This window comes from Juglans regia, chromosome 14 (assembly GCF_001411555.2).
Source record: "Juglans regia cultivar Chandler chromosome 14, Walnut 2.0, whole genome shotgun sequence".
In the NCBI taxonomy this organism is placed as follows: domain Eukaryota; kingdom Viridiplantae; phylum Streptophyta; class Magnoliopsida; order Fagales; family Juglandaceae; genus Juglans; species Juglans regia.
This window is the reverse complement of record NC_049914.1, coordinates 14525304-14597392: the sequence shown is the minus strand read 5'-3', so window position 1 is coordinate 14597392 and position 72089 is coordinate 14525304. Positions and strand designations below refer to the sequence as shown.

Sequence of the window (72089 nt, the reverse complement as noted above, 5' to 3'; positions counted from 1 at the left end):
GTTTTAAATTTGTTGTTACAGCAAGTATTTATTTTTCTTGGATATTAATGTAATAAATATTTTAAACTATAACCAACTTTTTTTTAATATGAAAAAGTCTTGCAAAACGTCAGAATTAAAATTGAAAATAAATAAAGCTGCCTATACAATCAAAATTGTCAAAATTTATTTAAAATATAATTTGTTATTTTTTTAAGAATAATAACAATTAATAAAACATGTTGAAATAAAAAAACAAAAAACAGAAAATGTTGAAATAAAAAAACAAAATGTATCTTGGAGAATCATTGTGGATATGTATTATAATTTTTAATAAAAATTTATTTTTGTTTTTATAAAGAATACAAGCAATATTTAAAATTATATGATTTTTTTTTTCTCTTAATAAAATAGAAGCTGTCAAAAGATCAGAAAAAAAAATTGTATACTTTGAAATTTTTGTTGTATTTTATCTACACAACAATAAAGCATATTGGAACAAAAAATAAAATAAAATATATCCAAGTTTCTCTGGTTTTAAAAAAAGAATAAGATGAAGAAAAATATTTTATTTTATTAAAAAATTTTCTAATATATCTTTTTCTTTTAAAAAAAAAAAAAGAAAATCATTCAGGATATCTATTGTTTTTTTTGTGGCAGTATCATTTGTTTTTTTCTTTAGAGAATACAAATATACAACCATAAAACAAATTGAAACAAAAAAATAAAATATATCTATGTTTTTCTTGTTTTAAAAAAAGAATGAGATGAATGAAAAACATTTTAATGAATTCAAGTAAAGATTTTATTTTATTAAAAAAAATTTTGGTGTGCCCTTTTCTTTAAATAAAGCAAGAAAATCTTTGAAGATGTCTATTATTATTAATATTATTTTGTGGCGGTACGTTTGTTTTTTTCTTTAGAGAATATAATCAATATATGCAACAATAAAACAAATTGAAACAAAAAATATACATATATTTTTTCTGATATATATATTTTTCTGATATATATATTTTTCTTTAAAAAAAATAAGAGAATATTTCAAGATATCTATTAAGACCTAGCAAGACCCGACTGCCCATTACACCAAGAAAAAATACTGCCTTTAGAATTCATCTCAACCAATCCACCTTGGTGAATCCAGTCATTGAAGTCCGCCATCGCCGCATTAGATCTAGGAGATCCACCCCTTCTCTCCGAATTATTCTGAATAATATTAAAGTCCCCAGCAAACAGGCAAGGAGCCGACCCCATAACTTGGGAGCTAAGGTCCTCCCACATAAGTTTTCTCTCGTACATACTACACTTAGCATAGATGATAGTTAATAAAAACTGAAAAGACCCAGTGTTGACCCGAAGTGATACAAACTGCAAGTTGGATCTCACGACTTGAATATCAAGAGAATTAGCCCAAAAAATCCAGATTTTACCACCAACATCCACATTAGAAGAAAAGGAATCAAATTGAAGATAATGCTGCAACCGTATGGCTTTGTCCACATTTTGAAACGGTTCAAGAACCGCAACCAGTTGAGGTTTGAACTTGGAAACTAAATTCTTTAATCTGCGACGAGAGGTACCAATGCCACGGACGTTCCAAACAATTATAGAATTATTCATAAAGATAAAGTAGAGGGGCGGGTGATGACCCGAGTGGAGCTTCTAACTTTCTCAAATTTTTTTTTCTTATATTTTTTCTTTACCTGTTTATCTTCAGACTCCGAATGGTGCTCCTTATAAAGAGGTAACACATCTGGAGGGATATCAGGGTCCGGCTCAGAGACAATATCTTCAGGATAATTGTCAATATTTTCCTTGCTACTTTCAGTAGGTAAATTCAGTTCATTATCCTCAATCGAAATGAAGGCAGGTTCCTCTAGTATCAGAGTAGGAAGCGATTCAACATTAAAGGAGAAAATATCATTTTGGTTTAGAAAGTTACCTGCAGCCTCCGAAGGTGCTATCACTTCTCTAATACGATGAGCATTGAATTCCATATTCTTCCCCAGATCAGAGTGAATTTCCAAGCTCTTCCCAGGCTCCAGACTGACATCTGAATTCGGTAGCGCACCAGTTAAATTAACGGACTCAGTCTCAGGAGAACTAGAAACTGGAATCTCACCGTCCCTTTTATTATCAATACTTGGTCCACCAGAAACATATTCCCCTGTCATACGTTCCTGATCGTGAACCCCATGTTGGGTTTTTACTGCATCCTCACACAGCGCCACGGGTTCAGCAGCCTCTGTTTCGAGAAGGAAAAACAGAGGATTATTTATTATCAAGGTAATTCTTTATGGGCTAATTTTTTTAAGAGTAAATATGTGGGTTTGAAACCTTGGGACCTGGTTGATCCTACTAAGGGTACTAGGTTTTGGAAAATGATTGCTAAATCTCTTCCTTTGATCTTGGATAACTCTAAATGGCGTCTTAAGGATGGTAAGATTTTTTTTCTGGTATGATAAATGGAGAGACAGAGGTCCTTTAAGCAATGATATGAATATTGTGGGGCATCCCAATCTTCTCGTGAAGGATTGTCAATTAAATAATGTTTGGGATGTCGATTTTATTCGTCAGTTAGTGGGGCCGGATCAAATTGATGAATTTTTAGAGGATCTTTGCAAAGCGAAGCCTGGTATGGATGTTTTGATTTGGACTAAAAATGATAATGGTCTGTTTTCTACTAAGTCGGCTTGGGATTGTATCCGCATTAGAAGTGATACTATTGAGGGTCATTCCTGGATTTGGCATAAGAGTCTCCCTCTTAAAATGTCGTCTCTCATGTGGAAAGCTTGGTATATGGCCCTTAGTGTCGATCATCATCTTCGTCGTATTGGCATCCCTATTACCTCTCGTTGTGATTGTTGTGCTAATGGTCACTTTGAGGACCAAAATCATGTTCTTTTTGCAGGTGATATTGCTAATTATACTTGGCGTTATTTTGGGGCTTATCTTGGGATCCCAATAGGTCAAAATTGGAAAGATACAGTGAAGAGGTGGTTTCGTCGAGCTAATAATTCGACTCAAGTTGGCATTATTCTGGAAATTCTTCCGGTGATTATAACTTGGAGACTATGGTGGAGGCGCTGTTTGGCGCGTATGGAGGGTCGCTTTGAACCTGTCTCAGAAATTATTCATTCTGTTCGTTGGTGGATTAGTCTTATATGCCGTGATATGCATGCTAGTTCTCACATTTCCAATTTTGATTTGCAGGTATTGAAAAGTTTGAATGTCCAGGCTGTTCTTATCCCAATTCGGCGTTGCAAGACTATCTTCTGGAATCGTCCTTCGGCGGGATGGGTCAAGCTTAACACAGATGGCAGCAGTTTGGGTAACCCTGGTGCCTCAGGGATAGGTGGGATCATTAGAAATAATCATGGAAAACTTATTCATGCTTTTTCCTCATTCATTGGCATAGGTTCTAATAATCGGGCATAACTTCTAGCTACTCTTCATGGGCTCCAGGTTTGTAAATCTTTATCTCTTAATTTTGTGCATATCGAGTTTGACTCTATGAATGTTATATCCTGGTGGAAGAGCAAGAGATGTGGGGTGTGGTATCTAGAGGATTTCTGGGAGGAAATTATCGACATTATGGACTCCATGACCCCATGTTTTTAGAAAGGGAAATAAAGTTGCTGATTGGTTAGCCAAACAGGGAGCTTCTGGAAAAGACTTAGCAGTTTCACAATTAACGGAGACTCCCCGTGCATTGCGTGGTCTTATCCATATGGATTACTCAGGTTTACCGTCTTTGCGTTTTAGTTAGTTTCGAGTTTTTGTTGTTTGTCGTTTATTTTGTTGTTTTTGTTAGTTTTTTTCCGGCTAGGTTTTTCCCGCATGCTGGGTTTATCGTTTGTACCCTAGATGCTTGTCTTTGTAACCACGGTTTTCCTCCGCCACAAGTGAGGGTTATTAATAAAATTGGGGAGGGGTCACTAGTGTACAGGTGACCCTAACTTTTCTTAAAAAAAAAAAAAAATGGCGGTATCTTTTGTTTTTTTCTTTAGAGAATACAATCAATATTTTAAAGTATAATGTTTTTTTTTTCAATTTAGTAAAAAAGAAGCCGTTAAGGAATCAGAAAAAAAATATGTTAACATTAAGATATTATTTAAGTTAAATCAATATTAACATTCTTAGTTTTATTTTTATAATGTAATTTCTTATACAAATTTTGATTAGCAATACTAATTTTAACTTTTTCTTGTTATTTTTTGTCAAGTTAAGTGCTTTTATTAATTTTTCGGGCTTCTTCTGTGAATGTTTCCAGATGTTGTTTGTTTCCGGGTATGCTTTATATTTTGTTTTTCCTTTTGGATTTATCAAGTATTAATTGAAATATAAATATTTAATATTTATCTGTCCAATATTTAATTTTGTACTTATTTGTTATACTGTCTATTGTATTTCATAAATTCATAAATGTACTTGTCAAGCTATTCGATTCAGCTACCTACTTTGAGCATCTACAAAGAATTCTTTATGTGTTTTTCATTCTATTTATCGTCTTTGTATGTTTTATTTATTCATCTAAATATGTGTTTTGTTTTTATATATATTATTCAGTGTTCTGCCCATTAATTTTAGTTATTCTTATTTGTAATTCTTATTCTTTTGTGCCTGTAATATTTAGTGTTTATCTGTTTAATCATTTCTATTTTTTTATATCGATTTTAGTTATATTTTAGTTGTAATAATGGATGCATGCTTTTCATTATGTCCATCATTCCTTTGTTCAGATTTTGTAGTATATTGATTCAAAATTTGTTGTGTTGATTATTCCTTTGTTTAGATTTGATTTCCCCAACTCGACATGATTGTTAACCCACTTCATTTGTTGACAAACAAAATGAATAGTGGTAAGATGACCTAACATATAGAGAATTTTCTTAAAAATATGTTTGATCAATCTTTTTATCTAATAACATCTTTCAAAAATCCTGCAAGGTCGTGGAAAACAATCAGGAAAAAAACTTCCTTATAGTCTCTTATCAGAAGAACAAAAATAACAATTGCGTCAAAAGAAAAGATAACAATATCACCGACAAAAAGTATCAACAAGTAGAACCACTCAAGATGGACAATTTTCTATCTATGAAACAAATATTATGGATGCACCTATTGTCAAAAGTGATGAAAATGTTGATCCTTTGCAATGGAAAAAACGAAGAGTCTCTCATGATGGTATCAATGCAATTGACAACTTCTTTTTAGAAGATATTGCATATTTTCAAGACACAAGTATCTCTTCAGCTGATCAAGAAATGAATGTATCCACACTCGATACAACCGATTTCTTGCATCTAATAACAAATATATCCATTGAAACTCCAAATAGATATGATCAAATTATAGTTGAACAAGTTTATTGTGTACCTTTCATTTTTTTCTCATATTTTTAAATGAAACTTTTTATTTGTTATTTTATGTTCAAAGTGTAAACATTTTGTTCAATAGGCTACTTGTACTTTTCAAGATCAATTCAACTGTGAAAGCAATATATCAAGGTCTTGTCGAGGTAACAAAAAACCATAATACTAAATTGTTTTTTTTTATCTTCTTTCTAATTATTTCTTTATTTTTTGAGTTAAAATTTTTACAAAATTTAGAAAATTGCTTCATATTTTTTCATCTATTCCTTAGATAAGCTTCCTCATCAAATTGCTCGGTTTAGGCAGATATTAAAAACTGTGCCAAATGAAACAAACTGTTTGTCATTGGTGCCGTTTTGTAAGTATTGTCGGGCAAAAAAGATTTTATCGTGAAACAAATAGCTTCTGTTGTGCTGATGGAACAATTGCCTTAGCTACAAATAATGTTTCTGATCAACTTTATCATTTATTTTGTTCAAACACAGCTGAGACGACCAATTTTTTAACCTATGTTCGCACATACAACAACAAATTTATATTTACGTCTATTGGAGTTAAATTTGATAGAGATCTTTACAGAAGAAACAGATGAATCTATACATTTCAAGCTCAGGGACAAATTTATCGTTATCTTAATGATTTGACTCCTTTGGATTGACACCCTTCTTATTTGCAATTATATTTCTATGATACTGAACATGAATTATAGAATCGAATCTTTGATTCAAAAAGATTGAATGCGTCAATTATCACTCAACTTATGGAAATTATTTCTGTTAATCCGTATTCCTTTTTTTTTTCGAAGACTTGGTGATATGTCGAATTTGGAGCATCATGAAATCCATATCAAATCAAATCCTGGTTTAGACCAACGTTTTTTTAATGCTCCTGAAGCATTACAAGTGGCAGTAATTTGGATTGAGAATGACAATTTAGAGCAATTGAGTGGAAGAAGTATTATGGTTTATAATAATTCAGGTGGTAGTCATATAATTCAATACTATTTTTGTTGTTATGATCCACTTCAATATCCATTGTTGTTTTCTTATGCTGACACAGATTGGCATAATGGCATACAAAGAGTAAAAATAGGTGCACGACTCTTGCCAAACGAAATATCAACATTATTTGAACCGCAACAATCAACATCAGGCGATGATTTGCTTTCAAGAGAAACACAAGGTTTAAATATTTTCTATACCTTGATAATTTAATGATGTTTTTACTTCTAAATTTGGAGTCACCTTATGTTCTCAAATTTGATTTCTGTAGTGCTTCGAAAAAAAAAGAACTAGTCATTTCATGTCGTAAATATTATTATTACAAGCTACAGATTAGAGAAAACATCAGATCCATTTTGTTATGCTCTGGCCGTTTGTTACAACAATTCATTGTTGACATGTATGTTAAAATTGAAATTTCGAGATTGGATTACTTTTGTACTAAACAATAGCAAATTAGATCTGAAGTATATCAAGGCATTGTTGATAGTTTTTCACTTGGAGAAAGAAATAGTTTCAATATTAGCAAACATATTATATTACCATATTATTTTATTGGTGGACCAAGAGATATGCGGAAAAGATATATAGAAACAATAGCTTTAGTCCAATGTTATGAAAATCCAGATATTGTTTTGACGATAACATGCAATCCAAGTTGAAAAGAAATTCTAGATGAATTAGGTCCACAACAAGAAGCAAAAAATCTTCCTGATTTGATTGCTAGGATTTTTAGAGCAAAATTAGAAGAGCTTAAATATCAACTATTCAAGCGAAAAATTTTTGGCAAAGTTGCAGCATATTTTTATGTGATTGAGTACCAAAAAAGAGGACTTCTGCATGCTCATTTCTTGATTATATTACAAACAGATTGGAAGATTTATGCTCCAGAATCTTTTGATGAAATTATGTCGGCATAAATACCTGATAAAAATGATAATACGCATCTCTATAAAGCTATTGTCAAGCATATGGTGCATGGCTCCTATGGAATATTAAATCCGACGAATGTCTATATAAAAACAAATGGCAGTTACAAAAGTCATTATCCAAAAAAATTCACACCCAGTACAATAGTTGAAAATGATTGTTTTCCACAGTACAAATATCCTGATAATAGAATTACTGCCAAAGTTAGAGGGCAACATTTGGATAATTGTTGGATTGTTCCATACAATCCATATTTAATTGCAACATTTGATTCTCACATCAATATTGGGATCTGCTCTACAATTAAAGCAGTGAAATATCTTTACAAATATATCTACAAAGGTCATGACTGTGTTGCTTTTAATGTAATTTTAGAAAAAAGCAATCAACCTACTGATGAAATTCAATTATTTCAATCAGGTCGATAGATTGCTCCACCTGAAGCTATGTGGAGGATTTTTGGCTTTATTGTAAATAAAATGCATCCAACAGTATATAGCTTACATTTACATCATGAAGATCAACATCCGGTGACTTTTCCTGCAAATCAAAGCTTGAACAATATTGTCAACTCTGATTTTTATACAAAATCAATGTTAACAAAATTTTTTGCAACAAACTGTGTAAATGAAAGCTCTCGAACAACCAACATAAAATGCATCCAACAGTATAAAGAATTTCCTAAATTTTTTGTTTGGAACAACCAACATAAAATTTGGACCCCTCGAAAGAAACAAACAGTTATTGGCAGAATCGTTGTAGCAAATCCATTTGAAGGTGAAAGGTATTGTCTACGGATACTATTGAACCATATAAGAGGTTCTCTATTTGTTGTCCGTCTCAAAACAATTAATGGCGTCATTGCTCAGAGATTTTGTGAGGCAGCTACATGGCATGGCTTATTAGAGTCAGATACATCCTTAGAAGATTGTTTATATGAAGCATCACTATATCAAATGCCATACAATTTGAGAAGACTATTTGCTACAATCTTGGTTTATTATAATCCTACGAATCCAAGAGAACTGTGGGAACATTTTGAAGAAAGTATATTAGCTGACTTTAAAAGAGTTGAAAGTAACTCTATAAATATCATAAAAGAAGTTTTGCGGCATATTCCTTCTACACTTGAGTCAATGGGAAAAGACATCAACATATTTCATCTCTTAGATCATGATATTTCTTTTGATGACGACCAACTTCAATCTAGAGAGATTAATGATGAATTGGCAATCACAATTTCAGAGTAAGACCTTATGGCATCAACAATTCTCAATGATGAACAACAACATGCCTATAATTCAATTTTACAGAAGGTTTTCTCAAATCAAGCAGGCTCTTTCTTTATTGATAGTCCTGGTGGAACAGGAAATACATTTCTATATAAAGTACTTCTTGCTACATTAAGATCTAAACAATTGATAGCACTTGTAACTGTATCATTTGGTGTTGTTGCATCTATTTTATTTGAAAGTCGAACAACACATTCACGATTCAAGATTCCATTAAGTTTTGACGAAAACAACACTTACAATGTTAGTAAACAGAGTGGACTTGCAAGATTGTTACGTGTTGTAAAGTTAATCATATGGAATGAAGCCCCTATGTCAAAAAAACAATCCATAGAAGCATTGGACATAATGCTCCGAGATATCAATGATTCTGAATTATTATTGGGTGGCAAGGTTGTTGTTTCTTGTAGAGATTTTCGAAAAATTTTACCCGACATTCGTAAAAGTATAAGACAAAAACAAATTGATGCAAGTTTGCTATCTTCTATCAGGCTCTAACCAAAATTTCCTTGACTTACAACATGCGAGCGAGATTAAATCCAGATTTTTCAAATTACTTGCTTCAATTAGGCAATGGAACATCCCAATCACAATTGAAGAAGAGATAATAATTCTTGATGGCATGCTTATCCGTTATGAAAGTGATGCTGGTTCTTTGCAAAAACTGATAGAGACTGTTTTTCATAACATTCATGATTATTCAAAAAATTTGTCTGAAATATTGAATCGTGCTATATTGACTCTAAAAAATACATCCATTGATGAAATAAATACTACACTTATATAGATATTTCTAGGTGAACTAAAACAATATTATAGTTTCGATGAATCAATTGATGCATTTGAACAAGGCATTATGGAAGACTTCTTGAATACTTTGACACCAAATGGAGTTCCACCTCATGAATTGCTACTTAAAAAAAATTGTTCAATCATGTTGCCTAAAAACATTAACCCTTTAGAAGGCTTATGCAATGGAAGTCATTTGATATGTCTTAACTTTGAATGTAACGTCATTGATGCAAAAATTGATGTTGGTCATCATTGTGGTAAAAGAGTTTTTATACCAAGAATCTCGTTTTTGTCAAATGCTGATGAAAACAATGGTTTTCCATTCAAGAGAACTCAATTTCCTATCAGATTAAGCTTTGCAATAACAATCAACAAAGCACAAAGTCAAACATTGGATTTTGTAGGGACATATTTGCCACAACCTGTATTCTCTCATGGACAATTATTTATAGCATTATCAAGAGCTAAGACAACCTCTTTAGTAAAAATTATAATAAGGCCAACATTAGTTGATAGATCTCAACAGAATCACACAAAAAATATTGTGTATAGAGAATTATTAAGTTTGGCATTTTCATCTTAACATTATACAAGTAAAGTAATTCAATAATTTACCTTCATATTATTATTATTTTGTAGAACTTCAAATTTAAATGCTAATGTATTTTTTTCCTTTTTTACATATACATTGTTCAAGATGCGAAAACTTTATACATCCATCAAAGATATCACACCAAGCACGAGGAATTGGAGAATTTTGTGGCAGACAAATTTCCAAAACATACAGCACAACATTCACCATTAAAATATTAACACTTAATCTTAATTGATGCAGAGGTATAATACTTGTTGCTTTGTGAATTTACAAAAAGTTATAACTATATATTTAATGTTATAAAATATTTTGTTGATAATAATAAGCATATATTAATTTCTTCTGGAAATATATTATTTTAATATTTTGCAGGGCAATCGACTACAAGCAACCATATATGACAAATATATTGATTCACGTGATGATACTTTGCATGTATTCTAGTCATACTACATCAGTAATGCTTATGTGAAGCCGTTGGATCCTAAATATAAAACTGAAGCTCATCAATACCAATGGATTTTAAATTCAAGGACAATAATTGAAGAAATTCCAAATGATGAAGAAGCATTACCGCCACCAATTTATGATATCGTTCCATTTAGTGAACTTCATAATTATAAATATTCGGTTGCAGAGATAGGTAAATATTTAATCAAAATTTACAGATCCTTTCATAACTATATTTATTAACAAAGAAAAAACTATAAACGTAATTTATTAGATTTGTTGGCAAATGCGTTATACATTAAGCCGACTAGAGAAGTGAAGACAACAAATAGTTCCAAAGTCTTGCAAGAAATATATCTGGTTGATCAAAGGTAAACATGTTCTTTAAATTATGTATTTATTTTATTACATTTTCAATAGTAATTTTTTTTAATTCCATCTATTGACATGAAATTATTGTTTACTTTTGCTTCAATTTTGTAGCTTGAACCCTGTGTGTTTGATTATGTGGGGTCGATTTGTTGATGCTGAATGTCAACAAATTTTAGAAGTTATTGCAAGTAAACCAATCATTTTTGCCATGCGACTAAAAGTCACTTCTTATAATGGTATTATTAAAAAAATTCAGAATTCTATGTTTTTGTTTTGTATAATATGCTCATGCCATATCTAACATATCTTTTTAATTTAGAACTCTTTTTGTCATCTCAACCAATGAGTATGTTTATGATAAATCCTACAATTCCTGGCGCAGAATCATTGCAAGAATGGTAATATATGTTTTCTTTTTCCTGTTTAATTCTAAAACAAAATTTTATTAATTTTTGTTTACAACATAGAATTATTACATTTTCAAAAATTATTATTTGTTTTTAATTTCTCTTAAATTCTTGCAGGGCAACACTAAATTATTTCTTGCTTGAAGATGTGATTATAAAATTCTTGGATCCAACACACATATCTGCAACTGCACATACTGTCTGAAAATTAACAAACATTTCTGATGTTGCAGAACTACTCAAGGCTTCACAACCTGGAATAGTAAATTATATTCTTAATAATATTTTTTTAATTATTGAATTATCACAACACAATCATTTTAATACTTGTTATAAATATCATATAGAAACCAAAAATTTGGGTGAAATACAAGATAAATGTGCTTGATCTCTAACAAATCTTCTTTTATATGTCTTACATTGGATGTAACAAAAGAACAGACTATGATTACAATGAAAAATTTTCATGTTATCATTGTAAGCATATGAGCATTACATAACCACGGTATGTACCTTTTTTCTAAATCTTCAGTTCACATTGCTTGCTTAAAAAAGTTAACATATATTTTCTATACATTTTAATAGATAACTATATTTTTGTTGATAATAGTTGTCGAGTATATATATGTTGAAGTTGATGATGGTACAGGACAACTAGTTGCAGTAGTATTTGGTGAAATTGCAGAAAAAATATTGGGTTATTCAGCAATTCATTTCATGAATCATACTAGCAACGTAATATAACATTACATTTTTAAAACTTTTTCAATTCAAATGATACAATTATAAATCAAAACATAATTTTTTATAATAAATTCTATATTTTTTTGCAACAGTATTTGCCATTCTTAGAAAGTATGGCGAAAGAAATTTCATAAAAAGAATGGATAATTGAGCTTCGTACAAATATAGACCAGATGAACCAACGCCATAAAAATTTTAATATCATATCAATTAATTCTGCAAAAGAGAAATAAATATGTTAGTTACTATGACATTGTAGCATGAACTTTAGCTATTATTTAAAACTTAAATCAAACTACATTTTGTAAACTTATATCAAGTTTGTTTTGCATATATATTACTATGGTTCACTACAAGAAAAATGGTTTTTTTCTGCGCGAAAAATCGCCGCAAATAACCTTAAAAATCGTTGCAAATAACCTTTCGTAACGATTTATACTGCGTCGGATATTCGTCGCAATTGTTGACTCACTTAAAAGTTAAACCAGCAAAACTCAAATATCGTCGCAAAAAATTTTTATTTGCAGGGATTTTTTTCGTTGCTAATAATGTAAATTATGCCGCAAATAACGTTCAAATTTCAGCTCTTTATCGATGCAAAAAGTATTTGCAGCGTTTTATATAGTCGCGAATACACAAAATATCACCGCAAAAATCTTCATATTATTTGCAGTGTGTTAAAAAATCGTCGTGAATAATTTTTTTTTGCGGTGGTTAAATTTGCTGCAAATAAGATTGTCTCTTTTCCAGCGAGTAACTGTCACTGCAAAATAGTATTTGAGACGATATGTGGTCGCCGCAAGTAGTCTTCTATGACAAAAAAATTATTTTCGGCAAACTGTACTCATCGGAAATAATGTTTTAGAAAATAAAAAAAAATGCACAAAACATAATGAATAGAAAATATAATGCACATTCAAATTATATTTGCTATGAAATTTCTGATGGCCACACAAAGGTCAAGCTATATAAATTGCAATTTAGTATTTATATCAAACAATGCACATCCAAATTATATTCACTATGAATTATACCCCACTCACTTGTGGCAAAGAAATATTGTATTCCATCATAATTTCATTATAGAGGCCCCAAAGCAAAATACATATATATATGTGCTAAACTAGAGATAATAAATTAAAATTACTATTGTAGAAAAACTAGGCAATCCCACTCTACCAAACAGATCATAAACCAATCAAATCATGTTGGGGAAGTTGAGCAGTAGAAGAAAAAGAAGCATACTAAATACATACAAACAATTACGCAAAGCTTCACTCACCAAAACCATGGACAATACTAGGGAATGCCATTGCACAAATAATTCCAGCCAGCAAGAAATTTTGCTTAGCCCAACACATCGATTTGTTCTAGGATGCTTATGGATAATGAAAAACCACATTACAACCTAACACAGTTCCTCAATCAGTTCCTTAAACTTTTTGGCATGGTTACTTAATATTTCAGATCTGATTTTATTTACTTCTCTACTGGGGTTATTTGAGTTGTTCCTCAATCTAAATCTCTCTAAGAACTGGTCATAGTGGACTATATGCTCGTCTAAAGGGAGCACAAAAACTCAACCAGCTTACATGCCTTACTTAAGGTTTTAACCCTCTGACTATGTGAACTAAATTTGCTCAAGGAATATGTACTTTAAAGTTTAAAGGGTACTAAAACAGAGCCATAAATAACCTACTTTAGAGCAAAAAGACAAGTTACAATGTCTTAAAAAAATCCCAGTTGGAAGCAAGTCTGGAGAAGAAACAGTTTTTAGAGAACAAAATTCAATGCCATAGAACATATTTGCTAGAACATATTTACTTGCTAATACCATAAAAACTCAAAGAAGCATATATGCAAGAATACTCTGCCCACCATAAATACTAGTGAAAGTGTATGGCTTTCATAGCCTAATTAAACTATAACTCAGTTTATTTTAAGGTAATGAAGTTCTATTTGTGGAAAAAAAAAACTATAATTAAACTATGTTTTATTTCACTAACATTAATGGGAACGAAGGATCCTCTGCCCCCACTGACTTCAAGTTAAAGAAACAACACCATTGGATCCACAAATATGCATTGAAAAGCGACATTCCAGCTGCTGCATGCATATAATTAAGGATGATCTTCATCTTCTTTAAAATTCTCAACCTTCCTTGACAGAAAACAACATATTTATAAAGATAAAAGCTTCAAATATCAAATTATATATAAGTGTGATTTCAAATGTCCTAATCCTAGCTCATACCAATTATGCTACAAAGAGATTTAGCAAGGCAAGGCAAGTTCCTGGGTGGTTAGATGTTGCAACAGCTATATGCAAAGAAGAGTGTAATACTTACTGTAATACTTACTGCAAAGAAGCAACTCCACTCTGCTAACCTCGAGAACTAATAAATAGAAGCAATTAAAATCGGTGCTGGAATTGTACAGCACATAAACAAAACACAAAGATTAGAACCAGTTCTCCCAACCTCAAATTCACAACAATTGAGTCTTCCATTTATTTTGTAGAGTCAAGAAGCCTTTCAGCCTGACCATGACAAGATTCACATCTGTAAATGAAGCAATGCAATTAAAGTTAACCTCATCAACCAACAATTACTTGTCCTCAGTTGTCAAAGTAATACAAAGTTCACTTAGCACCATTTTATTACCAGCTTCTCAGAAGTTCCTATTGACAATGACTTATTTTCTTGGTCAAATCTGGACTTCTCATTAAAGTAGAAAGCATGACCTTCTATGTTGGTTTATTTACATTCATAAGCAGGCCAAAATGGAAAGCAATAATAGGATGAGTATTCAACGCAAAATATAGAAAGAAAAATGAGAAGTATGGATAATCAAGAATATATAGCAAAAAGAAAAATAAAAGTTCAACAAAAAATAAAACTAGGTAAAGAGTAAATATAAGGTAAAAAAAATTTGAGATAAAAAGTGAAACTTAACCATTAGAAGTATGGATAATCAACTTCCTACAAATTCTTTTTTTTTTTTTTTATAAGTGACTTCCTACAAATTCATTGGCCTAAAGACAATAAAAATGAAGTAGCCTCAAGTGCCATGAGAATATATTTGATCATTTTCTGTTCAGATATCTTCGATGCACTACAAGCACTTTGCCCAAAATAAGTTCACAAATCTATTAATTTCATACTTAAATTGAGAAGTCATTATAAAAATATCATTATGCGCGGTGCATGTATGTATATAGAGAGAAACTGAGAATCTTCATAGGCCTCTTGAGCATTCACATGGTGTGTGGAGAACACTCATGGAGGCAGAACAATGTATATTGTACATTTACGTGCAAGAGAAAGGGAAGTTTCACTCAACATCAAGTTTAAATTTACTAAAATTGTCTTCAATCAATGTGGATACAAGAGGCAGCAAACTAAAATTGCAAGCAAGCAAACCAAAATTGTAGTGACGCTAATTACAGGCAACGAAGCTACAGAATCATAGTACAATAATTTTTAAGCTCAACCTGCACAATGAGAACTCATCCTCAAACTATTTACGAACTCATTTTACAAATGTACCCATGGTATGTTCAGCTGTCCTATAAGTCATTTGTCCCACTTTTGACATGGTAGTAACCAAATGCAGTTTTGAGTAAGAATGTTAAATGCATGATGCATGGCAAAGTTAAAATGGTTTTCACATCAAAATGCCAAAAATACAGTACAAGTATCTCCCAGAAGACAAGCTCTGAGTTTATGACACTTCTATCAAGTAAAACACACAAAAATGTTCTTACATTACTACAGAGAACCAAGAAAAAGACTTGTTGAAACTCGGTCTACAACTCTGCATCTTAAGAAGCACCACTGCGTAGTGCTTGAGCCTTTGGTTTCTTAGGAGATAACTGAGTCTCAGGCTGCATAATCAAATGCATATATAGAATTATGTCATACCAAAAACAACAGTCAAATGCAAGAACCCCCAAACCAAAACCTGAGTATAGAGATTGACAAAGGGAAGAATCGAAACTCACAAAGGAGTGGTAGAGTAGTAAATCGCATGGGGGCCGTGGGTTGCGAACAGAGCAAGGGAGAGAGGGAGGGCCTCGGGCTGCTGGGCTAGGCGTGGAGGAGAAGGGGGCTCCGACAGCGGACTGGCGATGGCGTCGATGTGTGATTGGTGGCGAACGGCACCCCTAGCGGCGGCCATCATGGAGAAATCTAAGAGGGGTGAGGCCAGATTCGGGGAAACCTAATATTTCCGCCGTGGGGGCTAGGGGAGAAGGAGGGGTGGCTGTCGAGGTAAGGTGCCGATGGGGTCGCTGGCGAGGGGCTGTGCTTGGCGGAGGCTTGAGGGAGAAGAGGGATTGGGGAGAGAGGGGGCGGGGGGGTAGACGGCGCTGGAGGGAAATAAATGAGGGGAAGACGTTAGGTGCCGGGTTTAAATTTTATTGTCTTTTTCAACTCTTTTTATTCGCCGCTAATAAGGTTTAAATGACAGCATATCTTATTACGGCGACAATGTTCGATTAGTTTAATGCTGCTACAGTTGAAAAACTTTATTGCGACGACAAATATCGCCGCAAAAAGAATAAAAGTCGTCGCAAAAAAATTGTACATTAATAAGCTCCCACGTGATTTCCCAGTTTGCGGTAAACATTAAGCAGCGACTTTGAATTCGCCGGAAATAAGGTCTACTTTTTTTGCAACAATTTTAAAATCACTGCAAAAGGTCACTTTTGCAATTGTAGCGATTAACAAACCGTCGAAACAAGTTTTTTTAATATGCCGGCAAATTTTTTCGTCGCAAAAAATAAAAAATCATTGCAAAAGATCAATTTAGTATTTGTGGCGAATATATCTGTTGCAAAAAGTATAAAAATCGCCGCAAAAGATCAATTTCAAAATTTTATATAAAAAGATCACGACGATGTAAAAATCGTCGCAATTAAAGGCTTTATGCGGCAATTTTATTTCCAACGGACATAAAATCGCCGTAAAATGCCTTATTTCTTGTAGTGACGTTGTTGCATATATTATTTGTTCTCTTTGACATTTCATTTTTTTTTTTTTTTGCAATTAGGTTATAACCTTTTTTTGCTATATGATTTATAAATTTGTGAGAAAATATAATTTTTTTTAAAATGCAATTGTTTTATTTTTATTTCTATCTATATATAGTACTATATATATATATATATATATATATATGTATGTATATCACTTTTGTACTTCAATTACCAGCTCCATCAATTATATTTTATATATATATATATATTATAATTCTTTTTTATCAATATTGACGCCATTAATTTTATGCGATCTTAAAGACGTACGGCACTGCGTAAGGTTGATGAATCGGGTTCTAATTAAGTTGTCCATCTCCGCAACAATTTCTTATGATTTTAACCGGCATGAGTGAAACTTTGCCCTTAAAAAATGACCACATGCAGCACGTAAATGCATGCAATGATACTGGATCATGATCAGGACTGTAAATTGTATTGATTTACAGTTCGCTAGTATGATCCACTAACTACGATAAACATGAAAAAAACAAAACTGGCGGTCCACATGATGGAAAGTGAATTAAAAAGCTTTTACAAGTTAGTAAATGAAGGATCATTAAGCCATTATAACATGCATGTATGCAATATGCAGCTTATTCGATCGGGTTTCAATAGGTTTGCACCATGGTTTTGCAAGATCCCCAATGAACTACTCCAAGATGATCATGATGATCTGAGTCTCCCTCCGCCCGTTCTTGCCATTACTCTGCCAATATTCTCTCAAGCTCACTTGGCCTACAAGGAACAGTAAGTGCACCTTCGTGATCAAAACCGTATTCCTCGGCTGCCTTCTCCAAGAGCCTTACAAAAGTTGGGTGTGTCAAGTAGCTTAAGGGTACCACAAATCTCCTTGGTTCATCCCCCTCCACAGCATTCACCACAAAATGTCCTTCCTTCACGTCTACTGGCACAGGCGTGTCACTATTTATTTCGTACTTGTCACAGTTGGAACTTGATTTCTTAACCAATGAAAGACTTCTTTGGAGCTTTTCCGCCACTATCTTGAGCTTGACAATGCCATTGGTTCTGGGCTTAGCTGCCATGACTTATCTGCTGCTTCCTAGCTAGCGTCAATTTTATGCTTCTCTCTAATTTTCTGCTTCCTTTGTGCTAGGTTTATGCAGTATATATAGGGTTAGAATGGTCGGTTGTTACCCGTTAGAGATAAGATTGGCATGTCAAGCGATTACTGGCTGGAATTATAATAGAGAGAGAGAGAGAGAGAGAGATGCTCAGACTGAAGTTGGAAATAAAGTTTTCGAGACCAAGCCATGTGAGGGAGTTGTTCTAGCTTTCAACATACATGAGACGTCCCTTTTGACTAGTCATTTCTGCCCCCTAATCATTAATATACACTGTCTCCTATATTGGTTGCTTTCGCCATGTGTTTTTGGTTTTATTTTCCCCAGCATCTCTTCATGCTAATAAGTTATAATTAAGTAGGATATTTTCAAAAAGAAACTTGGAAAGCACACACGTGGATCTTCGCACTGCACTTAATTAAACTGGCCTATTTCAAAATGTTCATGAGAATCACCTAATAAAGTATTAGTATACACATTCATACATATAAATATATATATATATATATATATATATTTCTAGCATGCAGCCACACTACTTGTAAATACGTACAATAACTTTTTATTACGTTTTTACATTTTTTTTTCCTTTCTATCATTTTCTTATATATTACGGTGCTCCACTTATAAATACGTACAAGTACTTTTTAGGGACGGCCGGTCGGGCCTATGCATCCAATTAGTGTAGATCATGATGTTGATGACACTTCATGAGCATCGAGATGCCTCTACATTAACCTTCGTGTATAGTGTATACTGCACGGTTTAGAAGGTTGTAGCGCGCGGCATCTCGATGTGGAATTTAACATGGAATTAAGGTCTTGTTTGGACATTTAGATAGTTTTAGATATTGATCTTAAAAGTTTTCATAATTTACTTTCCAAACATCTTAACTTGCAGCCACGCTATAGTTTTTAATATTTTCATCTAATCATTACAGAATAATATTACTCATCATCTCATGATGTAGAATTAGATGATTGAAGACTATTTATTATATTTCAGTTCTGAACCTATCATCTAATGTCACATCATAGGATGATGAGAAAATGGACGATAAATAGTTTTTTTCAATCATTACAACATTTCTAAACTCCAAAACAAAAAAACAAAAAATAATTCTATTTTTTCAAATTTTAAAATAAAAATAATTTTAAAAATTATATTCAAATATTTTTATTCAACATTTTCTCTTTCATTTACCAAAACCCAATAAAACATCTTAATTTAAACTATTTTACTACTATTTGCACATATACCGAGATATTCTAAGTATCCAAAAGGATCCTTAGAAATATATTTTTGAAAGTTCTCATAATTTCTTATGCAAATATCACTCAAATACAAAACACTTTTAATTTTAAATCTTCAATTTTTGCATCTAATCATTACTTAATCATTATTCAAACACAAAACCAAATACAACTTTTCCAAATTTCAAACGAAACACAAAAAACAATAAAATTCTCTTCAAGTTTCAAAACAAAAATAATATTCAAAATAATATTCATAATATTTTTTAACTTTATAATATTTTATTTAACTTTTTCTCTCATTTTGAAAATCTAATAAAACATTTTAACTCAAACATTTTCACTATTCTTTACAAATCATTTCATTACTATTCACATAATCCTGAAATATTTTAAGTGTTGAAACTAGCCCTAAGTCGCACAAGTGTTTTACAAAAATGTAATGTCAAAATAGAAATTATGATATTTATAGTATCCTGAAATATTTTTTTAATAATGAACTCTAATTTTTTTCAAATGAATTAAGTGCATAGAGTTTACACATACTAGAACCGTATCTAGCATTACTCTTTAAAATTCACATGAAAATGAAAACGTTTGAGAGATCAAATACACGAAATCACTGCTGCGTCCACCGAGTACGTAGAAATCATGATTAAAAAAAATTATTGCCTAAATTAATTTGGAACCCTAAAGGATGCTTTTGTTTCAATCATGCTTTAATTTGCTGAAACACTGCTGGCTGCTAGCTCCGGCAGAAAATTAGTAGACCATGGAGTATAACTTCAGCTCCAATCCATTTTCATATTCTCATATTTTTCATTTTGATCATCATGTGAACTTCAAATGTTTAATTTCTTCTTCTCTGACCCCCACAAGCTGCTAGCTAGCTAGCATCTCAGCTGGAGTCTCAGTACTGCAATATTCAATTAATAGTGTTTTTTTTTTTTTTTTACGAAGATAATATTACTTGGTACTAGAAAACAGATGCTCATGAAATTTCTTGTAGATCAGTACTGTAGCAGCTGATCAAAAGTTACCTGCAACGACACTTCTGGAAACTACTCTGGGTGTCCAAAAAACATCCAACTTTAATATTTTTGGGTGTACCCCGAGCCCATGGTCTGTTTTTCCTGATAAGTCGAGTCAAGGGGTCCTATCTAGTCTTACTCGTACCGACAAAAAGCTAGCGTCTCAAACTCCATGTAACGACTAATGAGATGGACACATGCAAAGATAATCTGACTTAATTCGAAGGCTAAGGGTATCACTAGGCTAGTCATGTAACTGGTTCGGTTTAATCCAGTTTTAAATAAATAATTTTTAATAACTGATATCATATTGGTTGTTTTTTTAACCAATTGAAAAGGAGAAAAGATGACAAGTCCCGTTTAACATAATCTTAAACTAAAAATACATAAACTCCTAGCCCTCAAGGCTTAATAAGCAAACCATTAACCAAAATATTAAATAACACCCAAAAATTTTAAAATTTTTTTACTCGATAAAATGATATAGAAGATGATCATTAGATACAATCTAAACTTAAAAAACCTAATTCTAACTCTTTAACACATTGCAATTTTACCTAAGAGATCTATCTGTAAGGGTCAGTCCCATTGAGTCGTTTAATAGGTATTATTTATGATTAATTAGCTTTATTTACGATTTAACTTTCTTCTTAATCTTGGTGGCTAGTTGCATGTTCTTGGAAGTTGGAACTGTTCTGATTGGACTGATTAGCAAGTAGGTAGTCTAAAGATCAAAGATTCTCTCCGAATAACCTTTTTTGTAACAAGCCCAATTAACTTGGGCTCAACCTAAGCCCATGGGCAGCATTTATCCATTTTACTTTTAGGAGCCGCTCCAAACCGGACGAGGTGATTACCGTGTATATACACCCTTCAACGGGAAGCTGACACATATGCAGCTCTACTATATCACAATAGAATCAATTACATCAAAACAATTTCTTTAGTGTAAGAAAGGGGCACCCATAGTAGGCATCCCTTCACCTTCTCTTGGTGGTTATGAAGTGGTTCTTAAACCACTTCATTAAGAACCACTTCATGAGATTTGATGACTGGCCATTAAGGGCTAGCTCGGGGTTACACTTAGAGGAGCTATATACATAGCCCCTCTCCCCTTTGGAGAATACAAGCATCACAAACAAGAAATCTCTCTCTCAAATAGTTCTCTCTAGTCCCGGCATCTAGGCTGTGGAATATGTGGGTGTTGCTCTGATATTGTTACATAAAATGTTAGAAATACTAGATCAAAGTATACAACGGAAGCGATATTACCTCATCGTAAATATCTAGGATCTAGTGCGGTTGTTCCACAGATTATTTGTCGTCGTCGTTGTTCATTTGGAATCTCAGGTATCGATGGTGGAGTGTGCTACGTAGCAATACCAGAGCAACACCCACATATTCCACAGCCTAGATGCCGGGACTAGAGAGAATCATTTGAGAGAGAGATTTCTTGTTTGTGATGCTTGTATTCTCCAAAGGGGAGGGGGCTATGTAAATAGCCCCTCTAAGTGTAACCCCCGGCTAGCCCTTAATGGCCAGTCATCAAGTCTCATGAAGTGGTTTAAGAACCACTTCATAACCACCAAGAGAAGGTGAAGGGGTGCCCACTATGGGTGCCCCTTTCTTACATCTCCCACTCACACATAGTGGGCAAGACCCCAGGTCTGCATCCCTCAATATGTTCTCAATCTTGTTCATACTGGCAAATAGGCTGGGCGACCATCGAGCACATCTGTAAAAGAAAAATGGGAGCACTATACCAAATCTCTCCTAGAGAAGACCAGCATAGCAACATCCCTAAAAAAGTGTCTCGTTATGCCCCGACTCATTTGGTCACATCAAACTAAGCATCCCTAATCCCTCTCGAGTCCAAATGACTCAGAGCAATGCTCAATCTCCATAAAACATGATGTACTCACAGTTATATTGCAACTCCCAAGAAGTAACATAACTTGCCGGCAATGAGTACACACCATTATCGATGTGTTACCAAATAGTCTTTCCTTCGCGCTCATGTCATTTAGTTTCAGTCCAATCGCTTTCCCAGCAATGCCTCTTTAGACCGCATTATTCATGGCCATAGATAACATGCCAAAGTAGCAGACACTAAAACATCAACCTCGTGACATAGTCAAAGGTCTCCTAAGGGCATAAATAAATTAAGGTCATCAATTATGACCTACAGGACTCACACGGTGAGGAAGCAGGGAATCATTCACTCACCTCTACTGTTGGTCGTAAAAGCACATGTAGTATGAAATACATGCTACGGTGGAGTTCTCTTTCCAAAAAAAAGAGCGTATATCTATTCTCAATTCACCGTATAGACCTTAGTCTAGTCGCTATCTCAGCGTCTAACCCGAGTCCCTCCATTTGCTCGCTATCCAAAGCGCCAAAGAGGATCTCGCATCTGGCTAAACCACAGGCTACATGGTATGTGGGTAACCATGCACGGTCCTTAGACCTCATCTTAGCTCCCACTAAGGCAATATATCTTTTGTGTCTTCCAACTTATCCCTCTCCGGACAAGTACCGAGTAACACATTGTCTCATCTTTGTTCGCTACCTCTTTGTAGCGCCAAAGGCGATCGCTCGTGTGAGTGAGCCGATCTAAGCTTGTCAATATACCTTTTTCACCATAACTCCTAAATTTATGATAAATGTGTGTGCATACCAAAGAATGCTTCCAATCATGCCACATGATCGTAGAACACAACAATATCATGTGCATGACGAGCAAAATCGTGAGGTACAGAGAAATCACATGGTCAACAACAAATTATTAAACCACAACTCTCAAGTGGTGTTTAATGACCATTTATCTCCATGCGTATTCTAATGTATAGTAACTTTCCAAAACATGCTCATACCAAGAGACTCAACTTTTACATGTAAAAGTCCTTTGCACAATCATGAAGTCAACGATGACTCATCGCGAATCTCATTTAGGTCAAACTCACAATATAAACCGTAGATTTTAGTCAGCAAGTCTAACTGCGATTTTTAAGAATCCACAAAGTGACCACAAATGTTATTCAGCAAACTTAATTTGCGACTTCAATGTTTTATTTAAATCTCTTGCACTCAACAAAAGCATGTGAGATAATCATTATTTATTTTTCATTAAGGGTAAAGCGATTAGGGCCTTTGCCCCCAAAGACAATCATAATAGTCTAGTCGTTACTATTAACGACAATCGCATCATAAACTCACTTAACCAAGTAAGCCATATTTACCCTCTAACAAAAACTTAACCTCTAACTCCCATGAGCAAACCATAATGGAAACATCAAACAATATAGGCAAAACTAGATTCTTTAGTATTTTCCATCTCATTAATTGTTTATGAATTTTGAACAAGAGCTCCTAGAAACTGTTTTCCTAAAAAACAGTCTCACAAGACATGAAATCTGAGCTTCTTTTCACAAACCCATGTTCATCACCTCATAGTATGGAAAACCTCTTATTAGGCGACAATTAATTATCTAAGATAATCAGTTCGCAATATCTCTTATGATAACACTTTTCTAATATTGTCAACAGCGTTCAAAGAATCCCATTTTATTCAATAGGTCGTTTAATAACAAAAAAACGACTAGGTACATTGGATATCTTTGAATAGATGGTTTGTTGAGGCCGCATTTAAACAGCACCAGCAACATTCATTCGCTTTCTGTACCAAAATAGTACTAGCAACAATCATGCGCTCAAGGTACTTAATGCGTAAACATCACAAAAGCCAACCATCTAATTCTCCTAAGAGAATCAGCTATTTAACACCTTCAAGAAAAGTTTCAATAAATATGCGATCAATAGCTATCTAAATGCAACTCAATTAGCACCAAGAGATGGATCTATACCTTACTCCACTTTTCCTGTCAATTAGATCAACAACCCCAGGTTGGATCATATAAGTGAAGCGAATCTAAGATTCTATGTTGGGATTCCTACTATATGAATTCAATACCTTTAGCGGAGCCATATTATAAATATTCTCTTCTAATCTCTAAACGACGAAAGAATATTGATATAAAACTACCACGCTATTTATGAGGATCCTTATAATCTATAACTTTTGGGAGTCACTATCACTAATGGTACACCTTAACTCAAACTCAAAGGTATACTCCCACTAGTTGTTGAATTACTCCCACTATTTTCGGCGATCTTATATAAAAAGAATTTGGAAAAAATAAGGTTAAGGTAATGTGGAATGAAATGTGATGAAAACGTTCTTTCCAAAAATAAGTGTTACAAAAATCCACAATTCCCCACCCTCGCCGAAAATATGAGTAATTTTCTTAACTCAACAAAAAAAAATGATCAAGCTTAGATCCTTTCGACTTTTAATAAAATTCACGTTTGCACAAAATAGTCACTCAGCCTTTCTCAAAAACGAATGAACTCGATCTAAGGACGACAAATCAGAATTAAGGCTGCAACCTATATTACATCTACCCAAGTGTGATGTAACAACTGCTTTGCGCCATAATTCATTTATAACACCATTCTCAGCAAGTCAATAAATTGCGAGATAATTATTTTCATCATATAACTCATACGATTGCGATTTCGAAAAAAAAATTTAATTGAAAAATATATTTTCATAAAAAAGGTTTTGAATCGCATTTATATGATGAAACAACATATTTATTATCAAAGTCCTTAGTGTGCATGTATAGAAACTTTCACATAGAAAATGCTCATATTGCCTTTTCTCTTTGACTCTACTAAACCAATGAGAGGGATCTCATTAGCGAGAAAATTTTCAATTTCTCAAACTTCACAACCATCATCCTATGCCTCTATGGCATATTTTAGTATATCATTTCCCCACCCGAGAAATAATACCACTGAGTCAATAAGTGACCATCCAACTTTCAAACTTCTAGGAATTCCCACTAACACCACTACTTTCAATAAGTCTTAAATCAAATTAGGTATAGACTTCACAAATATCGCATTAAAAGCGCTAATAAAAACATCTTTTTGTGCAACAAATGCAGTAAGTGACGTTTTAGCTGCTAACTAGTGATATATCCTTATTTCTTGCATACTTAATATTTTTCATTTTCTTCAATCCACTATAGGAGAGAAAAAGAAAAAACTTTGCGAGAAATTATCTTAACCTAAAACCTATCTTGCATCAGTGTCACCACGAGCAAAATTTTTAGTTTAGGTTTATATAAGTCATACCTAATTATTCAGACTTTTGCCACAGTTGTCATGCAAACCTCCAAGGTGCTTGGTATTACTCTCAAGGGGTGCTCCAAAGTTTATATATTTGCAAGAACCTATCTATTCTCGCTAAGAGAAATAAAACTTGAGCAAGATTACCAATGCTAATACCACATAAAGGTGCACTGATAAAATCTTTAAAAAAAATGAATATGCCAATCAAGAATGTCCTCAACACGCTTGCACACTCAGATTTTAATATCCTTACTCGCCAGACATACTAGCAAGTTTTAGAGAGTATGTTCTTATCTGTGAGTAATCTAAATTGTTTTAAGATTATAATGCTCAACCTCAAAATATAGGAGCAATTAATCTTTGCGTTACAAAAATAACGCGCAATTTCTTCTATTACCCACAAGATTCTTAAAGGCAAAATAGTGATTTAGCTTTATATAATAGTTGATCCCATCAACTTCTATAAAAATTGTATCTTTGCCTTGACATTGTCAATTGTATCTGAACTTTCAATCTCGAGAGTGATGGTTTTACCAGTCGAAGTCTTCACAAAACTCTACATTCCGCCACGCAAACGGAATACCTTGGTGCCGGTCTGGTGCTTAGCCTTCACGTTATCAATAGTATCAGAACTCTCAACCTCCAAAGTAATGGTTTTTCACATCAAGGTCTTAACGAAAATCTGCATTCCACCACGCAGCCTAAGCACCAAGTGCAAGGTGGACTGAACTCCTTCTGAACGACAGTAAAAGTGAGGAAGAGGAGGATGGTGGTGGGTCAAGGAAGCAGAGGAGAGTTTCAGAAGAAAATAAGAAAAACCTACTTCATGTGTTCCAGAAACAGAAGAAAGAGATGAAGGGTCGGAAGCCCAAGCCCAAGGATAATAAGAAAGAGAAATATGGGAAGGTAAAAGAGACCAAGAAGTCCCAGCAACCCACGATCTTAAAATTAAAAGGGGATAATTTTGACGCGTACTCAGACGCAGGGTGGTCGAGAGAATTGGGGCCTTCGACATAGATTTTGGACAAAAGGTTATTATGGGAAGGGTCTGGGCATGACTACGCGCTGTTTGTGAAGGAATTGGGGGTTCTGAGAAAGGAGGCCTTTGATGGCCACATGGCGATTGGTTAAGCTTTGTACGAGCACCACCTATTTATGGAGGTTTTGGTTAGTTTCATGAGGGCTTGTGATTTGCAACCCGTTGATGCGAGCCCACATTTTAGAACTGGAAACTGCTGTTACGTACTTGGCAAGTACAAGGAGGCCAAGGAGGCAGCTGAAGCGGGTGGGAACCAGTGGGGCCTATTTGCTTCCACGGATTCAAGTGAATCTCGGCATTGCGCTAGAAGTCGAAGGTATGGTTCAAAGTGCTTGTGAGTATTACAGGAAAGTTGCAATTCTTTGTCCTATGCATTTTAGAGCTTTGAAACTTTTGGATAGTGCTTTGTTTAAATCTGGGGGATATAGGGCAGTCGTGAAGGCCTTAGAAGAGGCTATGTTTACGAAACCAGATTACGCCGATGCATATTGTGATTTGGATTTGCCTTTGCACGCTATTTGTGAGGATGAGAGGGCATGATGCAATATCCCATTTGACACAACTACAAAAGAAAAAGGTAAAGTCTAATGGGGGAGCAGGCATTTATAACTGTGGAATCCTCAAAATATAAGTTGGGAGAACACTATGTTGAGACCATACTTGGCCATTGATCTTCAAATTAGGGCTTTCTCGAGGATTACTAGGTTGGGTCATTGTCATACCTTATGATGAAAGAAAATGCTTGATGGTGACCTAGTAGTGGCATTCCTGAGAAAAATCCATTCGCAGGCCTAAATTGAAAGTTCTTCTCCGTTTACAAGGTACGTCTGGGTAATGAGAAGTGTTGAGAATGTTTGTAAATAGTAGTGAAAAAATAATGAAAAAGTAATAATAAAATATTGAATAATAGTAAAAAGTAGGTGAAAAGTAATGAATAGTAAAAAAGTAAGTAAAAAGTAATAATAAAGTAAAGAATCAGGTACTCTCACTTGCCAAACATACCGTTTTCTAAAGCCCGAGACCTTCCAAGGGGCCATCAAAGCCATAAACGAGAGGATACTCATTGTTTTGGAAGAAACAAGATCAGGCAGGGTGGATTTGGGCACGTTTTTGTGTAGTCATGGCCCCAATTTGTGGTGGCCCTCCAGATAAGCGTAAATGTGTAGCTTTTAGATGCACTTTTGTGGCGTCCTATGGATGAAGGCATTTCACAAATTACAAAGGTTGATGCTACAAGATACATCAAATTGTTGAGGGCTATTTATGTCCCTTCTCATGGGGTTAGTGAGATGTTGGAAGTCCATGGAGAAATGGATGCCTCAAATTCGTTGGTGTCTTGAACTGAGTTTCTTGTAATGCATGATGATCCTGACTAGGGTTTGGGTATCATGCCCACTCTGTTGAAGCTTGAAACCAGGGATAGGAACTGACATGGCCGACATGTTTGTTCAGTTTGCCACTATCCAATTATTGTGCCCCGCTTCAAGGAGATGATCTTAATGAATTTTATCAGTAGAGACAAAGTTGTGTCGTATTTTGCACCATGTGTTTGGTTTGGAGCTGGTAGCAATGAAGTGATGTATATGTATATAATGTTGATGAGAACCCAAGATTCTTTGACTAGAAGGTGGAATGAGTCAACGAGTTATTGATTCTATGATCGGGAAGGGGAGCCACGTCCTGGCACCAAACTGAAAGAGGCATGGGGAGTTGTTGATGCTACGACAAATTCCAGTATACGCATTTTGCACACAAGTTAAACAGTTTTGACATTGCTCCCAATAAGGTATAGGCATCAGATTCTCATTTGCATTATGATAGAAATGCACTCGAGAAAGGGTGATCCATCCCAAGCTGGTTTTGGAAAGAGCAGACTGGATTAGAGGCACAAGAGTGAAGAGAAATAGAGAAGAGAGGGTTATTGTTGCTAATCTCTTTACAGTTTGGCTTCTTGCTCCAACCCTATCTTTCCTTTCATATGCTGATAAGATGAATGTGTTTGACAACATGGACACTTTGCAAGGTCCCTATAGCTACATCCCCAATTGATAATGCAAGAATAGTGTCGAGAAGGACTGGAATCTCAGTCATAGAGTTGCATCAATGCTCTCAACCTTGAAGGCAAGGTCCTTTGAAGGGGAAAACCATGTAACAAGCCCAATTAACTTGGGCTCAACCCAAATCCATGGGCCGCATTTCTCCTTTTACTTTTACTTCTTTTACCCTTGCGTTTTGGCTATAGATTACTCTATTGGAACTTTGGTTGTAACAGTTAGTGGCCTCACCCTCAAAGTGAGATTATTCTTTCAACCCTTTGGGGTGTGTTACACCTGCATAGTTGCCGCCCCCCCTCCCCCTTTCTTCTCTCTGTTTTTCTTTTTCACTAACAAAAGAACAAAGGGCAAGAACATGCCACACAACAGTAGCAAAATTCTCTCAGATCTAAAATATATGGCGTCGCATCCAAATATGTAAGAAACAAAGCTTGAGGGAAAAAATATGGGCCAGGTACAGAATATGTCAAATACAAAATTTTAATTACAAAAGTAGTTGTTCTGAAAGAATTCCAATAATTCTCAACTCCTTGTCTCTACAATGTGATATTCTCCCTAAAAAAATGGTGAAAAAATACTTCTTTTCACTGAGAGAAGTATTACCCTTTTATCCTCTGTTAATGAGCATGCAATGCTCACCTCTTCATATAAATTGCTTAAGAAACCTACCATTACCGTCTGGAAACTTGGCTAAAAATAAATCTAATCCAAAAAATCCACCCTATGAAGATATCCATAGATGTTTGCTGTAACCTCTAATGATGGATCAACTATATCAACATAAAAAAATGGGAAAAAAAAAGGTGCTTAGAGAAAGCACATGACAAAAATAATGGAAATTTTTAGGCAATATTCATCGGAGCCAATTTATGTACATATACCTTGGGCAGATTGGAGGTGTGCACTTACAGACACAGAAGGCTATAGAAAACCAGTGGTATGAAAGCATTGTCAAGTTGTGCTGTGTAGGCTTCCAACATGCCGCTCACGGTCACAGCTAGTATAAGAGAGAACCAATGCTGAAAATTTTGGCATAAAGACATCAACAAATGCATAAATTACCCAAACAAGAAAAGAAATAAATATCAAATAATATCTTCACAAGAAGATGCTGGGGAGGGGAAGGGGGATTTCAAAGAGGGTATACGCACACAAACAACTCCTTGTAAAGCATGGTGGCAAGAAACACGTAATGAAAAAAATTCATGTTGTGTGCTCATATAGAAGCCATAGAGCCATGAGAGAGAAAGAGAGAGAGACCTGGCTAAGAATATATCCAGTGGATGCTAGAAGTGGAAGCAGAACTGAACAAGCAGCCAGGACAGACGTTATACCCGCTGCAGTCCCTTCAATGGTTTTCTCTAGCAAGTGGAAAGAGCACACATGTAATTTAAGCACATTAACAGAAGCCCTATAATGCCCGAAAAAGCAAAAGTAGATTTTAGGGATTTTTTTTTGGAGGAGGGGCAGGGGGTTTTGGGTGCAGGGGGAGGGGGAGGGAATACTTACTGCCAGTTTTGCTCCACCTGAGAACACCGTACTTGTGGCCAACCATTGATGCCTGGAGCATTAAAAGAAGATTACTATTCTCATTATGATGTAGAACTAGCCATGACCAACTTAAAGAAGATTACTATTCTCATTATGATGTAGAACTACCATGACCAACTTAAAAAGGGAAAATTTTGACTGCTCTTCAAATTGCATCTTTAGTAAACCTCACCATTTAATGGTTTCTTGTTATCTTTAAATTATACTTTCTGCCACATACATCTATACTTTCACCAAAGTTATTTTTCCCATCATTTCTCGGATATGCAAACCAAACCACTTGGCATGGTGCCAAAACAAGTGTTTCCTATTTTAACTTTTGGGGAAATAATCATTCTGCTCTACCCAGATGGCAAAATAACCACAAGCAGATGGCCATAAGGAACAATGTTGTCGGTTATTTAACCATTATCAGTGTTACTGTTACGAATGATGGCTAGAATACTAAAATAGAATGATAGCTAAACTATGAATGCCAAGATGAACTTCAACCTCTACACCTTAGACTTGCTGTCTAGCTCTAAGTGCACTCCTGAATCCCACAATATTCACCTTCAAAATTGCTGTTCAGAAGGAGGTAGTGCAATAGCTTGGCTGCATTGTTTAATCTACGGCTACAAATAAACAAGACCACTCAGCAAGCCGCAAACTCAAGATTGGCACAAGTCCTTTATTCAATGAGCCATTCATTAACAAAAAGTCATAATTGATTATTAAATGATACAATGCGTATAAAGCTCAGCTCCACCGGGGAATACTTTTTAAAGGAACGGGAGCTAAAGAACTGAACATGTTTTCCAAGATCATCCCATGGCTATTGATACAAAGGCTGGCCAAGTCTCTATATTCCTTTGGTCAAGTTTAATTGTGTCAATTCAAGTTCATGAACTCGACTTCTCAAGATACCAAATGGGCTATGCATCAATGGAATCTCAAAAAAGAAAAGATTACATTTATACTAAAAGGCCCGTCTACCTTTCTAAGACAACAGATATCGAATTCCTCTACTCCCTTTGTTTGGAAACAACTCTGGAAGAGTATCTACTCCAATGATATTTGGTCTCGAGTAGAGCTGGGGTGTCATTTCATAGATCTACTTTCATGCTAGATAGAGAAGAATCCGAGCGTTCCCATCAGTCCAACAATGTTCCAAAAAAGAAAAGAGATCTTGTGGGAACAAAGTAGTGCTCAATCAGTTCCATTCGCGGTTCTAGGTTGGGGCGCAAATAAAAAGACGATGTCCTAGCAATGGATGAAAGGGACATAACACTTCCTATTTCTTAACTCAAACAAGCGAGTGAAAGGAGACCAAAAAGTTTATAAGCATTTCGAGTCCTACGACCTTTTCGATGTGAAAACAGCCTTTCTCAACAGAAAGAGTCTGACAACTCAGACACCGAACAAATTCCATAGTGGAACTCTGCTGGGACAGCAGATATTTTTCTTGCAATTCGTGTTGAATGCTATAGGCAGAAAATTGCTTCAAGTTCATCCTCTCCTCTCTACTTCACCACAGCCCACTTGGTAGTGATTTCGAACATCGCAGGCCAAGGCTAGGTACAAGCAGGCAGCTAGCACCTAGCAAAACAGCAAGGAGAAAGCTAAAAACACAAAGGGAAATTAAGGCTTGGTTGAGCAGGTTCAATAAAGACCTATTTTAACCCATTGTAGGGATTGTTGTCTTTGGTTCTAGCAAACCCTTCTGAATGAGAGGGGCTCACTTGGTTTTACATGGTGAATTGAAATTTCGTAAATAACATTACTGAGATACTGAATATATGCACCAACCTATATGATATCGGTAATTTTTATAAATGTAATTGTCAATGATTCTGAGGTCCAATTTCTAATTTATGCGATTACATGGATTAGGAAAATGCCTTTCTTGATCAGGGAGTATATACAGCTATGGCTATTTTAATCCGATCAGTTCATAAAACCAGATTCTAAAACAGTGGGACCTTGCGGCTCGAGCCGAATTTCACGAAGTCAGGCTAGAAGGTTGTGGCGACTGCTGTAGTGTGATGCCCTTTGTAAAGAAGGACCCGACACTAGTCTTTGAGGGACCAAGATTGCTCTGCCACTAAACAGGATCCATTGGGTAAGCAAGAAAGCAATTGACACAATCTCACCGTTCAAAAAAGTTTGTTATTTCTTCATCACTTAGGATCAGTTAAATGGAAATCAAGTTGGCTGACATTCCCAAGGCAAAGAAACTGAGACTCGAGGGATCAGATTGCAAGGCGATGGTGGACAAGAGTAGAATGATGAAGTTCATGGATGTGAAAGCAAAGGTCAAGAATATCTTTACCAAATTGCCTAATTGCGACCCAGGATCTCACTATCTTTCTATTGCCCATAAGATGTACAATGCAATTTCGATCCGAACTAAGGCAATCTTTCCAGATTCAATATCCAAGAGTTCCACTTACAATTGGATTAAAAACTCAGTTTAGCTGAAACATGTGTGGCTTATCTTGACTTTTTTCCCCTTTAAGCTCTCCGAGGATCAAAAGGAAGTAAAGTTCCCACTGATGATAGGAAGAGAAGGGTCCTACCTATACAAGGGTTCAAGTATACTCATCATAAACTTGGCCGTGACTAAAAAAACAAGTAAGCGTAATTCCGCCTAAACAATGAAGTCCAAAAAATGGAAAGAAGGAAACTGCTAGAGAATTTCACCCATCAATCTTCATCCCGGCTAGCTTCAGTATATGGTGGACTCAGTGAGAAAGACACCTTAGGATAGTTAGAGATATAGAGCTCCTCTATAGAAAGCGTCTTGTCTGAGCATATGTAGCTATAGATATCTCCATTTTTGGTGAGCCTAGTGATAGGAGACTATACAAATAGATTCGGAAAGCCTTTAGGAGTTCTTCAAGCACTATAATCCCCTATAAACGAGCAGCTAAAGTGAAAGTAATCTATCTAATAAGAGAAAAAGGTACATGCCGACCAAAGACCGGATGTCCCTATTCTTGATTCGCACTGCCTCCTCATCTTGGTGAATGTGTTGCTCAGGGAGCTCTTCGCCTTGTAAGAGTGGGGGGTACGAAACTCAAGGAGGCAAGCAAAGGAAGGGAGGCAATATACAAAAATGGACCATCACGTATGGGTGAACTATTTGTTCAAGACTACTCACAAGCCACTCAAGATTGGCTCGATCATGCTCCCTCCTTGAGTTTCGTACCCCCCACTCTTACAAGGCGAAGAGCTCCCCGAGCAACACATTCACCAAGATGAGGAGGCAGTGCGAATCAAGAATAGGGACATCCGGTCTTTGGTCGGATGATCGAGCCAATCTTGAGGCAAGCAAAGGAAGGGAGGCAATATACAAAAATGGACCATCACGTATGGGTGAACTATTTGTTCAAGACTACTCACAAGCCACTCAAGATTGGCTCGATCATGCTCAAGATCGGCACAAGTCCTTTAGTAAATGAGCCTTCATTAACAAGAAGTCATGATTGATTATTAAATGATACAACTAGTATAAAGCTTAGTTCAGCTCAACTCATATAAACTCAAATAACTTTGTATCTATTATTTTTAACTCTACAACAAGAATATCTTTAATATTTAAAACAATGAGGAAATTATATTTCTAATATTATGCGCATTGCTTGAATCCTTATTATAATATGTGTATATAAACACATAAATATACAAAACCCAAAGTTTATTTGTCGAAATTTGTTAGTGAAGTTAGAAAAAATGATATAAATAATCTATTTTCTCAAAATTAAGTAGCTTGAGAAGAAATTTTTTTTTTATAAGTAATAAGAGATTTTATTCCCAAGAATAGGCATAAGCCCAAGTACACAGGACGTATACAAAGGAAATACCTACTACTTTCTAAAAACAAAAGGAAATCTAAAACAAATTCTGGAAATTATCTTCCATTACAAAAGTTTTAGCCCACAAACTCAAAGTACTAAAGGAAGAAAAAAAAAAAAAAAAGAAGAAAAAAAAAGAGACTCACTTGAAAAGTAAGGCATTTGGACACTTTGAGTATCTCATAATTCTATGAATAGTAGTGAAATAGTTTGATTTAAGATGTTTTATTGGGTTTTGGAAACTGAGCGAGAAAAAGTTGAATAAAAATATTATAAAGTTAAAAAATTGTTTGAATATAATCTTTTAATATTATTTTTGTTTTAAAGTTTGAAAATGTTGTATTGATTTTTATGTTTTGTTTTGAAGTTTGTAAAAATTGTAATGATTAGGTAATAATTAGATGAAAAAGTTGAAGATTTGAGGAAGGCTAAAAGGGAGGGCTTTGTGAAGACGTTCTCATAATGGGATGTTTGGGTAGAGGATTTTTTCACGGAATCTAGGGGATGGGGTTGGGGAGGTGTATCGATAGTTTTCCAATTCGGTTGTGTATTTTGGATAGGTTTTCATGGGCTTTTGGGTCATTAGGGGCTTTCTTGTATGGGCTAGGTGTTTTTCTTATATACGTCCAGTGTACTTGGTTACTCTTATTGATATATATCTATATATAATATTATTACTTATAAAAAAAAAAAGTTGAAGATTTGAAATTGGAAAGTGTTTTGTGTTTGAGTGATGTTTGGGAAGAAAATTGTGAGAAGTTTAAAGAAGTTTTGAGAATTTCTCATCTCATCTCATCTCATCTCATTACCCAAACGTACCCTAAATGAGTTATTTGTAAACATAAAATGTAACTCCATGATAGCTTGAGAGTGACTCATGTTCAAATGAAAATTAAATGAACAGAGGTTGACCACTCACTACTCACACAAACTAGACTTGTTTACCCCCCGGGTTTAATCTTTTCAATAAGGGTGAAAATTTATTTCGAAATCATTAAGGTCCTAAAATTCAAAAGAAGAAAATGAAATATATAATCAGAACCACAGCACAATTAACAGGCTCCCAAGCAAATGCATTGATGACAAACGCATTAACACGACTGGAAATCTTTTAAGTTGGAAAAATGGAATTTCCCATATCAATACTCTAAAATGCAACCACAATTCTTAGCTATGATGATTTTTCCTTTGGGGCTTGACTTACTCCTTCCATACTTTATGTCTCCTCAATAGCAAATTTATACACTTATATTGCAAGAAAAGATGTTAACAAGGAAAATAAAAATTTATAGGGAATGCATTGAGATATTTTAATGACACCCATTCATGATTTCCATCAATAATGTCATTTCAGTTAAAACTAAATTGTTGTTTGAGCACTCTACTTCAACAAGTTCCATGAGTTAAACCCACTTCCCTATAAGACAATTTAATATGAAAGTCGAAATATAAAATCACATCACAATGGTAAAGATTAGTGAATCTTTTAAGTAGAAAAAATTTTGCACGCATTTGACCCATCTTCCTCCCTTGGACTGTAGAGCCCTTGAGTTTTGTTAGTGTACAACAATAGGGTGGCGAAGAAACTGATAGTGTATTGGGGAATTTATGGTGGCCTTTTCTTTTAGAATACCATGTAGAAGATGGTTTCTCTTGAGCTTTTGCGGGTGTTTATGAGCCAAATGCCAATAGTAATTGAATGTATTTGTGCGAGCTGGTTGGTCTTTGTAGTTGGTGAGAATTACTATGGTGTATTGGTGAGGATTTCAATGTCACATGATTACCAAGTGAGAGATTGGGTGAAGCTCATATTTGTTTGTCTATGTTGGATTTCTTGGACTTCATCTTTAAGCAGAATCTTCCCTTGCAGGAGGCTCTTTCACGTGGTATACCAGTCCAGGTAATCAGTCTTGGTCTAGAAGTTACAGATTCCACGTGGAATTGCATTTTCCTGATTTTTGTCAAAAGAGACTCTTCATCTCCCCATTATTCTAAATTGAAAAAGTACTCAAAATGGTGGAATGTATTTTATATTTGGAAAATGTGACTAAAAGCACAAGGTTTTGTCAACCGGGTTAGACAATAGTGGTCATTCTATCATTTCCAATAAAATCCAATCTTTATCTTGGCTCAAAAACAGGAGTTGTAAACATGACTTAAAGAGGTGGAATGAGCAACACTTTGGAAATGTGTAGCATCATAAGAAGTCCTTGGAGGAGTTACTTATAAAAAAAAAAAAAAAAAAGTCCTTGGAGGAGTTGTAGGGCTTGAAAGGTGTCAAGGAGAGAGCACTATCTGAAGAAGAGAAGCTACAGAAAAACCATGTGATTATTGATCTTGAAAGGATTACTTAAAGAAAAAAATGTCTTGGAGGTAGAAATCAAGTGCTCTAAGGTTGACAAAGGGAGACAGGTGTACTAACCTCTACAGCTGTAAATTTTCTTTTGCAATTCTCTATTCCTTTGGGCAAAATCTATAGATTTCAATGGGCCAAGTTTCCATATTTTCTTGCATCTTTTTTTTATTTCTCACTAGGTGTTCCTATTGTACAAGTCCTGTGTATTTGGACTACGCCTCTTGTGTTTTCTCAATAAAATCTTCGATTACTTACCATAAAAAAGAATTGGACAAAGCCCGTTGGACCTTGACACTACTTGATAAATATTTAAGAGTCTGAAACCTTTCCAGGGCTCGAATATCAAAATAATGGTACATAATAACACAAACTCACCATTGTATCTCCAATTCCAAGACTCAAAATTCCAGCAAAAGGGGTGAGTGGTCGATCATTGTACCCAGAAGACATCCAAATAGGAAGCGCGCAACCAAGCAAGAGCGAGAAATGGCTGAAAAAATCAGATAACATAAGTTTAAAACGGAGGCAAGGAATTTCTCTGTTCAAACATATGCTTCACACCTTTGAGCTACACAGGCAAGAACATGCCATACCTAACAATAAGAAGATCAGAATCACGATGGTCTGTAAAAGCATTCATAAATTGATGTATAGGTTGTCCCAAAGGCCATATTCTCCATACCTGGCTACAAGAGAATTGTTATGACATACCAACCAAGAAATGAAGCAAGGAACTTAAATCTCTCAACAGTTCTCAAACATGTACAACATGCAAAGATCCAGCTTTTGTAAGTTGTAACCAATGACCAATAGAAGCAAAATAATTTTACTTCACTTCTGAGAACAATTCAAAAAACGACTAGTGCAGCTCACCCAAACTAGTTACGGAAAAACATGGCTCATCACATTTTGTAAAGATACAATATAATTTCCAAAGTAATCTACATTTGACAAAAGCTGACACATTCAATAATTAGCAATAACTTTGAATATAGTAATAGATCTTATTTTTTCACGATTTTCAATATCTTGTGGGATCTTTGCAAAGGCATTTGAGGCTCTGCTGGGATGACACTCATTTCAGGAGGGCTTTTATGCTCACATTCCAATGAAGAGTTCTATTGTCAGAGAAGACTTCATGGCGTCAAAAATCCAGGGCTCTTTGGTTGAAAGAAGGAGATAAGTGCACTAAGTTCTTTCACAAAGTGGCTAATTCATATCGGCGTAACAATGCTACTGAGTCGCTTCAAATAGGCTCTCAGGTGATTTCTTCTCTTCCTGAGCTAGAAAACCATATAGTACACTATTATGAGACCCTTCTCACAGAATCGGCTTCTTGGAGGCCGAAGCTTGATGCCTTGCCTTTTGAGGCAATTGACTCACAGAGTGCGAGTGTTCTGGAGAGACCTTTTGCTGAAGAAGAGATTTACAAGGTCATCTCTAGTATGGCTAAGGATAAAGCACCGGGTTCGGATGGTTTCTCAATGGATTTCTTTCAAACTTGTTAGGACATTGTGAAAGGTGATATAATGCAGGTTTTTAGTGAATTTCACTTTCCAAAAGTTTGAAAAATCCCTTAATGCGACATTCATTGCTCTCATTCCTAAGAAACATGGGGCTTCGTCTATTGAGGACTTTCGTCCAATAAGCCTGGTTAGTAGCGTGTATAAGATTATTGCCAAGGTCCTTGCCAACCAACTTAACCCGGTGTTAAGAGCATATTATTTCCAAGTCTCAGAACGCCTTTATTCGGGGGAGAAAAATTATTGATTTGGTACTCATTGCAAATGAGTGCTTGGACCACAGACTTCGGGAGGGAGGCTCAGGTGTTCTTTGCAAGCTTGACATAGAGAAGGCGTATGAACAAGTGAACTGGGAATTCTTCTTATACATGCTTGAGAGGTGTGGCTTTGGGGTTAGGTGGATTGCATGGATGCGTTATTGTATTTCAACGGCCTAGTTCTCAGTTCTAGTCAACGGCACACTTGCTGGGTTTTTTGATAGTTCACGGGGATTGCAACAGGGAGATTCTCTATCTCCACTTTTATTTGTTATAATTATGAAGGCTCTAAGTAGGATGGCGTAGGCTACTGTTGGGGGAGGGTTTTTAGCTGGTTTTCAGGTGGGCAATGGCTCTGGTGGCCCTACTATCATCTCGCATCTTCTTTTTGCAGATGATACTTTAGTCTTTTGCGAAGTGGATAATAGTCAAATCCAAACTCTACGAGCATTGTTACTTTGCTTTAAAGCAGTGTCAGGGCTCAAGGTGAACCTTGGCGAGTCTAAGATGGTTCATGTGGGTGCGGTTCCTAATATCCTCAGTTTAGCAAGCCTTCTAGATTGTAAGGTGTCTTCTTTCCCTGTGAAATATTTGGGCCTCCCATTGGGAGCAACCTTTAAGAATAGAGCTATTTGAGATGGGGTGGTGGAGAAGATAGAGAAAATGTCGGTTGGTTGGAAACGGGTGTATTTATCAAAAGGGAGTCGTCTCACTCTTATCAAGAGTACTCTCACTAACCTCCCCATATACTTTTTATCTTTGTTTCCTATGCCAGCATGGGTGGTAAACAGAATGGAGAAACGATTTAGGGCTTTCTTATGGGGAGGCATCAGGGAGGAGAAGAAATTTCATCTAGTTAGACGGAAAACAATTTGTGCCTCAGTTGTGAATGGCAGATTGAGAGTGTGTAACTTGAGAACTTTTAATAAAGCTCTATTGGGAAAATGGTTTTGGAGATATTACTTGGAGGAGGGCTATTGTAGAAGGAAATTATTAAAGCTAGATATGGTGTCGCTAGGGGTGGTTGGTGTTCCAACGAAGTGAGAGGGGGGTATGGTGTGGGTTTATGGAAGTTTATAAGGAAGGGGTGGCCATGTTTTGCAAATCAAATCCGTTTGTAGTTGGTGAGGGCAATCGAATAAGTTTTTAGCGAGACATGCGGTGTGGAGATCAGGCTTTGGAAAGGGTTTTTCCGGCTCTATATCGTATTGCAGTTAACAGGGAGGCATCAATGGCGGATGTGCGGTTATTTTCTCATGACTCGTATCAGTGGAACATTCTCTTGGATTTTCATGACTGGGAATTATCTATTGTTGCAGAATTTTTCAGCTCACTATATTCTACAGGGACCCCTATAGTCCAGCGAGATCGTTTGAAGTGGAGGGCTAATAATCACAAGTTATGCACAGTGAAGGCATATTATAATATCTTGACAACACAAGATCATACTCCGTTTCCCTGAAAGAATATTTAGAGATCTCGTGTGCCTTCTAAAGTAGCCTTTTTTATTTGGAGTGCCGCCCTTGAGAAGATCTTGACCACGGACAATTTGAGAAAGAGAGGATGTATAATCATGGATTGGTGTTACATGTGTAAAAAGAATAGAGAATCGGTGGACCATTTCTTACTACATTGTGAGGTAACAAGGGTGTTGTGGGATGAGATCTTTCAAAGGGTTGAGGTTGCTTAGGTTATGCCTATGAGGGTGGTGGATCTATTGGGTTGTTGGAGGAAGATGCAAGGCTGTCATCAAGTGGTAGCGGTGTGGAAGATGATTCCATTGTGCATCATGTGGTGTATTTGGACGGAAAGGAATGCACGCTGCTTTGAAGATAAGGAACGCACATTGGCTGAGTTGAAGAATTTTTTGTTCCACACTTTATTGTCTTGGCTTTCCGCTATTGTATTGCAGGGGGGCAATGTTCATGATTTATTGTCTTTAATTTATCGCATGTAGATTGTATTTAGGCGTTCTTCTGTATACATCTTGTGTACATGAACTATGCCTATTTCATTCATATATATAATATTTATCTCTTATAAAAAAAAAAAAAAAAAAATCTTTAACAAAAATGATACTTTGAAAGCAGATTTTGATTATGGATCAAAAGATTTATGGGCCAACGTCACCATTGCATAATGTTCAAGACATCTACTTCAGGTGGTTGACAAATGTTTCTTGTTCCATCTTCAAGTGCAGTTAGAGATACTATGATCTCTTATGGGCACATTCTCTAAACGAATTCTAAATATTAAATCCAAATGTACTAATTTAGTAACTTAAGATTTATTACAACTCCTAAAGTTGCAATCATAAATTAACATAGTTGTCACAACTCAACTTTTCTCTCTCCAAGCCTGTAGGTATTTCGATGGCAGTCAAACCAGTGGAACACTTGTTCGAGTTCTTGTTGTTTATGCAATATCATAAATGGAAAATTTGTCAATATCAGGAACTTACTCGTATAATTTCTAATGCCAAGAAAACTGCCAAAGCTGCACCAAATGCTAGATCCAGAAACTTTGGCTGAAAAACAGATGTAGTTTCAGCAGTGAAACAGACCATTTCAAGAATGGACTACTACAAAAGATACGTCCATTTTTCTCCTAACTCACCTGGAAGATAAGAGCAGGCAGAAACATCAAAACAGCCATCAGATGATAGTATTTTCGAAGGAGAATTCTTTCAATCTTACTATTCTTTGAAATGTTGTAGAACCGCAGAACAGACACATATATCACACACACCCAGTAGATACATAAAGATAGTCTTTTAAGTGGTTCTGAAAAGACAAATGAGATTACCCTGCCAAAAGAGAAATGACACAAACATAAGAAGGTAATCCAACAAAATATCTAGACAAATCAGAATATGAAGGTGGAAACAAAACTATTGACAGGTACAACTAAGCAAAATAAGGTGGAAACAAAACAATTGACAGCTACAACTAACCAAAATACGTAACATTTTAGATTCAACAGTCTTACACATATGACGAAATTCGACTTCCACACATGCAATAGGATAGGAACATGATAGAGAAAAAAAGCATTCAAGTAATGTCACTGACATATATTGCTAATGGCATGGCTTACTAAAATATTTCTAATTTAATTTCTTTCCTACAACCCCCCCATGGGGTTTCCAGCAGGGAATCAAAGAATTCGACATAGACCATGTGAATTCAGCATTCAAGAATTATAAGTAGAAAAACATAAATGGATAAAATGCTATTTGATACGATGTTTTAAATGAAAAAGAAAGCTCGATGCCATGGAGAATGCCGCACTCCCACACAACATAAGTTCTACAAAAAGAAAACAAAATGTGGAAAACTGCTTCTAACCTCTGCATCAACTAGATTACTACCAAGCAATTGGAATAGTTTCTTGCATTCAATGACCACAGGTGTACAACCTACAGTCTATCCAGAGAATTCATGACGCATTGAGAAGCCACTTATGTCTAGTTGATGGTAAAACAAAAAACAATGACATGATGCTTTTTATCAAATTAACTAAATGAAAGTGGCACACATCAAAATTCTATGATCAAGTATATTTGTATGCTGATACAGATGGAATCGCTTATTGAGGTAGAACATCCAAAAAAAGTGAGCATCCAGGTTGCAATAGTTATGGAAAATAGGTTTCCAAGACCAAGGAAATTAGGGGGAGCAAAAGACTTCTCGTAGCTCCACACACAATACTGATACAGACAGATTTTTCATAGATATCACAGTTTGTTCACTATTTTATTCTGATCTGTAAGTACTAGCCTATGCAAGAATTGACATGCAAACAGGCCTACACAAAAAATTATTCAACACAATTACATGATCTAATCAGTTTATATACTGCAGTACAAACTAATATTCATTCCTATAACTAGTGTTCTAAATGGCTTAAGACTTACTACAATAACAACAATAAAGTGCCAGCTTAAATTTTTTCTCATATACCAAGCAAAAGCATGCAATCCATGTATCAGAAAACAAAAGCCAAACGCATACTCCATCACCCACCCATCTTTATAAAGCTAATGATAGCTACTCAGTATTCTCATTAGCATCAGATCAAATTTGAAAAAAAGCAAAATCTAGAATAAAATACAAGCATCAAATTCACTTGAATGTTGATAGAGAAATATTACCACAACAATGGATGTAAATTAAAAACATTAACGAACTGCATCCATGATGGGATGATCACAACCAAGACAACTCCAAGGAATGAAAAGAATATAAAAGATCGGCCTATCTCGTTGTATGTCCTTGCTTCAGAGTAACCCCTACTTGAGCATTCCCATACTTGAACAACAAACTTAAAGATCACTGGAAAAAGAAGAAGGCCTAGTATCACCCCCTGCATGAAGAGAACAACCTTAGCTATCCACTTACAGCCTTCACAATCATTTTCAACCCTTGGAGAATCATACCTGAATAACTGTAGTAATTTCACTTCTTTTGATTCCATATTGAGCAAAACCCAACTCAGATGAACTTATGTATCCAATCGCCTGCTTGAACAAAGTCATCACGGTAAAATATACATAGAAACCGTTTGTCCTGAGGAATAAAAACTACCTAGAATAGAATTGTACTGACCTTCACGATTGTACATGCCAACATGTCACCAAAATAAAGAACAAGGCCTGTAGTCACCAAAAGTGCTTCCCCTAAAAATAAAGGGGGCAGTAATACCTAGTCAGAGTAGAACATGAAAGCCTGCCTGAACAGATCATCTAATTAAGCCAATGCCACAAGGATTCAACTGCAGCTATCCAAGGCAGATTTAGCGGAAGTGTTTATAGACCAAAGGATGTCAACCATTACTAAAGGAAATTAGGCACTAGTCTGCCGATTTAGTGGAAGCCTGTTATAATTTCTTTGACTGGTGATTTTTATTGCTTGCAATTGACATACTAGAACTTTACAAAACACAAGCACACACACGGGCCATAATCTCTAGTTATACATTATTAGAAATAAGAGGTTGTTTACCACTTCTCAACACCCACAGTAATTTTCTTATTTAGCTTTGTTAGTGAGCTTGTGTCCTATGAAAGAATCCACACCTCACCAAAATTCCTTTTTGTGCCCCGACTTTGTTATTCCTATCTTAATCAACCTTTTCTCCTTTTTGAAATAAAGGAAAAGTACATTGCATTCAACAAGAGGAGAAAAGGTCACCAAAAAAAAAAAAAGTTGCACAACACCTACCAATGGAGGCACAAGACGGAAAAGTATTTAGAAAATGCCGGATCAGTTTCACTGCTGCCAATCCATGACAGAGCACCCACAGCAGATTCAATATCATGATAAATCCTGTGAAAGAATAAATGATGCAGTCTTAGTTGTGTACAAAAGTAGTTACAATCCAAGAGAAACAGTCAGTTCAATTTGTTTCCTCATTTCCTTGTTAAGATAAAAAATCTACAGGAAACTAATCAATTTTCTCATCTTATTCCTATCATAATCACTGCAAGACACTGGAGTCATAAAAATGAAAGTGAGAGAAAAAAGTGATAAGTATGCATGTATAATTTCAAACTCACCGGTATGAGATGTTGTAAGAAGAGAGACACCGCATGCCACAACATATACGAGCATACCACATAAAGTAAATTTATCATCCAAACTACTATGCGAGCCAGGGTGTTGCGTACTGTCAGGGGCATGCAACATAATTATGTAGAGGAATACGAGCACACTCAAGCTGCTGGCAGATGTAGCCCAGTATTGCACAGTCGAGTATTCAAGCTCTATATGGTGAAAATAAAATAATGTCGATTAAAGTCAGAAACCCATGAAATTTGACCATAATATATATATAGATATATAGATATAAATGGCAGGTGGAGCACCAAAGATATAACGTGACAAGCTACAAGTTTTCCAAGTGCAAAACAAGAGGGGAGTAATTTGATGACAGAGCACCATTAATTAGAAATTAGATGCAACAAGTTAATGCTGTGTAAATCCTTTCCACAAAAACATTGCCCCGGGAAATTGACTCCATGATAAGGAGCCACAAACCAAGGGGGAAAAAAGGCCTCACCAGTAATGAACTGTCCTCACCCCATACACTTATAGGCTCAAACTCAATGCCATTCTCTAATATCAGCAAGCCACAAGTCCAGAGTTAATATATGAAAATATCATCACAAATTACAAATATTAAAGATTCTCTTCTATCTCTTGAATTAGGATATTGCAAATGCAAAATGCTTCTATATGTCTTCCATATCGAATATTCTTCACTCAGTTATTTTTCACATGATTGTTGTTGTGTATGACTTTACAATCTTTGGCTCCCAATTCTTCTTTGACCAAAGAAGAAGACTTCTTTTCTTCTTTTTTTAGGAACTAGAGGTGTGGAATGACACCAAGGATAGAAAAGCTGCTTCCAATTCTTCTACACTACTGCAATTTGTGAGCTGCCACCTAGCCTTCTCCAAGCATAGAAACGCTTCACTACTCTCCTAGATTACCCATGCCATTCCAACCTGACTGAAGAAGTGACTCAACTATGCACTTGCGATCTTTTAGTGAAGTAAAAGATAATCAAAAGTCTCCCCCACTCCACTTACACATGCAGCACCAGTCTACCACAACTATATCTCTTTCTCAAATTGGTAAGATTGCTCTTGATCAAAATGACCCTACCTCCTTTGGACAAATACATTCTCTTTCAACTATCAAGGCGACACTCAATCTCCTCAATAATCTCATTCCATATATTTTTTGCCTTAAAAGTGGCCCCAAATGGAAGCCATGGATGATTGGTGGGGACGCCACCTTAAAATTCATAATATCCACCAAGCTTTCCACATTAGCCGCCTGACCAATTGGAACCAATTCTAACTAAGCTAAGTTTATTATTTACCCGGATACCGCTTCAAGACAAAGGAATAGAGCTCTCAAACACCAGAGTTGCTTCGAATCATCCTCACACAACAGATATGTGTCATCCGCATACAAATGCTACAATAAATTTATTGCCAGAGTGTTTCAAGCCCCCACAAAGAAGCCAAAAGTGGAATCCACTATCTTCATCCATAAAGCATCCCTCACTTGTTTATACCGCCACAACCATTGTCCCAAAAGAGCACAGTTGAACAACAATAGATTATGAACCCCCAACCCTCCCTCTGCAATTGGAGCACAAATATTATCCCAATTATCCAAATGGGATTTTTCTTCTTCCCCTAATCCACCCCCAATGAAAGTCTCACAGCAACTTCTCAATGTGCTTGGCAACGCTGGAAGGAATTGGAAAAAGAGACATGAAGTATGAAGATAAAGAGTGCTCTTGATCAAGGTGACTTAGCCTCCTATGGACAAAGACATCTCTTCCAACCGGCTAGGCGACATTCAATGGTTGTGAACTGTAAGATAGCTTCCTTTGAAAGGAAGTGGGTCAAGTGGCATGACTTCCTTACCAACGAAGTATCTAAGGCTTTCACTAGGGTACACTTTTAAGGCAAAAAATACATGGAATGAGATTATTTTCTTTTATAAGTAAACAAGTATTATTGATCAAAGAATGGGCAAAAACTGCCAATTACAAAGTCATATGCCCTATCTAAGTAGGCGCATTAGAAGCTAAGAAATCATGAAGGTCCATGCCATTAAAGTCCATAACAATGGCCCAAGTACAAAGAGTTCTAAAAAAGAAAACTTTTAGCTCCACCATCGATCTCTCTTTATCCTCAAGCGTCCACTCGTTGCGCTCCTGCCACAAGCACCACATAATACAGATAGGAATCATCTTCCAAACCACTTTAATCTGTTGCATGCCTCGAATAGAAGTCCAACACGCCAATGTTTCCACCACGGTCTCCGACATAACCCACGCTAAGTCCGTTCTTTTGAACACCTCGTTCCAAAGAGTCCTAGCTACCTCACAATGTAAAAGAAGATGATTCACCGACTCACCCTCTCTTTTACACATGCAACACCAATCTGTAATGATTACCCTCCTCTTTCTCAGATTATTTATGGTAAGAATCTTGCCTAAGGAGACTGTCCACACAAAAAATGAAACTTTGGGGGGTGCCTTGTGCCGCCAAAGTCTTCTCCAAGGAAATTGTGTATCAGGTTCTTGTGTGAGGGCCTTATGGAATGAGATTATTGAGAAGATTAAATGCCGCCTAGCCGGTTGGAAAAGAATGTATTTTCTCAAAGGCGGTAGGGTCATCTTGATCATGAGCACTCTTTCCAATCTAAAAGAAAGAGAAATACATTTGTAGTAGGCTGGTGCTGCATGTATAAGGCCCAGTTTGGATACACAAAACTATCTCATCTCATCCCATATAATCTCATCTCATCATTACAATTTTCTCAAACTCCCACACAAAATATAATAAACAATTCAACATTTTCAAATCTCAAAATAAAAATTATATTCTAACAATATTTTATTTAACTTTCAACAAAACATTTCATCTCATTTTATCTGAACTGCGTAACCAAACGAGGCCTAAGAGGAGTGGGGAGTCAGTTGATCATCTTTTACTTCATAATGAGATCACAAATGCATTGTGGAGTGACTTCTTCAATCAGGTGGGAATCGTGTGGGTAATGCCTAGAAGAGTAGTGGAGCTTTTCAAGGTGGCAGCCCACAAATTGTAACAATGTGGAAGATGGTCCCTATTGGCCTCGTTTAGTGCATATGATTGGAAGAAGTGATCAAACCTTCAAGGATTACAAAAGGGCGCAAAGGAGCTCAAAAATTTCTTTATTCTCCTCTCTCATGGACTCTATCTATAATAATTACTAAATAAGAAATTGACATATTTCTGATAACATCAATATGTTCTTCTGCCTGTGTGTGTAAAGTTAACACACAAAATTTAGTGCAGTACCTTCAAGTGCGACTTCATGCAATGCGAATGCTCGTGACAGCTGTATCAACTTTGAGAGCATAACCACGGGAAGCGTTACTGCTCCAAGCAGTATTCCTGATGAAGCACCAGGCCTAGAAGAAAACATAGATAATTTAATTTGTGGAAACCAAAATAAAATTGAAAACAAACAGCCATTTACATCACATACTATGAACCCAATATAACTCTCAAGGTAGACTGAACAACCAATATGTCATTATGGCTCATTGTCACTAAATATCAATCTTAATTAGCCCCCTAAAAGGCTGCTACAACGAGGCAGAAGATAAGCCGTATTTCATAAATTCCATATTTATATTATAACCATCATCGTATTGGACCTAGGAACTATTGTTCAGCTTAGCGGAGGGGAGGACTTCCAGTCAAAGTACAGCGAAAGAGGATACTTTCCGGTTCGAAATTCAAACGCTTCTCAGCAACTAAACAGGAGAGTAGAATTCAGACAACAACCTCGATTTTGACCTCCAGAAACATCAGGAAAAACCTCCATCATAATTAAAAGCATAGCTAAGGAATCTATTGGGAAGAAAAGAAACAAAAAAGAGCAAAGAGTAGATAAATTTCGAAGAAACTAGGGTGAAAACAAGAAATACCTGGTCTTGAAAATAGAAAGAGAAGCGGAAGTCTCGGCACGGATCTCGACGACGAATGCGGAGAGGGCGAGGAGGGAGAGAGAGAGGCCGTGAAGGAGAAGAGAGAAGGGGAGAGAGAAAAGAACGCGGGAGATGAATACGAGGACCACCGCCCGCTCACCGTTGAACAACGACGAAGACGCCATTTGAGCATCTACCACAATAATTATCAAAGAAAATTGATAGAAATTAAGAGATTATACGGAGTAAGGGCTTCATCTTCTTTATTGTAAAATTATCATGGGGAATTCGGTTTTTTGATCGTCGGAGGAGAATGGAAGAAGCGAATCAGAAGCGAACGAAGAGGAAGAGTCGGTTGGAATGGTTCCGTTAGGTTGCCAATACTGTGGACCCCAACTCGGTTTTGATGACCGTTGATCGAGTACTGCCATTACGTGATCTTTCGCGTGGTCCCTACGTCCAACACGGCATAATTCGAAGTCACATTTGACGTTTTATGCATCGAACGCGCTAAAACGGAACAACGACCATGACTTCGCTTCACGATTCTTCATTCAGCATTTTCGTGAGAAACACGACAGAACATCCTACATAAATTAAAATATATATATATATATATCTACTTATATATAAAGTGCAAATAGGTTAGGAACAGTATTTTCATCTAATATTTTTTTTTCAATTTTACCCTTGCTTTTTGTCCAAAATTTTGATTTTACCACTGAAATTCTTTTCATTTTGCCCCTCGTTCTCCCGCGCGCGAGCCCCTCCTCCCCTCTCCCCCGTCCGTTTCTTCATGTGCTACAGTGCGCCGCCACACGCCGTCATGCTAGACACCGCCGTTCTCATTCTCTTCTCCTTCGACCGGCGTCCATTTCCTTCCAATCTCAGCCCTCTCGTGTCGCCGTTGACTGCCACGAGCGAATCCAAGCCGGGCCCGTCCGATTCTTCGTCACCTCCAGTGTGCCACCGCACGCTGGCGTGGCTAACACCACCCCACCCATTTTCTTTCCCTCAGTCCTGCGTTCCTCCCCTTCCAATATCAGCTCCTATCGTGCAGCTGTTAACCGCCACGACGAATCCAAGCCGCAGCTCTTTTTTTTTTTATAATTTTTTTTATTTAATTTTTTTTTATAGGAGCGGCTGTGTCTTTATTGTGTTTTATTTCCTTTAATTTTGAATTATGTAAATATTGAATTCAATTGTTACATTTCAGTATAAATCTAATTTTTTCCTTATTAATGATTTTTGTTTAATGATTTATTAAGAAATAAACTTAAATATTTCTTTTTATTTCTGGATAAATTGAATAGTTTATTAATTAACCTGAAATTAATTACACTATTTGAGGTAGATCGATAGTTTTTAATGTACTATAGTTTATTTAATTTTTTTTAAAAGAAAATGATAGGATTACTACTCTCATACTACTCATTTATTACTCTTTTATATTTGATTTTTTTTTAATTTTTTATTTTACTTAATGGTTAAGGAAGTGATTATTAATAAAATTATATATTTTTTTAATTTTTTCGATTAAGGATGTTAAAAAAGTACTTCAAAGAAAATGATAAAAAAAAAAACTTGAAATTACCTATAAGTAGTAATTGGGTAGTAATAGAGTAGTAACCCTATCATTACCTTTTTTAAAATGTAAAGGATGAGACTTTATAAAATATATGATTAAATTATTTAATACTTACCACTGTAGTTTTGAATTTTAAAACTGACACATTATATATTTATTTTGGAAATAACAAATATACAACATGCGCATCCAACTATAATTATTAAGAGTAATAATAGTAGGTTGGTTAGTATAATTACAAATTTTCATAAGGAAATAAATTATAACTTCTTAATAATTTAAAATATAATATGTCATTATTATTATTATTTTATTTAGCCAAGTGTGAAAATGTTAAATAAATTAATGTTTTTCATTGTTATTATTTCTTATAGTGTTTCTGTTTTAATAATATTAAAAAGAGTTATGAAAACTTTTGAAGTAAATTAAGATGATGTGGTTTGCATTCTTAAATTAAGAACTAAACTGCCTTTAAACTAACGCAATAATTTAACATTATTTGTAGTGTTAACTAATATGGTCTAGAATATGTTAATATATATTAGAACATTTTTAATTTTTTCCTTCTCTGAAAATTTAGATAATGTTGGAGAGAGTTAGATGAGATGAAATTTTATAAAAAACAATTGAAAGAGAGAAAGAGTTAAATAAAAAAATATTATAAAATTAAAATATTATAAGACACTTAGATTATAATGTTATAATATTATTTTCGTTTTGAAATTTAAAAAGATAAATTATATTTTATTTGAAATTTGAAATTTTGAGAAAGTTGTAATGATTATTTTAAAAGTTTTGTATTTTAGTTATGTTTAAAAATGAGATGAGATATGATATGAAAATTTTGAAATAAAATCTATTTTCAAATAGACTTTTATTTAAAAATAAGTAAGGGATGAACAGTATTCTTATCAATTTCTCTCTCTCTCTCTTTTCCTATTTTTCTCATCAAATCCGATTCTCTTATGTGTTTGCTCTTTTGCCGATTAGGTGAGTTTGGATACTGAGGTTTTTTTTTTATAGGTTAAATCCTAATTGAGATGAGATTAGTTGAAATGAAAATTAAAAGTTAAATAAAATATTGTTAGAATATTATTTTTTAATATTATAGAAATATTAGCCTTTTAAACAAGAGATTTTGGTAAGCTTAACCAAACAATATTTTATTTTTAGTAAAAGAAATAATCTTAATTTGCTTATGGATGTTACATTTCATTTAAGTGCATTCAATTCTTGAGTTTACTGCCTAACAAGATCTAAGATTCTCATTATATGTTATTTTATCTAGAACTCGTAAAAATACTATTAGATATAATCATTGATATTAGGGTTTATAATATGAGATAAAAAGGAAAATGATTTAGTCAAAAATCCTTACGCATATACTGCTTGTGATAATATGATGATTTGCTTTACACGATGATTTTATATGAAGTTGGTCATATTTTGCTGTCTATTATACATTTCGCAGCATTTAATAGTAGACAACTAGGCATACGTGCAGCGCACGTTGCCCTAACTAGTATATATAAATATATATATATATATATATATATATATATGTAGGCTGGAAGGATCTGGCTAGAAGAAGGAAGTCTTTGGAATACAAAGCCCAAGCTCAAGGCTTAACAAATCAAGTCCAATAATCTAGTAGGGCTACGAGGCCCAATATTCAACCAACAGGCACGTGAGGGATAAGTTGAGAAGGAGATAATGCATTCGCCATTTCTAGGAATGCTATCTTATCAGATCATTTGAAATAATAAGGGATCAGCTTGGCAATTAGTCTGTTCCTAATATTCATCATCGAATTCATGTGCTTATAAAAAACACCCAAAGGTAATGCATAACATTTATTCATAGATACAGTTCAGTATCACTTTCCTAACTTAGGCATCGGAGGTTCTATGGGCATACTGTGCCGCCATCTTCTTTGTTACAGGCCACACGTGTGGTTGCAGGTGTGTGGAACACGTCCCGAACAATGGCGCTACCTGTGGGATCTTGCTTCTCGACATACTCCAGCGTGATTTCCACATGTCAACTACCACGCATTCCCAGACAACTAGCAACCAAGATATGACGTTGACAAAAATGGAGGCGAAGCTGGCGAAGACTGAAGAGTAGTTGAGAAAGATGATGGCAGTGGTGGAAGAATTGAGGAAAGAGAATGAGAAGTTGAAGAACCAGAACGCTACAACACCACCAGTCCATGATGAGCAAACGAAAAAAAGATGCACATAGCGTAGAAGGTACGAATGCAAAAGAATTAGAGAATAAGAGACTACATAATGAATTGTGTAGCCTCATAGATAAATACGAGGAGATGGAAAGAAAATGGGAGGGTCCTCTTTCGTGGAGCAGTTATTAAATTGAACGGATCTTCCATACAGTGAAGAAGTGCCAAGAAGTGATGGCAGTACCACTCCTACCTAAATTCAAAGTTCCTTAGATCGATATGTACGATAGATCTTGGGATACGATGGATAACCTGGAGAATTTCGAAGCACACACGTGACTCTCCATGGCTTCCCAGGAGAAGTGTGGTGCCGAGCTTTCCCGTTAACATTGAAAGGGATAGCAAGGGGCTAGTTTGGACCTTGCGACCAGGTTCGATCAATAGTTTTGAGGAATTGGCTAAGCAGGAACTGACACAAGTCATGGCGAGTAGAAGGCGCAATGACCTACCGCCTACCTCCTCACAATTAAGCAACGAGAAGGAGGAAATCTTGAAAGCATATTCAACCCGATTCAACAAGAAAAAGCTGACAACTGATGATCAGAATGAGAAGATAATGCTAGCCGCCCTATTAGGAGCCCATTCATGACCGAGTTGGCCAGGAAAACCCCCTCAACCTTGAGAGAATTCATGGATAGAGTTGATGATTTCATCAACACAAAAGACACGTTACAAGCCCTCTTGGAACCAAGGAAAAGGGAAATGAAGTCAAAAGTCAAGAACTCTAGCAGTGCGAAAGACAAGAAGGTCAGGTTAGGCCATCAAGACGGGCGATTGGAAAGGCACTCGACCCAGCAGAACCAAGGCCCCCAGCTCATCCACAATAACCTAAACATACAAGAGAATGAGGGCATCTTGAGGAAAGAAGCACGCCCATCCAGGAGGAGGCAACGTTTTTGTAGGTATCATCAATCAGACACCCATTATAGATGATTGAACGAACATGAAGAAAAATGTGACTGGACTAGCAGGAAGTGGTGAGCTTGAATGAATGCTCGCCAAACACGTGAAACCAAGAAGGGAAGAAGAGCGAGGGCGCAATTCTAGACGAAGTAATAGCCCCAAATGATGGAGACAAGGAAGAGAGAATGGGTGTGACGTGTAACAGCCTGCTAGAAATTCATTGGTGGAATTTTTATTGACTTTAGGAATCTCGTGAAAACCCCATAAGTTTTTACGAATCGACTAATCGCTTAGGTTTTATTCTATCAACATAGTCAGTGTTATCACTCACTATGATGCTAAAAATATAAGTTTTATTTATTTGAGGTGGTTAGAAGTGTCAGAATGCATTATGATCCAAGCCGTTAGAGTCAGTGGATTATTTAGGATTTTATAGTGCAATAGACTATTTTCATAATTCCAGACGAAATGTCTGTTGCAAATTGTGAAATTATTTTTATGGGCACTTCGAGATTGAATTTCGGTAAAATATTTTCACTGTAGGTTAATATGAATATTTAAGAATTTTTAGTGCGAAGTTTAAGATTCACTTTTTTGGAGTGAATAGTAACCTCGGCAAGCACACTAATTTCAGTGTTTCAAAATTACAGTGTGGAATGTCCAAATTAGATTAGAGAAGCTTTATTTGGACACTTGGCAAGATCTTAGCCACACTTAGTGAATAATTTTAGACACTTGGCACCATGAGGAACGTTTGTTGGATTTGAAGGAATCAAGGTGTGAGATCATGTCACTTAAGCAAAACTTTGTTTCATCTGCTCAACCAAATGGTGGCAGACCAAAAAAGGTTTCAATCCTAGTGAAACCCTAAATGGTGAGAATCCAATTAAAAGTCCAAAAGTTTGGTTGAAATCGAAACCCTAAACGGCTTCCCAAACCCTAAAGTTGGCCTTCAAACCCTTTCTAATTCGATTTCTAGCATTGTGTTTAATCACTTGATTAAATCACTTCTACATGCTATTAATCCTTCAAATTTGTGTTAGAACATCATTATCCAACCTTGTTAACCTTGAAAAATTGATTGGGCCAAGTGATATTGGATTTGGGCTTGATAGCAACCCAAACCCTCTTTAAACCCCAAAATTTAGGCCCATTTGGTTTAGGCCCATTAAGGCCAACGAAATTGGTCACCATTAGCATTGTTTCATGGCTAAGTTTTGTACCCCCACTTGGCTGGCCAGATCTGTACAAGAAGGGTCTAGAAGGTTCTTGAAATACAAAAGTAAAAGGCCACCTCACTCTTTCACTCTTACACTCTACCTTGAGAAAAGATCTTAGACAGATTTTTATGAGAAGAAAAGGCCAACACCCAACCTTTCCTTCGGTCATATCACTTCCCATAACTTGTGTAAGAGGCTCTTCAGTCCACTTCCCAAGAAAAGCAACTCTCCTTTACACTTTTCCTTCATAGAACACAAAAGACACTCTCGGATAGTTTTTCTTACCTATTTTGAATGCCTGTTTCAAATCTTTTGTTAGTGTTTCCTCGCAATGTTTCCTTCATGAAAGTTGTTTCTTTTGGAGTCTCGTTTACGTGGATATCTTATTTGTTCCATTTGGAGATCATTTGATTAGTCAAAAGTTGTTTAGACCCCAGAAATGTCATTCTGGGCAATAAACTGGAGAGTGTGTTATATTTTAGAGTTTTTGACCAAGCTAATGAATAGATCTTGGTCCGAAATTTTTATGAAGTACTGTTAACATGTGTATATGATTATTAGTTGAGGATTTGTTGCATGATTAAAAGTTTTGGTGAAATATTTTCTTAGATCTAGAAACTTAGAAACTGGAAGAGGAAAAACAGTTTCTGTTTTGAGAAAGTTTAAATCTTTTATGGTTTAATCTTATTCCAATGGCTTTGATATTTTTATTGGAAGATCCTACGCATCTTATATACATGTTAGAATGCTATTTTGAAGATATTTGATGTTAATTTCGAAGATATGAAATCTTATACATTGAGATATTTGGTTAGGCCAAAGTGATGATGTTCTTGACTAAATTTATGTTTTGGGTGATGTTTAACCATGTGATCTTGAGTTTGAAGCTTGGATCCGTTTTAGGACACCTTTGTAAACCATGTGACGTTTTGGTTTGAAGATCACATCTTTATAAGTCATGGATCAAGAGGTTGATCAAAACAAGTTAGAAACAAAAATCTGTTTTGAACTTAGAAAAGAAATCAAAAAGTTTAAGTATGGTTTTAGTGATTTTGATGACTTTTGTTCATGATTCAAAACATGATTATTCTTAGGAATATGTTATGAGTATAGTAGAAGAAAAATTTTGGTTTAATCATGAGTTTTGAGATTTGAAAGAATTAAAAAAAAAAATCAAAGGAAATAGCCTTTGTAAGTTTCGGCCTATAGAGTTTTAATGGTTGTGTTTAGTTTTAAATTTTTCTGAATTGATATTTGAGTTTAGGACAAAATTTACATAAGGTATGTAAATTTTGTTGATTTTTGAAGTTATGATGCAAAATCTTTAAGTTAGGGGTAAAATAGTCATTTTTCCACATGTAGAGGGTAAAATGGTAATTTTACTCTAGGTTGATATTTCTCCATATTCCTAATTGTTAGTGATTAAGTTCTAATTTTTAGAAATCACTACTTTCAGTTTCTCGTGATCGCACTTGAGTTTTGTCTTGAAGCGCGAAGATCGAGGTAAGTTAGTTTTTAGCTTACTATCAGTTTAATGTATATGAGTGATAAGTAAGGGAACTAAAGTATATGTATGCATGTTATCATATGTGCCATGCCAAGTCATTACATATTTATCTGTTACACAGAATTTATTCTGTCATGAATTATTCATCTGTTACACAAGATATTATGTCACGTATTGCTATACATTGTTATACATTGCAAGTATGTCATGTTAAGTATGCCATCTGTTACATGTATCTCATGTCACACAATATTCACTTTCACATGTTACGCCATGTTAAGAAATGTTGTCTGTTATATGGTATGTCATGTTACGAAATGCTGCATGTTACATGTATGCCATGTTATGAAATGTTTTCTGTTACATTTATATCTCGAAGTATGTCATGTATGTCGTTTTACGTTCATGTCACGTTATGCTACATCAGGACTTCTATCTTTTATGTCATATTCATGTTACGTCACGTTACGAAATGTTATGTATGCCAGTTAAGTTATTCATGTCAATCACGACCCTAAGCGCTAGGATGGGGTAATATCCTAGTGGAACTCCTTTGTTCACGCTAGAGTGTCTAAATAGGTGTGAAATTTCCTAGGTTGACGAAGTACAGTCAACAGGTTGCGAATGGGGCCTAATTAGCTGGTCACTAGAGCACGCCAGACACTAACGCTGATGAAGCCACACATTATGTTACGTGTATCCACAGCAAGTGTGGCACAAATAAATAAGTCATGGGGTCACAATAACTGTGGAACATGAAGTATGGGGCCACAACAACTGTGGAGCATACACTACGTGAGACACAGCAATTGTGACACGTAGAATACGTGGGGCCACAACAACTGTGGAGTACGTATTAACGCACTCACAGCTGGTATAGAAACTTGTGATGTGATGCGGTAATTGGCAGGGACACACGGCTCAAGGGGACCTGTGTAGCACCCATATGGTCACTTTAATGATTAAGTCTATTGAATAAGATTCCAAGTTCAAGTCATGTTTCACGTTATGTTATGTTCAAGTTTATGTTCACGCAATCATGGTAATCCCATGAGACAAGAATATGTTTCAAGTTCATGTTATGTTATGTTCACGTTCACGTTATATTCCAAGTTCACATTTATGTTATGTCATGCTCAGGTTCAAGTTATGTTCAAGTTCATGTTCAAATTATACATGTTCACGTTCATGTTATATTTCAAGTCCATGTTATGTTTCAAGTTCACGTTCATACTATGTTTCAAGTCACGTTCATGCTAAACTTCAGTTTCAATTTAAGTTATGCCAGTTATGTTATGTTGTATGTCAAGTTATGATATGATTACTTATGATTTGATTATGTATTTATACTTTTATTGCCATGCATGCATCATTAACCTGTGTGGAAGTTTCCTGTTAACTTGCTGAGATTTGTAATCAAATCTCACTGTGGTAGTCCCAACTACCATTCCCCCCGAATGGTAGATCTTATTACAAGATCTGAAGGAGAATCGAGAATCGACTAACTAGAAATGATCGACTAAGCGATGGTGCGACTTAGATGGTAGTACAATAGTTACCTCAGGTTACTACTTGTATTTGTGGAGTTCAATATCCAGCACTCTTTTGATCACAACCATATGGACTATTATTGTGATCTCAGTTGTTTAGTACACCATTATGTATGAAGTATGTTTTAAGTATTTGAGATATTTCGGTTTGGTGCATAGTATTGCTGAAGAAAAAAAATCATCCGCTGCGAATATTGCATAATGCTATATACATGTTAGGAATATTGCATCTTATATGTCATGAACGGGAGCAGGTAACCTTGTATTGCATGTCTCGACGCTTTAAATGTCAGTCCGATCCCAAGCGGAATTTGGGGGAGTCACATGACGCCTCCCACCAAAACCACGAAAAGACCATACCCCTTTAGGGAAGATTCGCACCATAGTTGGAGGGTTTGCTGGAAAGGGTACAACAGCACCAGTAAAAAACCGCATGCCCAAAAAGCAAGGTACTAGGAAGTATACATGGTAGATAGGCCATACAAATACCCTAAGCTTAGCACCACACTCTTCTGGAGACAAAGATTGCGAAGACGTCATGTACCCCCACGACGACGCCTTGGCGGTAACTTTGTTAATTGCCAACTACACGACCTAACGGATCTTGTTCGACAACGGGAGTTCGGCCGACGTCTTGTTTTGGGAGGCCTTCACCAAGATGGGCATTGATCTTGATAGATTGCGACCAGCACCCACCCCACACCCCCTAAAGGGATTATTCGGAGAAGTAATCCAACCAGTGGGCGCCATCACACTACCGGGTTATAGCCGGCCAAGGGGCGCATACGGTGACAACAATGATTGATTTCTTGGTAGTCAAGGCACCGTCATCTTATAATGCTATATTGGGGCGACCGACTCTAAATGGCCTAAAGGTCGTCATCTCGACATACCATTTAAAGATGAAATTCTCAACGGAGGCAGGGGTAGGAGAAGTCCGAGAAGAATAGGTCTTGGCGCAAGAATGCTACATGCAAGAACTCAAGACAAGGGTGGCTGACATATGCATTACTGAAAGGAACCTACAAAATAAACCCTCGCCTTAACCACCCGCCCTATTTGACCATAAAGTGGAAGCAAGGGATGAGGGCAATTTAAAACAAACGGAGGCAAATGAGCCTCTAGAGATGATAACACTACACCCAAACCTACCAAGCGCCACCACACAGATGGGAACACGACTTTCCTCAGATTGTAGGGAAGCGCTAAAACAACTATTGATCGAGCACAAGGACATCTTTGCATGGAGTCATGAAGATATGTTGAGGATTAACAATGCAATTATAGAAGACAAGCTATGGGTCGATCCAGCCACAAAGAAAGTCTGGCAGAAAAGGAGGACATTCAACACAGAGAAGTGCGCGGCTATAGCCGAGAAGATAGATCGCCTCCTAGCTGTGGGATTCATTAAGGAAGCTTATTACCCCGGTGGTTGTCCATCCAATGTTGTGTTGGTCAAAAAGGTGAATGGAAGGTGAAGGATGTGTGTAGACTTCATCGATCTAAACAAAACTTGCCCAAAGGACAGCTTCTCGCTACCACAAATCGACGTCATCGTCAATGCCACGGCGAGGTATCGTATGCTAAGTTGTATGGACACCTATTCAAGGTATAACCAAATCCGCATGAACCAAGCAGGCGAGGAGAGACGGTGTTCGTTACTGACAAAGGGCTCTATTGTTACTGAATCATGCCTTTTGGATTGAACAACGTCGAGGCAACCTATCAAAAACTGGTTAACCAGATGTTTAAAAAGCAGATTGGGCACGAACGACCCCCCTTTTAAACACCAAAGTTGAGTCCAAAGGCTTGTGGTGGAATGAGCATGGAGGTCAAAAGACCCCACGACCCCCTAAAACCACCAAAGTTGAGTCCAAAGACTCGCAATGGAATGAGCGTGGAGGTCAAAAGACCTCACGACCCCCTTAAACCACCAAAGTCGAGTCTAAAGACTCGCAGAGGAATGGGTGTAAAGGTCAAAAGACCCCACTACCCCTCCTTAAACCACCAAAGCCGAGTCCAAAGACTCGCAGTGAAATGGGCATGGAGGTCAAAAGACCTCACGAACCCCCGTATTTTCATCAAAGTTGAGTCCAAAGGCTCTCGGTGGAATGGACGTGGAGGTCAAAAGACCACACGACCCCCCTTTTAAACATCAAGTCGAGTTCAAAGGCTCGCAATGGAAGGAGCGTAGAGGTCAAAAGACCACACAACCCCTTAGACCACTAAAGTTGAGTCCAAAGACTCGCAGTGGAATGGACGTGGAGGTCAAAAGACCCCACAACCATCAGTTATTTTCCAATAATGCAGAAAGAAGGCTAAAGCAAGAACCAAAACAACAAACGAAAAAGCGTAGCCAAACCACAAATAAATTATCATCTATCGCAGGAAAGCCAGTTTGTCCAACCCATTGTCCAAATACACCAAAATAAAAAAATAAATACAAAAACAACAAGTTTCTTATGAAGGGGAGCCGTTGAAGGCCTCGATGATGAGGAGACGGATAAAAAGGCGTCAGGCATGGTATTGCACCCCAAATCATCCATGAACTGGTAGGAAATCTCGTTAGGTTTGAAGGATTCAAGATCTAGCCGCCTCAAGTCTGTCTGAGGGTGTGCCAGCAGGTGCAATCGTAACTGAGCCACGTCAGCCCCATATCCATATCCAAAGGCCTGATCGTAGACGGCCCTAGTTGCCATCAACTGTGGAGACAAGCAAACCAATTCATTCCTCGAAGAAGCCAACTTTGATTCCAGCTCTAACAACCGCTTCCCCTGCTCCTTCACTTTCACATCTAGGTGCAGTAAAGAGTTGTTTAGTTTATCTTGATTGGCATCTGCCTACTCTCTGTCCTTTTTGTAGGTAGTGTGTCTGTTGTGTAGCTCCTCATAGGATCCCTTCGCCTCCGAAAGCTCAAGGCCAAGCTACTTGCGGGCTTCCTCTGAATAGACCAACGGCTGGGAAAGCTCTGAGCATCATTGCTTGGCGCCAGCCAACCCTTGTTGAGAAGAGTTTAACTTTTCACTCACACAGGACAATTGCGTGCAGGCGGACTTCCGCTTAGACTCCACCAATTGCAATGCAAAGTTATTACGAGCATTGATAGACTTGGCATGAATTAGCTCACAATCGAGCTCAGACGCCTCATCGGGAAGAACCTCGAGGTCATTCTCCAGAGAGCGAATATACCCATACGATTGCTTAAGGAAGGATTCCACCTTAACCTTTTCGGCCTCTAGCCGAGCAAATTCCCTCTTAGCCCAAAAAGCAAACATGCACGCGGTGCGCACCTCTGTCTCTAACTAAACACGATCAGCCACAATCCAAGCAGCTAGGTCATCCATGCCCTACAAAACACATGGACACAGTAAGAAAGAGGGTACCCACGCAAAAGACAACAAAAACAAACAAACAGCATCATACTAAGGACAAGTAGCTCCTTAATCGATGGATCATGTCCACTACTACTTCACCCCCACGAAGGGGGTGGCGAATAGGAAGGCCATTCACCCCCTCCTTGCGGCCTGTGGTCCGTCAACATGGGGCCTGCCCAAGAATTGTACTGGGGGCAAAGAAAAGGAAAGTGGAACTTCCCCCCGAGAACTAAGACGCCCTCCTTTATTAGGCTAGTAGAAACAAAGCTGGTGAAAGGTTCAGGTCCCTCATCCACTCCGTCCCCCATAAGGGAGGACTCCACATTGCCTTCAAAAGAAGAGAGAGACGGAGAAGGAATGGAGACCCGTTCCAAATCCTTAGGCGGAGTCTCACCCCCTGAAACAATCGATGGAAGCAAACTTGGGATAGAGTCTTGATCTTTGTGCTTTGCATGACCATTCTCCACCACCAACAACGCCGTCATATTACTCTGGGCACCGCCTTCAAAAAATGGGGCAATCTCAGGCATTATAGCCCCAGTGATGCCCAAAGAGAAAGCATCAAATATGTCCACCCCACCCTTCTGTTGCTTGGAGGTGAACTCGAAGGAGGGATGGTCAGCAAGTGCTTGACCCATGAGCCCATCAAGATTGCTAAGTCCTGGAGACGCAGATGGCGACTTGCGAGTGGGGAAAACAGTGGACGAGACACGCCCAGCAGCCAAATCAATGCCAGAATCCACAGCAGGATTGGGCTCAACAACATTTTGAGAAGGAGAAGCGATGGGCGCCTCACCCTCAGTTGGGTGGGGACATTTCTTAAGGGCTTTAGAAGGCGGGGGAGGTAGGTTGTTTCTTAGAGGAAGGCGCCACAACACGCCCAGCAGACAAATCAATGCCAGAATCCACAGTAAGACCTGGCTCAACAACATTTTGAGAAGGAGAAGTGATAAGTGTCTCACCCTCAATTGGGTGGGGACATTTCTTAGCGGCTTTAGAAGGCGGGAAGGAAGACTGTTTCTTGGAGGAAGGCACCACGACCTTCAATTTGTGACCCTTGATGTGAAAACGATCAGGCACGACAAGGAAACAGTCAATATTGGCGGGGGTCAAGAGGGCCTCGGTCCATAGGGCCTCCTCATTACCTTGGGCCCAGTTGAGGGCTATATCGACACAAGATCATTCTCGGTCGATTAAATCGATAATGATTTTCTCATCAGGAACCCTTCCCCAATTGGCCCGAATAGGAAAGTCCAGTCTCTCAGCCTCAGAGGTTGGGAATTCTCAGCCTTGACCAGAAATAAAGAAAAATTTATTTTTCTATTGTTTGGCATTCGAATTGTGACTCTCAAATCGTGCCAAATGTTGAGAATGAAGGCAAAAGTTACAGATGTTACCTGGCAAGCCTTTACAAACTAGAAAGACAAGAATCCACAAGCGGTTAAATCGGGATACTCCTCCCGAAAAGGTTCAATAACCATATGAAATACTATGCATGGACATAGAAGCACCCACCAAGCATGTGAATGAAGTTGAGCAAGAGCTAATCCCAACAGGTCAAGAACATCGCACACAGGGCAACAGAAGGGGAGGTGTAAACCATGCGTCAAGGCACAAACGGGCAACATGACTCTCCCTGCAAAACCCTCCTCGTCAACAGCACCCTTAGAGGGGAGGTCAAGGACCACAGAATCCGGAATGCGAGAGGAAACCCTTAGTCTCATTAAATCCCTAGCAGTGAGGGAGGATCGCCAATTGAAGGAAGAAAGGAACGATTTTTCCAGTTGAGGACTCTAGCAAGGATGAGGAAGAAACCCTCGGTGGGGTTTGGGAAGAAGCTCTAGATAGAGTGTGAAAAGAATCACAATGAGCCATGGCACCAAGTCTTAAAAGGGAAAAATATTAGAGATAGAGAAATGTCACTAGAAAAGAAGCTGGAGAAAGTGAGTCTAGTGAAAATGGGGGGCAAGTAAGGAAAGACGTAAAAAGCACATTAAAAAAAAAAAAAGAGACGTCGAGGAGGAAGGGAAGGTAATGATGAGAGATTTCTTTAGAAGAAGAATGGATTTCAAGTTGAAAAAAGGAAGGTAATGATGAATGGTTTCTTGGGAATACGAAAGGGTGATAGCCCCATCAACACTTGACTTCAAAACATGAGAGTAAAGAACGCGAGAACAATTAAAAGTAACGTGGACCCCATGATTGGGAACTTTCAAAAATCCCACTCCTTAGATAGGAAAAACATCCAGTGGAGTAAGGGGGAGAATCATCCTAGGAATTCTCCACGTGCTCCCAAATAATATAAGGAGAAAACAAATCAATAAATTTCTTGCGTGTTGACACAAAAGAAATTAGCAGGGTAACTGGAAGGGTTATTTGGGCCCCAGAAGAAGTAAGCCTTTATAAAAGAAAGCCTAAGCCCAAGCCCAAGGCTTAACAAATCAAGTCCAATAATCCAGTTAGGTTGCAAGGCCCAGTATTCAATCAACAGGCACGTGAGGGACAAGGTGATAAGGAGATAATGCCTTCACCGTTACTAGGAAGGTTATCTTATTGGATCATTTGAAATAATAAGGAATTAGCTTGGCAGTTAGTCTTTTCCTAATACTCATCACCGAATTCATGTGCTTATAAATAACACCAAAAGGTAATGCATAACATTCATTCATAGATACAGTTTATTATCACTTTCCTAACTTAGGCATTGGAGGTCCTCTGGGCACATCGTGCCACCATCTTCTCTGTTGCAGGTTACACATGTGGTTGGAGGTGTGTGGAACATGTCCCAAACATAAGCCTTATATGGAGTTTTTCTATTTGAAACTTATACCTAATATTACTTAATTGTATATCATAAAAATGGAGTTTAAAATAAATGGACTCGCACGAGACACACAAATTGACCCAATTAACAATTATATTTGTGTCAAATTAATTACAGACTAATACTATCATAAGACATTTTACTTTGAGTAATGCTAGGTACAAGTCCAAATAGACGAGTCTCATAAAAACCATTTATAAAAAAATGAGTCCCACTAATAAAGAATAATTTTTTTACAATTTTTTAAGCTGAAGTCCACTTTTTTACAAGGTCTTGCATAGGGCTTGTCTATTTGAAACTTGTACAAATCATTTCTCTATACAATTCTATTCGGTATAGTTTTACAATACTCATAATACAAACCTTAAAAAATCTTAATAATTTATAAAAAACTTTTTAGTGACTATTTTACCTTTAAATATTAATAAAGGATACAAATATCTCATAATTATTAAAAAGTGAAGTTCTCTTAAATACAAGAGAATCTTAGACTAAAAATCATCCCAACTCGAAAATTTAAATATTTGTGAAACATTCGTCCCAACTAGGGATGTAAATAAACAATACTATTCGATAAGCTACACGTGTTCAGCTCAATTCGTTTATTAAACACGTTGTTTATGGATACAAAATTATGATTGATTACTCATTTACACATCTAGTACAAAACTTTTCTCGACTCATGAAAGCTCGTATAAATTTGAATAGCTTTTTATTGATCGATCTTTCTAGTATTTCTCTTTATATGTATAATGGGAATATTTAAAATATAAAAAGAGATTAGAGTAAATCATGTTCGTTGTACTAAACATATTACTTGAATCTTTATGAATCTAATTATTGATTTATGTATATACAACATTTATAAAGATGTTAGCAAAAGGAAAAACAATTTTTGTCAAGATTTTTAGAAAAAGTTATAAAATACAATATAAATAATCTAGTTTATCTGAATGAAGCAGCTCATGAACAAGTTCGAACTTGTTGGAGATAATATCAAATCAATTTCTATTATTTGATTTTATATAATCTTTATTTTATTTTTATAATAATTACGATATTTACCTTATTTTATTTCAATATAATTTTTCTATAAATATGAATATATGCATTGTATTCAATAACAATTGAGAACAAGAAAGATGTACTCTTCAAAGTCTCTCTCCCTCATTCTCTCTTACTCTATCTCAATTTCTATTATATTTTATATTTTCTATCATATTTATTGAGGGAAGTATAAAATCTATATCTTCCCATCAACTTAAGTTTTTGAAAAAAATGATGATTTCACATGATATCAAAGCCTTTGGCTAACACCAAGCTCAATCCTATGGACTATTTTCTTTTTTAATTCTTCTGCTAGCTTTACCTCTCACAAAATTCTTTTCGCCGTTCAATTATGTCTCCTCTCACATCCATTCATTTGGAGTATCTTTATTAGCTGTGAACATTTTTTTATTAGATTTTGATATGTTGTGAGCATTATTTGAAACCTCATATCCATTTTTGGCTTTTTTTATTTATTTATTTTGGTTCTATAATTAACCAAGTCCATATATAGCCCATTATTGACCATAACTCTAGATTTTCATCATCTCATCGACAATCAAGGAATGGATATGAATCTCATATTCAAATTTCAAAATTCACCACTTTGAGTTTGAGGGAAATATTGTTGGAGATAAAATCAAATTGAATTTGATTTGATTTTCATAATTATCAAATCACTTTGATATGATATAATCTTGATTTGATTTTCCTAATAATTGAGATATTTACATTATCTTAGCTCAATGTAATTTCCCTATAAATAGGGTTATATGCTTTGTATTCAATAACAATTAAGAATAAGAAAGATGTAGCCTTAAATTATCTCTCCCTCATTATCTCTTCTGTCTCAATTTCTATTATGTTTTATATTTTCTATCAGAACTCACTTGAATGTTAAATAAGCTATTTGTGAAAGTAAAATCCAACCCAATGAAAAGCTAGGGCCAAACTTGCGTTTAAATAAAAATTAAACGAAAGAGGCTTGATCACCCACTACTCGCTCGAATTTGATTCGTTTATACTCCTAGTTTCAATATTCTCTCATTGACTACTTAGAAAGTTTGGAAAAAACTCATTCTGATCCGTACCAACTCCATCGACAAAGTCCTTAAGAGATTATACATGTTCTGTTTTTATTTTTTAGTTCTTTTAGAATTGTAATAAAGGGGCACTCATAATTGGCACCCTTCTTTCTCTTAGAGGTTATAAAGTAGCTATTAAGCCATTTCATGAGCCTTGATGGGTGGTCTTTAATGGCCAGTCGGGGGTTACAGTTAGAGGGGCTAAGTAGCAAGGACCCATGCATGTGGAGGCATTCTAGATCTACACATTGTGCCATATGAGGCAGCAGCGTTAATTGGAGGTGTTGTGCACCCAGGTGCTGCAAGCACCACAGGATGCATCCCACTGTTGTGTGCAAAAGTGCTGCTATACAGGCAGGGGCCATACTTGCTGCCTCATTTGTTTTCGCAAATGAGATGAGTTGAGATTAAAATTAAAAAATTAAATAAAGTATTGTTAAAATATATTTTTTAATATTATTTTTATTTTAAAATTTGAAAAAGTTGAATTATTTATTTTATTTTGTATTAAAAGTTGATAAAGTTGTAATAATTAGATAAAATGAGATGATATATTTTTTAAAAACAAACGAGGCAGTGGTGCAGATCCTAGACATGATTGCTAAACATGACGAAAGTTTCCCGCCCACCCTTATGTTGCGGATCTAGGTGTCACAACAAGCACCATCCGAGTGCATCACTATTACGTCACTTATGGTGTGACACTCACCTATTCTGCGCCTCCCATGACATTGTGCGTACTGGTGTTTCGCTGACCAAGGCGTTCATCACACCAATTGGGTGCAATGATAACCATGGCACTGACTACATCGAATGGGTGTAGTGCAACTCATGACTTCAAGCACTGGCTGGGCGTTACGCAAACCATGTCTTCAAGCACCGGATGGGTGATGCATTTCCCATGGTGCTGCGCAGATAGGCAGCATAGGTGCAATGGTGCACCATGTGTTGTGATGGCTACTTAATACATAGATCTAAAGCGAGATTTAAGTGAATCATTCATAATTATAATACAATAAAATATAAATTATTATATAAAATATTTTCAAACTTTACAACAACAACTTAAAATGAGGAATTAATGCAATTTTTTGCCTTAATTTAACAAGATCTTAAAAATTATTTAAAATATAAATAATTCATTGTTTAACTTATCGAAAAACAAAACTCATTGTATTAAATATTAAATTTAATATTATGAGGCCTTGCTGACATTAAAAACTATAAGAATTATTTAAAATTTTATTTAATGAAATAGTTTTAATTTAAAAAAAATAAAAAAACTAAACCTATTTTTTATTCTTGAAAGCCTTAAATAGGGTGAGAGCCATAGGCAATGGCCTAAATTGCTTTACCATTAAGCCGACCCTGCAATGAGCTGGCTGCACTAGGTCGATGCAGCGCGCAGGGCGGCAAGTTCCGCTGCACGCAATGCCACACACTTGGCCGGCGCACCCTACTGCATTCAGTGCAGGATAACGACACATGGTGCTATTGCACCCGTGTTAGTGAGTCAACAACGACACTACGACAGTGGGATGGCTGCACCGTGCAATTGTTTAAGAAATTTTTTTTTTTCTTTCGTCACATTGTACAACAACTGTAACGGGAGGAAGAAAATGAACAGTGTGAGCTTCATTTGGTTTGTGATGGACTTTGGTCTGGACTCAAATGGTGTTGGGTCTTATTTTTATTAAAATAAGCATTGGGCCCGGCCCATGTAAATTTTGTTTTAGCAAAACCCGTATGTTTTAATTTTAAAAAAAATAGGATTTGAATTTGGTTTAAATCATCTTTGGGCTTAGATGGATTGGGTGCGACCCACCCAAGCAGGGTACAACCCTGAATATTTATTTTTTAAAAAACAAAAGGGCTTCGTTGGTGTTTTGAAACCAAGAACCTCACACACAAGGGAAATGAGCTCAACCATTGGCCTGAAGCTCATTGATAGTAGTTTACTGAATTTTGTATGTTTTAAATCATTCAGCAAAAACTCATGCCCTATGAATTTTTTTCTAATTTTTTTTTTTTTGGCATAAATTTTATAATATGTTTTTTGTAGGATTATCGTTACTGAATATATACATGCTATGATGATATTATGAGATCATTTTGTCATATTTGTTAGCCATTTTATTTTATATTATAAATTGTCTAGATTATTATTATTTTTATGAATAATAATTATTTGAACAAAATTTGATGAATGTTTTGTACATGTATTGTGTTTACATGTCAAAGTATAAGCTTATTTTATCATTAGTATTTGCTAGACTAATTTTAGGAATTAGTCTTCAAACTTTTAGAATGTGATAAAATAGAAAATTAAGTAGCCTGAGTATGAATAGTCCATGCTTATGATTGGTTTAAATGAATTTCTTCGATTTGAGAAGAAATTATTTTTGCATGTGACTAACTCGATAGATTGTTTATCCTACTAGGAGTATAATTGAAATTAATCTCCGATACAATATAAATTTGTGCAAAAAATAAATTATAAATTAATAATTAGGCATGTGGCGCAATAGATGATTAGGAAGCTTAGTGAATTTTTGATCTTACGACATGTGTTAATTATTTTTGTTCTCACTTAGATTGATGGAGCAAATTTCTTAAATGTGTGTGCAATTAAATGCGCATAGGTTAGTGACTTTGAGATAACTGAAAATAAAGCCAAGAGATTGTGTAAGCGCCTTAGTTGTCACATTAATATTCTCCATGAGCAATAGTTGGAAACAAATGATATTATGAGTGATAGATAGTCTTAGACTATAATTATTGTAAAAACCTCTTAAAGGTCTAGAGTAAAATTGGAAGTACGTGTGAGACGCATGCACTACAATTTTTTTGGAAGTGCGTGTGAGACGCATGCACTAAAATTGTAAGAATGTTGATGACATTCTTGATTGACACATTCATTTTGAAGGTTTTATCAATACACCTCTCTGTGGTATTAGCACTAGTAATCTTCCTCAAGTTTTGTTTCTCTCTAGCGAGAACAAACAGGTTCTTGCAGATATATGAACTTAGGAGCACCCCTTGAGAGTAATGTAATACCAAGCACCTTTAAGATTTGCATAATAACTATGGCAAAAGTCTAAATAATTAGGTACGACTCAATTAAACCTAAAAGTCTTGCTTGTGGTTGCACTAATGCAAAATAGATTTTAGGCTAAGATAATTTCTCACAAGGTTTTATTCTCTCCCATAGTGAATTGGATAATACGAAAAATATTGAATAAGTGAGAAATATAGATATAACTAGTTAGCTACTAAAACGTTATAGACTTCATTTATTGCACAAGGAGGTGTTTTGGGTGATTTTAATGTGATATTGGTGAAGTCTATACCTAATTTGAGTTAAGACTCAATGTATACAGTGATATTAATAAGAATTCCTAGAGGTTTAGGAGTTGGATGGTCACTCATCGACTCAGTGATATTATTTCTCAAGTGGAGAGATGATATATTAAAATGGATCATAGAGGTAAAGGATGATAGGTGTGAAGTTTGAGAAATTGAAGGTTTTCTCGCTAAAGAGATTTCTCTCCTTTATTTAGTAGAGTCAACGAGAATAGGCAATATGAATATTTTCTTCGTTAAAGTTTCTATATATGCACACTAAGAACATGAAATTATGAAAAATCATCTCATCATATGAATGTGATTCTAAAATATTTTTCATAAGGAAAAAATATATTTTTTAAATATAATATTTTTTTCAAAATCCCAATTGTACGTGCAATATGATAAGAGCAATTATCTTGCAGTGTTATGATTTGTTGAAAAATTAGTTATAAGTGAATCATTGAACAAAGTAGTTGTACATCACATTTGGATTGATGTAATATGGGTTTGCAACCTTAATTCTAACATGTTTTCCTCAGATTAAGTTCATTCGCCTTTTAGTAAGACTAAGTGATTATTTTGTGCAAACGTGAATTCAATTAAGATGGGAATCTAGAGGATCTAAGTTTGAATATTTTTTTGTTGAGTAAAGAAAATTACTCATATTTTCGGCGATTGTGGGGTATTGTGGATTTTGTATCACTTATTTTTTTGGAAAGAACATTTTGTTACGTTTCATTCCACATTACCTTAATATTAATATTTTCAAAAATCTTTTATAAAATGTTACCAAAAATAGTGAAAGTAATTTAACAACTAGTGTGAGTATACTTTTGAGTGATGGTGTACCACTAGTGACAATGACTCCCAAAATTTATAGAATATATAAATATCCTCATAAATAGCGTGGTAGCTATATATCAGCATTCTCTCATCGTTTAGAGATTAGAAGAGAATATTTATAATATGGGTTCACTAAAGGTACTAAATTCACATAGTAGGAATCTTAACATAGAATCTTAGATTCGCTTCACTTTTATGATCCAACCTGGGGTTGTTAATTTAATTGATAAAAAAAAAAAGTGGAGTTGATAGTGGTATAGGTCCATCTCTTGGCACTATTTAAGTTGCCTTTAGATAACCATTGGTCACATATTTCTTGGAACTTTTCTTGAAGAAGTTAAATAGTTGATTTTTGCAAGAGAATTAGATGGTTAACTTTTGTGATATTTAGGCACAAAATACTTGGAGCGCATAATTGATGCTTGTACTGTTTTGGTACAAAAGGCTTAGACTGTTGCTAATATTGTTTACATTCGGCCTAAACGAACCATCTATTCAAAGGTATCCAATGAGCCTAATCGTTATATTAACGACCTATTAAATTAAATTGGTTCTTTAAACATTGTTGGCAGTCATAGAAAAGCGTGTTCTTGAGAGAATTGCTTATGACGATTTGATTATCTTAGATTATTATTTGTCACCTAACGAGTGGCTTTCCATACTATGAGGTAGTGGACATGAGTTTGTGAAAAGTAGCTTAGACTTCATATCTTGTGAGACTGTTTACAAGAAAAACAGTTTCTAGAAATTCATGTTCAAAATTCATTGATAATTAATGAAATGGTGAATACCAAAAAAATCTATATTTGCTTATACTATTTAGTGTTTTCATTATGGTTTGCTCATAGGAATTAGAGATTGAGATTTCGTTAGAGGGTAAATATTGTTTATTTGATTAAGTGAGTTTGTGATGAAATTTGGACAAGTCATTAAGAGTAATGTCTGGACTGTTTATGATTGTCCTTGGAGCAAAGACCCTAGTCGCTTTACCCTTAACAAAAAATAAAGGTTGGTTATCTCACATAATGTTGTTAAGTACAAGAAATTCATATGAAACCCTGAAATCGCAAATTAAGTTTGCTTAATGATATTTGTAGTCACCTTGTAAATTCTTAAAAGTCGCAATTGGACTTACTAACTAAAATCTAATGTTTATATTGAGAGTTTGACCCTAAGTGAGATTCGCGATGAATTGTTAACTTCATAGTTGTGGAAAGATCTTTTATATATAAAAGTATAGTCTCTTGGTAGACACATGTTTTGAAAAGTTACTACACATGAGAGAAATGGTCCTAAAAACACCACTTGAGAGTTGTGGTTTAATTATTTGTAGTTGGCCATGTGATTTCTCTGTCTCATGGTATTGCTCGTCATGCATATGATAGTGATGTGTTCTATGATTATGTGGCACGACTGGGAACATTTAGTGAGCACACATTCACATATATTTAGAAGTTATGGTGAAAAATATATGTTGACAGGCATAGATTGGCTCACTCACATAAGCAATCGCCTTTGATACTACAAATGTGTAGTGAGCAAAGATGAGACAATGTATCACTTGGTACTTGTCTAGATAGAGATAAGTTGTAAGAGACAAAAGATATATCTCTTTAGTTGGAGCTAATATGTGGTCCATCATATTTAAGATGAATGTGTATGGTTACCCACAATCTATGTAGTTTGTGGTTTAGCCAGATGCGAGATCATCTTTGGCTATTCGGATAACGAGCAAATGGAGAGACTCAGGTTAGGCGCTGAGATAGCGACTAGACTAAGATTTTTACGGTGTATTGAGATTAGATATACGCTCTTTTTGAAAAGAGAACTCTATCGTAACATGTATTTCATACTACAGGTGCTTTTAGGACCAACAGTAGAGACGAGTAAATAGATCACTGCTTCCTCACCATGTCACCATGTGAGTCCTATAAGTCATAATTGATGACCTTAATTTATTTACGCCCTTAGGAGACCTTTGACTATGTCACGAGGTTAATGTTTTAGTGTCTACTACTTTGGCATGTTGTCTATGACCATGAATGATGCAGTCTAAAGAGACATTGCTGGGAAAGCGACTTAACTAAGACTGAATGATATGAGGGTGAAAGGAACTCTATTTGGTAAACACATCAATATTTGTGTGTACTTACTGCCAGCAAATTATGTTGCTTCTTGGAAGTTGCGACATAGCTATGAATACATCATGTTTATAGAGATTGAGCATTGCTCTGAGTCATTTGGACTCGAGAGGTATTAGAAATGCTTAATCTGATGTGACCAAATGAGTTGAGGTATAACGAGACATTTTTCAGGATATTGCTATGCTAGTTTTCTCTCGAAGAGATTTGGTATAGTGCTCTCATTTTTCTTTTACAGGTGTGTTTGATGGCCACATAGTCTATTTGCCAATATGAACAATATTGAAAATATATTGAGAGATGTAGACCTAGAATCTAGTCCACTATGTGCGAGTGAGAGATGTAATAAAGGGACACCCATAATGGGCACCCCTTCCCCTTCTCTTGGGGTTATGATGTAATGAAGTGGTCAACTGGGGCTTACACTTAGAGGGGCTATTAACATAATCTCTTCCCCCCTTTAGATGAGACACTAGTAACATAAAAGTGAAAATCTCTCACAATGTTGTTCTCTCTAGTCCCAATATTTAGGTTGTGGAATATATGAGTGTTGCTATGGTTTTATCACGTAGCACACTCCACCATTGATATGTGAAGATTTTGAATGAACAACGATGATAGAAAATCGTTAGAACAACTGTACTAGATCCAAGATATTCCCGACGAGGTAATGTCGATTCCGCTGTGTATTCTGATCTAGTAGTTCTAACAAGAAATTTTTTGTTCTCAAATCTATAAAATACTTGTCGAAAACTATCAAA

General features: G+C 35.9%; 2 protein-coding genes and 1 pseudogene across 4 annotated transcripts; 1 reads left to right on the top strand and 2 right to left on the bottom strand.

The window, feature by feature from the left end:
* Window positions 1-17301: 17301 nt before the first annotated feature.
* On the bottom strand, window positions 17302-18069 carry LOC109002841 (auxin-responsive protein SAUR50-like). The gene has a single exon (XM_018980756.2). It carries the CDS (start codon window positions 18018-18020, stop codon window positions 17679-17681), a length of 342 nt encoding a protein of 113 aa, XP_018836301.1. The 5' UTR covers window positions 18021-18069; the 3' UTR covers window positions 17302-17678.
* An 8322-nt stretch (window positions 18070-26391) lies between these two features.
* On the top strand, window positions 26392-28627 carry LOC109017662 (annotated as a pseudogene).
* A 469-nt stretch (window positions 28628-29096) lies between these two features.
* On the bottom strand, window positions 29097-48020 carry LOC109010582 (dolichol kinase EVAN). 3 transcript variants are annotated; one of them, XM_018991459.2, is made up of 15 exons: window positions 47660-48020; window positions 47025-47137; window positions 43713-43919; window positions 43378-43482; window positions 42763-42833; window positions 42594-42674; window positions 42309-42520; window positions 40772-40961; window positions 40617-40682; window positions 36969-37057; window positions 36751-36865; window positions 30142-30193; window positions 29893-29993; window positions 29514-29651; window positions 29097-29402 (listed from the first exon to the last, which is right to left on the bottom strand). In XM_018991459.2, exons 1-14 carry the CDS (start codon window positions 47842-47844, stop codon window positions 29538-29540), a joined length of 1701 nt encoding a protein of 566 aa, XP_018847004.2. In that variant the 5' UTR covers window positions 47845-48020; the 3' UTR covers window positions 29097-29402; window positions 29514-29537. The 3 variants fall into 3 exon arrangements, with proteins under 3 accessions (XP_018847004.2, XP_018847002.2, XP_035541321.1); XM_018991457.2 differs by having other exon boundaries at window positions 29097-29651; XM_035685428.1 differs by lacking the exons at window positions 29097-29402; window positions 29514-29651; window positions 29893-29993; window positions 30142-30193 and adding an exon at window positions 30200-30797.
* Between the last annotated feature and the right edge of the window lie 24069 nt (window positions 48021-72089).

Bases quoted from the DNA above. Each gene is read 5' to 3' on its own strand.
- LOC109010582 (XM_018991457.2), bottom strand. From the start codon at position 47,844: ATGGCGTCTTCGTCGTTGTTCAACGGTGAGCGGGCGGTGGTCCTCGTA. The intron at 37,058-40,616 runs GTAAGTTCCTGA...TCTTGTAGCCAG, and splicing joins TGGCATTAGAAATTATACGA to GTATGGAGAATATGGCCTTT. The intron at 30,194-36,750 runs GTGAGTTTGTGT...TTAATGCTCCAG, and splicing joins TTGGAATTGGAGATACAATG to GCATCAATGGTTGGCCACAA.
- LOC109002841 (XM_018980756.2), bottom strand. From the start codon at position 18,020: ATGGCAGCTAAGCCCAGAACCAATGGCATTGTCAAGCTCAAGATAGTG.